Raw genomic sequence first — 64,763 nt, forward strand, 5'->3', positions numbered from 1 at the left:
CAAAACTACTCCCGACTCAGTTTGGAGGGGGAGGTTTGCTCACAAGCATCGTGCTCTTCTCCTTCCCTATGCAATTCCCTGCCTTTCCTGGCTGATCACGGTGCTGGAATGAGGGTGTCAATCCCAAAGGACCCCCAGTAGTCCCTGTCTTCCAGAGTGGCACTGGTGACCTACCATCACTCAAAACTCCTTTACTTTTACTCCTTTACTTTTACTCCTTTCCTCCTTTACAGCCCAGCCTGAGCCCAGCTCACCCTCAGGTGAGTTGTGCAAATTAAGGCTGAAATTGTATCAGTGACTCACACTGGCCTTTCTTATTAAAATAGCCCCGTTTTAACCTTATAATGATAAAAATAACCAGAACCTCAAAAGGATAGCATGACACAAAACCTCCTTAAACTTTCATGTTAAATGAATGGATTTTCAGAAAAGGGTTTTCATTTTGCTATAATGACCTATTTTCTGATCTTTCAGACTAGTCACTAAATATAAACTGGAATTACTCACTTCATTCTTGCTTTTGTTGTATTTATTCCCATGTTTTTTCTTGGCTCACTGGAGTATATCATAAGGTTTGGGGTTAAAACAAAGCTCACAGTACCTTGTACCACTTTTTGAACTCTTTTTATTCACCTGACCTTATCCTGAATTTCAAGGCTGGCTTTGCTCAGCTCCTCCTAAAGTGAGACCTTATGCTGGTCCCTGGGCACCTCTACTTTAACCCACCCAGCAGATCCTTCTATAGTGAAGATGCTGCAGGAAAAGTGGAAAGGTGCTTGAATTTCCAAAGCTGGCTAGTGGATTGAGGGTGTAAAGCACCATTTGTGAGTTTCATGTATTCCACTATAAATAATGACTTGTAAACCAGGGAAAAGCATTGAGCAGCAGGTTACTGGACAGCCAGTGGCAGCACTGTTCCCAAGAGCAGGGCAAAAGGGAAGGAAAAGGTGTGTGAGACTCTGAGGCTGCAGCACATGAGGCTGCACTCACCTGAAAGAGAATTCTGGGAAGTCTGCTTCTTCCACAGAAATCCCTGCTGGCACCTGCCCATGGGCTGGGCACACACAGGTTACCACATCAGGGGGAATTTTTTAAGTTCCCAGGAAGTACGGGGAGGCTTTGGAATAGTACCAGGAGATTTTTGTTTCCTTTACTGCTCAAGGAACCTCAAGAAGTGGTTCCTGAGGCTCGTCCCACCCATCCTGCAGCTGCCAGCTCCTTCCCAGCAGATGGTGTTTCCTCCAAAAATCCCCTGTGCTGGGACACTTCCACAGCCACTCCTGGCCATAAGGGCACCTTTGTTCTGGTGTCCTCAACACTTAATACCTTTGTGAGATCAAATGTGCTTTTTTTGACAACCTGGTGTGTCTAACACAACAAGGGGATCATACACACCTAAATAAATCCCCATGGAGTGTGTGCTCACGTTATCTGTGCAGAGCCTTGCACAACCAGCACCAGCAGGCTCCTGTGAGACCTGCTGCCAGCGGGAGCTGCTCCAAAGGGCTCCAAAGGAGAGATCAGCAAGAGCTGTGCCAGCACTGCACCACAAGCTCTCCTCTGCCCCCCACCAGTCAGGCATGAAAGATGGGCTGCAGCAGGGCACCCACGTGCTCCCAACCCAGCGCCCCTCTGAGAGGCTGTTTCACACCTGGTGCCACAGGCTGAGCTCCAGAATTGCTCTCTTTAGGTCCCAGTTTGTCCTCTGAAGGCACAGCCTCCCCACCCATCTGTGTGCCATGTGGCACAGGGGCATGGAGCAGGTAAACAGCTGTGGGGAGCCAGAAACTCAGATAAATAAATATCCAGAGAGGAAGCTACTGTGACAGTGAGAGATTTTATTGAAAGAGCAATACGAGAGCAGCCTTTGTGCCTAAGAGCTCTGCCTCCTGGCTATGGATGTTAAAAGTGGCCAAAGGAACCCCCAAACATCCACCAGCCAAGCAGCTTTCCCACATGATGCTGGCCAGAGGCTGCTGCCTGTCCTGCTCAAGCCACAGCCACAGCACAGAGCAGCACTGGAGAGAAAGGAAGAGAGAGAGAATGGAGCAGAGCAGGGCTTGGGGGACATGTGCTGCCTCAGAAAGGGAGCAGCATCGAGGTTCCTCTTGAGCAGGATCTTCCTAGAGTGCTCTGGCCAGAAAACTCGTCCTCCTGAAAGAAGTAGAAAAAAACTGCTCAGTTTTCTCATCCAGGATTTCACCAGCTTTTTGCTGTATCCCAGGTGAGGTTTTCCTGTGGAAAACCAGCAGAGGGAAACTGAGAGCAGCCCATGGGAAATGAGGATGGCCAGGATGGTGTGGGGCTGTGGGATCCACATGTCCCAGCTCTGGGTGGGCACATTCCCACCCCCAGGACACAGCACAGTGGGAAAACTCAATCCTTACATCAGTGATGTCAACTTCAGCATTCCTGAGGTTGGTGTTGAGGACATTGGGCAGTGGGACCGACACACGGATGGCATCTGCAAAAACAGGTGTAGGAATCTCATCACAGGGATGAAACCCAGAATGGAGGCAGCAAGGGGAGGGGGAGAGCCCCAACTCCAGCTGAATCTGAGATGAGAGGGGACCCTGACCCCCATACCTTGAACAGAAGGTACATATACAGCTGTGAGGACCTTCTTGAGCCATTCTGCCAGCGAGGAGGCCTGCAGGGAAGAGGATGTGTCAGAGCGATGGTTATTGGGCCATGTCAGGGTTATCAGTTGAGTTCTGCTCAGTTTGCTATCAAATACAAGAACTAGGAAGCTTCCTTAAGCTTCCTTCTGTGAAACACTCCCAGGACTGAGGGTGGATATGCTCTTTGGGTAATTTCTTTTTAATTATTCCTTCCCCCCATTCCCAGCACCCCCAATGAGGAGATACACCCAAGTGTCACTGCTGTAGAGCACAGGGGATCTGCAGGGCAGAGGACAATTGGCCTCTGCCAAGAGAAGCAGAAGGATGAAAAGTGAAGAATTATCTTGTGGATTTCCTCCCCAACACGGAGCCTCTGGCCATTGCATCACTCACTGCAGCACCTCGACCCAGTGCATGCACTTACACTGGCAGCATCAAGGCTCCCAGGGAACTGTGTCAGGTTGATGCTACAAAAGATAAAAACAAGGAAAGTTGAGGTGTGTTGGTGCAGCCTCCTCCAGGCCCTTTCTTGGTCTGGAAGTTTTCTCACCCTCATAAAGATGCAGGATTTTAAAATTAGAACAACGTTTTTACAATTCTCTCATCACACCAACCACGCAGTTGGTGTGAGGTTGGGGCTGGGAGGGGGCAGGAAGACTCCTTGACATCTTTACCATGTCTGCATCAATGTCCCCCCCCCATTTATCCCCAGGCAGAGCCCCTCCACCTGCAGAGCTGGCTCTACCTGTCAAGAGCCAGGGAGGTTTGCAGTTTGCCAGCAGAGACTGATGGGGTGATGTTCAGAACGATGTCCTGGAAATGGAACAATGAAAGAAATGAGGTTATTCCCCTGCACAGCTCCCAAGACTGAAAAGTGTATTTGTAAATTACCCATTCTGAGAAAAAACACTTGTCTGTGCCGAGAAGCCACATTTTTGTGACAGATGGCATCATGTATCTCTCTCCCCAGGGTTTGCCTTCCTGTCTTTATTTTGTGTTATTCCTGAAACATTTCACTTACGCTTTATGCTTGGTTTTGAGCTTGTTTAAAGGACTGGGCATCACCGTTTTGACGATGCAGTAAATACAAAAGTACAAACGCTGCAGGGCCAAGGGTAGGGCAAGCCAAGAGGATGCCAGCAGTGATCCAGCCTCAGCCAGCACCCTGTTACAGGCATCTCATCCCCCAGGAGCTCACTCACCACATTGACGGAGAACAGGAGCCCCTGGGGGGTCTGCAGGGCAGGGCTGACCACGTCGATAGTGGCTTTGAGGGTGACAGTGGCCCTTCCATCCCTCACAGTCACCACTGGCTCATTCCTTACTCGGACACGCAGCTCCAGGGGCAGGGAGCCAGGGAGGGCCCGGCTGAGCTGCAGGGACAGAGGAGGTCAGGGCGAGGGTGGGGTGAGTGAGGGGCTGGAATCAATGCACATGGAGAAGGTGACTGACCTGGGGGATGAACGGGAAAAGGGCAGACACGGTCAGCGAGCTGCTCTGGGGAACCTGTGGGAACAGCACCGGTGACATCGCTGCCCGGGAGGCGTTGGGCAGAGCCCACACCCGGCTCAGCTGGACCCCACAAACACAAGCAGGCAAAGGTGGGCACTCTTGGGTCACCCAAGGGCAAGCAGGACACTGACCTGGCCTTGCAGAGGGGAACTGCTACCCGTCAAGCTGGTGATGCTGAGGTTGAGGGCTCCCTGGCTCTGGACCTGCTCCAGCAGGGCGCTGAGGGTGTCCTGGGAGAGGCTGAGCCGGGGCGGGCGGCCGGTGGCCAGCTGCAGGCTGGCAGTGAGTCCCTGCTTGGGGGTCATCACGCCATCCCTGGCATTCTCAGAGAGGAGCTACAGGGGACAGAGCAGGGAGGGGCGTTGGTGGGGCTCGGAGGGGTGCACTGGGCACCCTGCCTGCCTGTGCACCTCGGGGAGAGGCTCTCATGAGGTTTGTTTGCATTAAATGATGACAGGGCTGCTCCAGGCTGCTCTGGCACAGGCAAGGGCTGCATCTGCTACACCTTCCCCACTGAAACACAGCCACATATCCTGATTGGAAAGACACATTGCTGATATTTTATGCATGATTCTGGTCCCTGTCAATTACCAAACTTTGACAAACCACTTATAAACAGAACGTGCCTGGAAGCAGTGACTGCTGCTCCTGTATGAAATTAAACTTTTCTGATTAAAAACTATGAGAGTGCTACAATTATGCTTAATTAAGTAGCATCAAGCCACTCTTGATCATGCCACCATCAAGGATTAACAGGCAGAAAATAAAAACAAGACCCAGCAGCAGCAATAGCAGGGATGTGGCTGGAGCAGACTCATCAGAACCTTCCTGTGAGCAGTGCCTGAAGGCAGCTGAAATGTGAGTAGCCTTTGATAAACATCCACCATGTTCCAATGAATCAAAGTCAAAGGTTTTGGGGAACACAGTGGCACTTACATTCAGATCCATCTGGATGGCATCACCACTGAGGATGGAGAAGGAGGGCAGGTCCCCCAGAGCCCCGAGAGGGAGCACCTCTGTGAACACAAGGAAGAGAGCTCTTCAGCTGCAATGGCAGGGGATTCTCCCAAATCCCATGGTCCCAAGAATTATTGGAACCAGCAGCAGCTCCCACTCACAGCATTCCCAGCTAGAAAAGCCACTAGAAAGCAATAGTTTGCAGCAAACATGTTGTTTCTAAAAGCAACCATTCCTGCAGTGGGTTTCTGTTGGAAGAGCTGGCTGCTGCTGCTAGGGCAGGGAAACTGAATGTTGGGTAGCTGGGAGCTGTAGTTTTAGAAAATTACTAAAATATTTGCATTTACCTAATGTAAAAAGCCAAGCAATGCTAAGGGCAGGATGTCACAGGGAGGAGGGGAACAGGAGGTGTCAACTTACGGTTCCTGGAGCCCAGCAGGGAGCTCAACACCTTGAGCTTGGCGTTGATGATGTTGCAGCCCTGGGGAAGCAGAGGGGAGTGAGAGGGTCCTGGGACCTGCTGCACCAGTGGGTGACATGGCACCAACACAGGCAGTGACAGCGGGCTCTGCTGGGCTGCACATGTGGGCAGGGCTGCTGCAGGCAGTGCTGGGGCACATCCCATCACACAGGACTCAGCATCCCATGGGTGAGCAGCCCTCTGAGCCAGCGTGGGTCTCACCTGGGTTAGTGGCTGCTAACCAGCGCCTGGCTCAGAAATCTGTTTGCCAGCAGAGCCTGGCACAGGTGCTGGTGCTGGTGCCTTTCAGCAGGAGGAGAGGCTGACCGCCCTGCTGAGCTCACAGCTGTGCAAATATCCACATCCATGGGGCAGCCTGCCCTCCTGCCTGCCCTGCCCAAAGTGCTGCCTGCCCACCCAGCACTGTGCATGAAGGTGGCTCTGCAGACTCACCAGATCCTTCAGGGTATTGCTGAGCAGACGTTTCAAAGGCTCTTCCAGAACTGGCACTCTGGGTCTGGTAACAGGAAAATAGGAAATAGCAAGTGACAAAGATTAATGCTGAAATGTAAGGGGACTTCACACAAGAGAAACGTGAGGCTTCACTTGCATTGTCCTTACTCAGTGCTGAAGTATTGCCATTCCCAAGCCCTCTGAATCCTGCCCAGTGCTAGGTTCCCCACACCCAGAAATGTTCTTTTCATAGCCAAAATTTTAGAAAAAGGTCAACAGTCCCCTCTGAGCCCAACAGCTGGATCACCTTCAAGGCACCAGGCAGAAAGCTGCTGCCATCAATGACCAACAGCACCCACTGCCACAAGAGCCACGGGCTGGCCATGGGCCACCTGCTCACACAGATGTTCCCTCACACCTGATTCGTACCTCACATAGATGTTTATGTCAACAGTCTTGCAGTTCAGAGCGTTCTGGTGAGCCGTCCACGTGTCCTGGACCAGCATGGTCGCATCCACCTCCACCTGCTCGCAGAGCAGCTGGCCCGGCACGCTGCCCAGGGGAAGCACAGCAGGCAGCTCAGGACACTTGCTGACCATCTTCTTTCCAAAGAGATGGTGTCCAAATGCCCCAAGCCACCCCCTGATGGACATGCCCTACCTGCTCTCTACCAGCAGCTGTGTGTTGAAGTCCACCTGGTGCCCAAAGCCCGGCAGGGAGCGCAGACTGATTTTGGGGAGGGTGTTGTTCACAATTCTCAGTCTGGATGGTTGCAACAAGGAAAAAGCAGTGAACAGCACATTTGCACAGCCCTGTCCCCTCAGCCCCCAGCACTGCAGTTGTGCTCTTGGGGTCCTCTTCCCCCTGGGTCATCAGGCATCCCCACCTGCCAGGAGCAGCTTGTGGCACATACAAGGCACCCTGGGATGCCAGGCAGAGGCAGAAACTCCCAAGAGATGAACCCCACCCCCATTTATGAACCCACCCCAGGAGAGGAGGGGGGGAGCCCTGTGTGTGCAGGCTCCAGAGCAGGACCTCCTTTCCCCAGCATGGCTCAGACACCCCAGGCTGCTCAGGGTCACCATCTCCCACTCGCACTCACCCGATAAGTTCTTCACCATTTTTGCCAAGAAGGCTGCCAACGAGACCGTTTTTGCCAAGGAGACCGTTTTTGCCAATGAGAAGCTCAAGAACGGTGTCAAGGAGAGTATCAACAAGGCCATCTTTGCCAAGGAGACCATCAACGACACCACCTTTGCCAAGGAGACCACCAAGGATGCCGTCTTGGTCAAGGAGACCACCAACTACACCACCTTCGCCAAGGAGACCACCTAGGAGACCATCTCCACCAAGGAGACCATTTCCACCAAGGAGACCTCCAACAAGTCCTTTTTGCCCAAGGAGACTGCCTACAGGACCATCTTCACCAAGGAGACCTCCAACAAGTCCTCTTTGCCCAAGGAGACTGCCTACAGGACCATCTTCACCAAGGAGACCTCCAACAAGTCCTTTTTGCCCAAGGAGACTGCCTACAGGACCATCTTCACCAAGGAGACCTCCAACAAGTCCTTTTTGTCCAAGGAGACTGCCTACAGGACCATCTTCACCAAGGAGACCTCCAACAAGTCCTTTTTTCCCAAGAAGACTGCTGACAGCACCTTCTTTGCCAAGGAGACCCCCAGTGAGTCCTTGCTTGCCAAGGAGACCACCAAGCAGATTGCCACTAAGGAGATCACCTGAAGCTCTCTGAGGAACATCTTTGGCTGGCGAATCTTTAAAACCTGAAGAACAGTATCAGAGGTCACTGTGAGCTACACAAGGTGTGCCAGCCTGACTCTTCCCTTGCTTCCTCTCTCCCTCTTCATACAAAAGAGGTGGTGGCACCAGCCTCTGTAAAGTAACTGAAGTGCCATCTCCAAAGTGCTTAATAAATGCAAATTACTTGCATTGCCACTATTGCTGGGCAGATCTGCACCAGCTTGTGATTTTCTGAGCATGGTCAAGAGACAAAAAGAGCAGAGCTGGCCTCAAAAGTAGGATAAATCCTGTCTCTTACATACACTTACCATTCATATCTGGTCTGGCAACCGAGAGTGGGATTATAAATCCTTGTGAAGGGATCAGCAGGCTGTTGAGCAGGACAACAGTCCACAACACCGACATCTTCGGTCCTGATAATTGTGGGAAGTGATTGCCATGAGTGCAGTGCTGGGAGAGCGAGCACCAGCCCATGGAGAGAGGAAAAAGAAGGGAGGGAGGAGAAAGGAGGGAGGGAGAAAGAAGGAATGTCAGGGAAGACAAAATTAGGGAGGAGGCTGCTGGCATTCTCCTGCCTCCTCATCACACTGGTGATGATGGACAGTGACAGTCCTGGTGGCTCTTTCCTGCAGGAGGAACCAGAGTGTCAACACCAGTTACTCCAAAGGCCGATGGCCAGAGCAGCCAGGGGGCGAGCAAAGGGTTGTTGGGATGTTCCTGCTGTGACCCCCCAGTGCTGGTGAGCAATGGCATGACTGAGCTGTGTGATTTGGGACTCATCCATCCTGGGTGGGGATTTCTCCAAGAAACAAATCCTGCATGCCACAGAAGAGGAAAACAAGACATTTCTGACAACATGATTGTCTCTAGAAGGAAAGCAACAACATCTACAGAGTACAAATACACAAACATATCGAGCAAGGAGAGAACCTCCAGGGAGAATGTCATGATTTCTGCACAAACATCAGATTCTGAGGCTTCCCTCTGCATGGAAACGCCTGATAGAATTGTAAGAAAGAGAAAATAAACTTTAACATTTCAGTGTCATTGAAATATTTCTGTGGGACCTAGAACTTGAAGTAGCTTATTTTTCTTTTTTAAAGAACCAAAATGAACTTCATTGCTCCAAATCTATTTAAATGTAAATAACTCATCAAAAAGGGATCAAAACAAGTGTGAGAGGTCTAATTCACCTTAACTAGAAATCTATGGCAGATAATCGAGTTATACCAAAGATAATTGAAGTGATAATTGTTCATGAAAACCCTGAAATACCATTTCTTCTGCAAGGACTGCAAATCCAATGAACACCACTTCTCTTCTGGAGAAACTTGCACTGAAAGGCACCATTTACTTCTCAGAGCATAATTCAGGCAGGCAGCAGGTAAGAATAACAATTTTTGTAAAAAGCCAGCATTCCCAAAGGAACACTGAGGGTTTGCAGAGGCAGAAGCAAGGAGCACACTTTTTGAGGAATAAGTTTGCTCTTACCTGACCAAGCTCTTTCTCCAGCCAATGCCCCTGTCTTCTGAAGATCAAGGGGATCCAGGATCTTCATATATAGACCTTCACAGCAGGAAAAAGGCAGGTGATGTCATTTGGGACATCCAAAATAATTGGTGGGGAGCAAAACAAACAAGGTTTTGTTTCTGGTGACTTCCACTGCAAATATTTCCTTGGAGATATTAGGAGTTAGGTAAATCATTGAGCAACCTGGAGGTGCAGACTCAGCCAGCCCTGGGTGCCTGCTGTGGTACATCATCCTTCCATCCTGCCTAGATGAGGACGTGGCTGAGATGCCATACCCTGATAAAATACCTTTCTTTCTTTTTTCCTTCTAAATAAAATTGATGTTCTGACTGAAAAATATGTCAAAACACTGGCCACCCCTGGCTGCTCTTACTTCTGCAATTCTCAGGGCTGCAGTGCTGAGCAGTAAACTCCTGTGTGGGGATGTGCCACATGTTATGATAAATGAAGGACCAGGCAGCACCTTTTCCAGTGTAAAGACAGACTGTGGAGATAGTAATAGAGCCAGGTATTCCCTGACCAGGCCACCAGGACATGCCCAGCATTCCCATCCAACTTGCCTACAGCTTGATCAGATGTCACAGCCTAACAGATACCCTGGGCTGACAGACTCTTTGGAGAGACACCACCTTGTAGCTCTCTCCAGGCTCCTGCCCTGATTGCTGCCCAGGAGACACAGAGACACTGCAGCAGCTCTTTGGGGCAGGGAAAAGAACCTCCCTCCATGGGCCCCAGACCAAACGTGGTCCCCATGCATGGGGCACATCCTGACAAGCACAGCAAAAGCTGTCTGTGCTGAAGGGAGAATGCACCAGCTGAGGGGACTGGGCTGAACTCTTCACTCTCTGATGTGCTCATTGACAGAAGGAGTGGATGGCAATAGCTGCTCCCCAGCTCTGCTGAAAAATAATCCAGAAAAATTGCTTGCTCAGTGTTAATACTTTCTGTAAACTTGGAAATAAATATTTCCAGCAGATTAGCCAGCTTTGGACACACATTATTTCCAGCTTTGAAAAAATACCTTAGTTAAAGGCCAAGGAAGGGGTGGCAAAGATATCAAAGTACTGAAGGAGTTGTCACTCTCTTTGCAACCTGATCAGCCAGGACCTCTGGAGCACAAAGCCTGGCTGTCATGGTGAGATCATGACCTTTGATAAGATGGACGAGGGTGTTAACAAGATGGTATTAAGTTATCATTTATCCTGAATCGCTTCATGGTCCAGGAGCCACTGTCCAAAAGCTGAATTACCACGAAGACAGCCCCGACACTGGTCAGTGCACAGGGAAGGGGCAGGGTGGCAGCTCTGGGAACAGCTCCTGCCCAGTGACCTTTCAGGCATGACAGTAACTTGGCCTCTCCCCAGTGCTGCTGAATGCAGAGGTCTCTGACCATCGGATATTTTGGAAAAACCGAAGCAGATTCCCATAAAGAGAATGACATGGTGATGTCCAGGTCTCGCTAAAGTGACTTTCAAAGCCCCAAGAGCACAGAGAGTGAGGACCGAAACCAGAACAGATTTCGTCAGAGGGAGAAGAATAGGGCTGGTGTGAACAGACATGTTTGCCTCAGTTCCCTGTGCTTGGATCACCTGAAATGAAGCTGTCAGGCAAACAGTAAGGGGCACGTACCCCCAAGAAGAGTCTGAGACCTTGACAACAACAGGCTCCCGTCAGAGCAGACTGGGGGAAATATCCTAGCTATGGCTGGAAAATGAAGTGGATCTGCTCTGCTCTCCCATTGATGGCATCATTCAGACATGGCCTGTCTGCCAGAGGAAACCAAGGTTTGCCCTGCCATCCCTGCTGCTGAGGGATCAGGGCTCCAGGGAACATCACTGGACAAGGCTGCACATCCACCCCAGAACACCAGCACCAGGGACATGACAGTGTGGCTCAGCAACAGAGCTGCCTCATGAAAAATTAATTAGGTGGTGCCTGAGATTCCCAGCCTTGAATTCTCTAGGAAAGCTGTGGACAGATATGTGGATTCATTTTTTTGCTCTGCTCAAAGGCTTGAGACTCAAACTGTTCAATTTGTTTTTTAGCTAACACAAGAACAATAAGGGAGATCTGGCCCGTGTTTGCAATGACAGGAAGAGAGGCATCACAAACCCCAGTTTTTGTAGGGAGCTGGATTTACAGCTCCTTCCTCACTGTTGAGGACTCCCAAGGAGAATGATTCCGTACACATGATGCAGAACAAATCCCTGTGGAGAACAGACAGAGTTTTGGAGCCTGCCTCCCCCAGCAGGTTTTCCTGGGAGTAATTTCCTAAAAAAACCCACAACGATCTTTCCAAAGATATCCTCAATTCAGCGCCAGCTTCCTGTCACCAGGAAAAGATGTTCAAATCATGTCAGCTCGATGAAATCAGGATCAAAGCTGTTTATTGACTTACTAATGACAAGAAATTATCCAGGAGTCAGTGAGTTACACACTCAGGATCGATATCAGTGAAGCAGTGATAAATACCAACACCAGCCCAACCTAACTCCTCCTGGGGTCCTAATCCCTGGGCACACTGCCCAGCCCTCACAGCACGTGCACCCTGGGAGCAGGGGGTCACCTTCTTGCACCCATCTTGTGGGAGTGTGGGTGATGCATCCTGACAATGAAAATATGATTTATTTAGGTTTCAGCTCTTTCAGGGCACAGCCTCTGCCCAGCCATGCCCAGCTGGATCTGACAGTGCACAGCAGGACAGTCTCACCAGGGGGTCATGAGGTCTTTTGATTTCTGTTTGTGGAGTCAAACTCTTGGAAAGCCAAAGAAAGGAAGAAATGCCCCAGGAACACCAGCACCCTGCTGCTCCCCCTCCCATCCATTCCCCTGAGTCCTGGCCACAGTGGGGATTGGAGACTGCAGCCACAGAGTCCCCATCCTTCAGGTCTCAGTGACAGGCATGTCCAACACCAGCATGTTCTGTGGATTTAACAGCAAAAAGCACCTGGGTGGGATTTAACAGTTGATGCTGTGTTTGTGTGTGATGGACTAATGGCACAAAGCCCAGAGGTGGCCCAGGGTATGGCAAAGCCACCATGGCAGCGTCCCTACCTTGTCCCCACTGATATTGTAGGTGCTGCCCAGCAGGTCAGACAGGATCCCTGCACACAGCACCCCTGAAATGAGTAGGAGACACTGCCAGAGACACCTCGGCCGTGGTGGGCACTGCCAGCATCTCCAGCATTTCCCTGCCTACCAAAGGATTTTGGGAATACTCAGAGGGAAAATCAGCAGGGTGGGAATTCTTGGGTTTGTGTGTTTTAGTTTAGTCTCTGCTTTTGGCATACTTCCCACATGAGTTAAGTAGATAAATGGATGCTGCAAGGTGGGGAATTTTGCTGCCATTTCAGCTGGGTTTAGGTGTGGTTAAGGGAGTTGTGTTGATTTTTGGAGATTTCAGAAAGGCAAAGAACTGTGATAGCAAGGGGGCTTGATTCTGAGGACAGGAACAATGCTCCAGGAGGCCTCAGAGAAGCTGTCTGCACCCTTTGCTGTGGCTCTGTCCATGCAGGCACATCCCTCCTGCCTCTGAAGGACTGGGCAGACAGAGCCTGGCTGGAGGCACTGCCCAACACTTCCCCCTCCAGATCCACTGCAATGGAAGGGTGGCCATCCTAGTAGAACCCCTGACAGTCCTGGGGACTGGAGGAATGTGCCAGGGTCCCACCCCACAGCTGCCACACCCAGGAGAGTTACTGGCGGCCAAAACTCTCCCATGGATGCACATTGGGAGCAGGGATCACTTCTGAGCATTTGTGCTTGGGGAAAAACAGTTTAGGAGGCTGATTTATAATTTCTTATTCCTTGAAATATTATTCCTTGAAATAACATTTTCATTTTCAGGATACACTTCCAGTGGGAGGAGAGCTTTGAGGCTGCCAGACCACAAACATCAGGAGCCTCCACTGTTGGTTACACAAACCAGGGCTTGCCTCAGTTTCCTCTGTCCCTGGCTGAACTGGGTTATTCTGGATTAAAGCTGCCTTAAGCTGAGCAAAGAGCAGGGCCAGATCCCCACAGGTATCTGACTAAAATGGAATGACTTTATGATGTGCTGGGGGGCTGCAGGTCTGCCCTTTGACAAGCCTTTGGGAACCAGGTGCTCAACCCCAAGGGCAGCTCACATCCCTGCCTGCCAGGCTGGGACAAGGGGGCTTCCAGCAGCACCAGTGCAATTGCTGCATAAACCCAGGAATGGCTGGAAATGCTGCTTTTCACCGGTCTGAAAGCTCCTTTGTGTGGCAAAACTGTGAAATCTGTTACAGTGCACGGAGGAGAAGGAGGAGGCGGAGGAGGTGGAGGAGGAGAAGGAGGAGAGGGAGGAGGAGATGATCTCTGGGAAACAGGGATGGGAGGAGGATGGGACTTACCAGAGCTGGCAGCACTTTCTGAAGGGTGCTGTGAAGGACCTTGCTCACGACTTGGGCTGCACACTGGGCAGGGAGGACTCATCACCCTCAGAGCCCTCATGTACCCAGCAGTAATTATTTATTGAAGATCAAAAGGTGAGAAAGCCACTGGCTAAAGAAATTGATCTGGTACGGATAAGGGCAAAATTTGCCTGGTGTCTAATAAGATGTGTTTTCTCTCTTTGCAAACCTTTTCTCAAGAATGCCATCTTCTGGTTTTAAATGAAGCTGAAGGCTTACATCCCTAAAAGAAGCTTTGACAGTTTGGGAGTACAAAGCAGATAAATATGAACATTGCATGGAATAGCACAACTAGAGCTGGTCTGAATTTGTCCATAAAATCTTTGTTTAGTGGGAAAAAAAGAACTGCAAAAAGTATTTGTGTACTGCAGAAATCCAAACCTGAAGACTGAAACCTCTAACAGTGCTGTGACCTGCCCCTGAGGAACTGCCAATCCTGGCAAACCAGTGATGTGTCCTTTGGAACTTTCCTGCTGGGGGGGTTGGTTCTAACACTGGCAAAGGGGATGTGGGAGCTCCTGGGGCTGAACCTCGGGGTGCCCCTGGTGTCCTGCCCCAGCCACCCTCCAGCCATCAGATTTGTGATTTCCATGTTTCTGCTGTAAAGCTGCTCAGAGCAAAGTTTGGTCAGAACAGGATAAACCCCATGGACGAGTGAGCCCCCAGATCCCCCAGCCATGCTCCCTGTGGGCACTGGCTCCCATTAACCTTTTCCCAGTGATTCTCATTTGGACTAAGCCATGAAGAGCCCTGAGCCGGGGGAGAACACCAGGAAGGTCACCAGGACACAGAAATTTTCACCTCCATCCTGAAGGAAAACAGAGGAAAAGAGCTGGGTAAGGGGGAACAGCCAGAGCCTGATGCCCAGGATTTTTGCTTACAGCAAAGTCACTTCTTGCTGATATTCTCATTAACTTTTTCTTCCCTTTCTTGTTCAAACTTACCATTTAAATCTACTTTTAAATTTAGAAACATGGTTCTTCCCAATGAAAAGTCACACAGTCTAATTTTGAAAAAAATCAGGAAAAATTTGTTTTGGCATTCAAAACATCTCCATGCCCCCATCCAGCATGGATCTGGGGGTTGGAGGACTGGCTCTGATCCCCCAGAAATTCGGGGGTTGCATTGGGACATCAGGGACAAAAGCTGGGACACCGGTGTGGAAGCAGGAGCTGAGGTGCTTTGTTGCCTTCAAGTGACAGTTTCTTTGTGTGTTTGTAGACACAGCCATGCAGAAAATCACCAGCTTTAATATCCCACTTGTTAGCAGGGAGTGATTCGTGGCTGCCTCCGGGCTGACACTTCCCAGCCTCCCACTTTTCTTTGCCTGTCCTGGTTCCGGGCTGGAGGCTGTGGCTCATCACTCACCCCCAGATGCCTTTCCTGGCCTTGGTCCTGGGTTTTTTTTCACAGCTTCCCCTGCCATTTTCTGCAGAATATCACTCCCATTTAGAGTAGCTGAGACTGCTGGAGGATTTGAAGAATACGAGGAGATCAGCACAAACCCCCCAGGGGAGAGCCTGTGCTGGAGGGCGAGGGGTTGCAGTGTATCATAAAAAACATCTCCATTAACATATCCCATCCCAGAACCCCTGCTGATCTTCTGCAGAGAGGTAAGGAACAGTCAGTCTATAAAACCTGACTGAGAAAGAGGAGAAACAAATGAATTAAAGGGGATACTGTGGTGTGAGCTGGTCCCTGAGGGTTTCTGCCATTATAAATAATTTCACTGATAAATCAGAAAGTCTGGGTAAACTCTCACTCTTGGATCCCAGATGAAAGCTCCCAGCCAACAGAGACTTGTGCACCAAGTCTGAAGGAAAAACCTCATCTGCTTAATTACGTGGTACAGACAGAAGTGGGAGCAAGAAGAAACCTAAGATGGGCAGTGGCAGATTCTGCTCCTGGAGACACACATGTAATTGTGACTCTTGCAGAAGCAGCTCCCCAAAGGTTCAGGGGGTTGTACAAACACTGGGGAGGACATGGGCTCAGCTGGGGGATAACCCAGTGAAAATGGTGGTAACCTCATTAATATTCTTACTGATTTCAGGCAGGGTGAGAGTGAGGATGAGAACTTGCACCCGCCCACAGAATGGGCTCCTCAGCCCCAGCCCTGCCCTAATTCCACCACGGGACACCCACACATCCCACCAGGCTGCAAACAAGCTGCCCAGAACCCTCCTCCAGCCTGCTGCTGTCCCTTTGGCCACCACTGTGTCCTCCTCCATCTCCTCTTGGGTGCTCCACCCAGCAGGACCCAGCTCTGGGAGCTCAGCCTGGTGAGGTAATGCAGCACAAAGTAATTTATTTCCTCTCTTCATTTCTGTATAAAACTTGTCATGAGGTTTAATCCGTCATTACCTCCCTCCCAGAGCTGTGCTCGGTGGCCTGCTGCTAAGCCCAGACAAGGAGATTTACATCTTATCTAACAGGAGTGTAAGATTTATGGATAACTCCCAACAAGGAGCACATCATGCCAGAAAGACACTTTTGTGCTAGTAACTTGATCAGTCATTATGCTGTGAGTTGACATCTAATTAAGCCTCCACAGGCATCATCAGGTCCAGAACAGCTCTTCAGGAGGAGAAAATCCACCTCTAAGCACCGTGGTGGAAGCTTATCCCCAACCCTTGCACTGCTGGAACAGATAATAACGCTCCCCAGAAAACCCCCAATCTCAGGGAGAGCTGGTAATATCACCTGCACTGGAAAAAGGAACCACAGGGGCAAATTCCCAACTGCTGCTCTGAAACACAGCAAACACTCATTTCTCAGAGGCTTTCCCAGGCTGTGTCCATGTCCCTGCCAAAGTCAGATCCCACAAAACAGCTCCCATGGCTGCAGGGGACTCGTCTGAGGGTTACAACCTCCTCGATGGATTTACTTTTCTGAGCACATCTCTTGCCTCTCAGTGGGCTGCCTACACCAGTGTGGAAGTGTAAATCCTGCTCTCCCTTGGCAGGCTGCTCAATCTTCATATTTTCTCCTGACACTGCTCCAGGATGCCTTCGATGGAAGTGCACAGCGTGGCTGGAATGCTGCTTTTCTTGGCATTTCCCTGCCATGCTGAGCAGGAAAGTAAGGCCGTGCTGGGGAGAGCCAAGGGCTCTGAACGTGTCAAGATGCACCTGGAACCAGAGCCCGGCACCTCACATCACTGAGGCACAAAGGACAATGGCTGCTGCCCAGGCTGCAGGTGTTTCAACAAGCCCTGCACACCTCACCCCACTGCCAAGGCAGCCAGAGCAAAATGGGCAGCTCAACCCTCTCTGGAGACTGGTCATGCTGAGCTCATGGGGAGGGATGGGGGGAAGTCAGAACACAAAGGGAACTGGTAAGGCCATGCAGAGGGTGTGTGTGTGGTGTTTGCTGGTGGTCCATGCTCTGTCCTCCAGGCCAAAAGGAAGCCAGAAGAAAATGATGGATATCAGTCACAGGAAGGAGAGGGTTTTATTCCCTGCCATGAAGTCTTTCACTGTTTGTGGAGATATTATCAAAGAGAGTGGATGCCACTGACTGTATTCTCAGCCAATTGTAATAAATATTGCCAGTGGCTTTTGATAGGGAATGGGTTTAAGGGAGGAGGAGATTACTGCACAGGGGCCATTTCAGATCTTCTGTCTGGTCTAAAACACGCTGAACCCAATAGAAACACTTCTGTTACCTTCAAAAGACTTACCCAGCCCTGATGGAACCAGAGAATGTCCTTAATAAATTGCCAGGATCTCCCTCAGGTCATAATCAAGTCTCATATCTTCTGGTCTGAGCTCCTGAGCCTGGAGGGTGACACAAACCACAGCAGCCTCTCACAGAATCCTGGAACAGTCTGTGTTGTGAGGGACCTTAAAGCTCATCCAATTCCAAACCCCTGTCACCTTCCTCTAGACTTTTCCAAGTCCCATCCAGCCTGGCCTTGAACACTTCCAGGGATGGGGCAGCCACACCTTGTCTGGGCAACTTGTGCCAGGGCCTCACCACCCTCACAGGGAAGAATTTCTTCCTAATCTCTAACAAAACCCTGCACTCTGTCAGTTTAAAGCCATTGCCACTTGTCCTGTCATTCCATGGCCTAGTCACAAGTCCCTCTGCAGCTCTCTTGGAGCCCCTTTAGGCACTGGAAGGGGCTCAAAGGTCTCCCTGGAGCCTTCTCTTCTCCAGGCCGAACAACCCGAGCTCTCTCAGCGTGTCCATAGCAGAGGGGGACACAGAGCTGCTGTCCCTGTGGTGTTCAGAAGAAAGGGTGGCTGCAGAGCAAAGAAATCCACGTTTACTTTCTAACAATGTTTGATTTCTTGGCACCCTCCACCCAGAGGCCTTTCTTTGTGCTCCTCAGGAACACCACAGTGAAGACAAGCTGCCCCAGCACCTGCTGTTCAATCCTTCACCTCACCAGGTCAACGGCCAAAGTAATCAATTCCATGGGGAAACAATAAAAATGGTACAAAAAAACAAAGTGTCCCCCCGGTGTCCTGGTTCCCAGCCCTCTTTGCCAATTCCTGCCCCATCACCTTTGGTTGGGAGGATATATAAAACCAGCAGGATTTCTCAGTGTGGCCACAGCAAGACACAGACTGAGTCAGAAGAATGGGAAGACCAGCCAGGAGAGGTAAAGATGCTTTTGCAAACTGAACAACTTGATACAGGCATTGCTCCTACTTTTGTGAGTCTCCATAAGGGTCAGCATTCACCAGAAGTGATGCTTTCTGCAAAGACTGAGATAAACATGTATGTTTTCTGCAGGTTAAACTTTCTGAATTACTTGTTTTCATAACACTGTAAGAGCATTACAGACATTATAAATGATTCCCAAATGTTTTTCAGAGACAGATAACACTTTCACCTTTTCATTTGACTTTATAACTCCTCCATAATTTCCATTCCTTCCTCTATTAATTTTAACTTCTGTTTATTTGCTATTTTTATACCAGTTGTGGCCATTCTGTGCTCCTCAGTAAGTGAGATATTGCTGCAGGCACTGTTCTAGCTCACAAGATTGCAGAGGCTCTTCAAGGCTGAACCTTCTGTTCAGTGCTTTTGAGACACCACACGAGAGCTGTGGGCTGTTATTGCACCAAAGCTGACAAGCTCCACACCACAACCCCAGTCAAAGAGCAGACCTGTGGCTTCGTGCCTCAGTGGCCAGGCAAGGGCCACATTGTTCTGACCAGGCTGCTGTGGGTGCCCTCTTCCTCCCCCTCCTCCTCTTCCTCTTCTTTCTCTCCTCGTCCTCCAGGTGCCTGCATGGCGATGCTCCGCACCCTGAGCATCCTCCTGAGCCTCCTGGTGCCAGCTCACACCACCAGGTCACCCGACTGTGGGGGCATCCTCACCCCCTCTGGACTGAGATACCGTAAGTGCAGACCCACACCTCCCATGCCAGCAGCAGCCAGTGACACCTTCCACTCTGCTGCTGAAACACCAAACGCCGGCACCTGAATCTCATGCCACTACTCAGCTCACCTGCCTCACCCCCTGCCCATTGCTAGCAGCAGGGGGTCAGTAAGGGGTGGAAATGGGTTTCAGTCTGTCCATCAGGACACGAGCTCCAGAGGCTCTCATAAAACATCTGCCTGTTTCACAGTTGCTGAAGTTTCAAAGCCACATGCAGAGTCAGTCCTCAGGAGGGACCTCATGGACTCGTCTGCCCCAGCCCCATCTCCCACCTCCCCAAGCAGGTGAGTTGCCCTCTCTCACCCCTGCCATACCCCTGGCTCACACTGGTGTTTGTATATTGTGACAAAAGGCACTTTACCAGTGAGAACAAAAATCCTCCTGCAGACCAGGAGGTTTAGAAATGAAGTCCTGGCTCCTTTCTTGGTGTCCAGCAGCAGCAGAACCCATGCTGCTCTCAGGGCGTGGATTTATCTGTGCAAATCTCGTGAACTTTTGGGGTTTCTCAGGGTCTGTGCTGGTCTCCCAACACCTTCCTTTCTGCTCCAGCAGGAACCAAATTATCTCTGTCAAAGTTGACAAGTTTTCCCTGACCCTGATCCCCGACACCGGGATGAGGCTGAGCATTGAAGTGGACCTGGGCATCACATCTGCCTCGTGAGTGCTGGGGCTGCTGGGCTGCAACAGCCCAAGCTCCTGGCTGAAGCCACCTGCAGGAGCAAGGGGGGAGTGTGGCCAGGAGCTCCTGGCCTGGGGGGAGTGTGGCCAGGAGCACCCCCCAGCTCCAGCCCTCTGCTCTCCTCCACAGCTCAGCCACCAAGGAGATGAGGCTGTCCATCCTGGCAGACCTCCATGTGGACATGAACCCTGAAGAGAACCTGGAGCTAGTGACCTCTGACTGCAAACCCACCCTGGAGGAGGTGCAGAGCACCGAGCAGACAGACAGGTCAGCCCCACAGTTTTCCTCCTTGTGGGATTTGGATAATGGGTGAAAGAAGAAACTGAGGCACAAATGTTTCTAGGCATTGGATTGAGAGTTGCTCACTGCCCTCAAAGCTAACAAAGGCCAACACTAAAACTTTATCTTCATGGGAGGAGCTTTGCTCTACTTTTGGGGTGGTTTCCCCATTTTAAGAGAGTTTCAGTCTGTCACAAGGGAGTGGTACTTTTAAAGCTGTGCAGCTGGAATGCTTTTAATGTAGGTCCACTGGAAATTCTCCAGGAGTTTGTGATTCGGAATTGTAATCATAACTTGATAGAAAACAGTGGTAATTCTGTCTCTGGGTGCCTTTTGGGTCACATAAAAGACACTCACCCATCTTTGGCTGATCTGGTTTTCTCCTAAATTCTGTTCTGTTGTTTTTACCCAGCAAGTCCTCGAGCTCAGACGTGGACAAGCAGATCAACGTTGAAAAAGTAAGATAAAGTTTGTAAAGGCATAAGACAGCATTGTACAGTCTGTAAGAATTAGAGCACTTCATGTCTACCTGGTGCTTTTCCAGGTTTCCCCCACAGCTCCGTGCTCACTGGACACTGCCATTGTCCCCTGGTCCCTGCTACCAGCCAATGGCAACATCCACCTCAGAGGCTTTCTGGGGACAGCCAGTGCCAGAGACTCCCATGTTCATCTATCACCTCTCTTTTCTTTTGGTTCTTTATTCCATAGATTTGCCTGGAAGTCTCCAAATTGCTGCTTTTTCCAAATGAACGGCTGATGTCTCTGGCAGGTGGGCAGTTGGCTTTCAGTCCCATTATGGACTGAGGGTTTCAAGGAGCATTTTGGAGCAGATTATGAGGTGGGACAAATTCCTACCCTGCAGTAGCAGAGGCTCTACTGCCATCATCTCCCTGGGGACCTGCTCCCTTTGTCTGGCTCTTTCCCTGTCTTTTTTACTCTGGAAACCCAGATACTTCTCAGAGCCTGTCACTTCTTCCCTCCTCTGCCTGAGCATCCCTCTGCTCCATTTGCAGCTCCATTCCCCATCACACCAAACTGCCAAGTCCAGTACCTGCCCCTGGCTGCCCCCATGTACTCTGAGCAGGGAATCATCATCTCTTTGCAAGTAAGTCTTCACTTTCCAGCTCTTACAGCCCAGCTCCAGCCCTTGGAAGAGCTGCTTCCACCAAGTGCTACAGCTCTGAGACACTTGAAATTCATTTTGTCTTTGCCTGTGTCCCTGCAGACAACTTTCCAAGTGGCAGGGGCAGTGATCCCCTTGCCAGTCAGCCCTGTGCCTTTCAGCATGCCCGAGCCAGCAAGGTCCAGCCCTTCCCACCTCATCCTGGCCTTCTCTGAGCACTTCTACACCAGCTTATTCTCTGCCTTGGAAGAGTCTGGAGCCCTCAACGTGAGTCTCCCGGTGAGTGGGACAAGGGAGGAAGGAAGGAGTGGGAGATACACACTTGGAGGGACAGCCCTGCCCTGGGAATGTCTTGGAGGATCCTACATAGAAATGAGAGTGTGTTCAAGCACCTGCAAGAGTCCCAGCCCCTCACCCCAAAGCTCCTCAAAATATTCCTGGTCTAATGGAGCATGGAGAGTTTGCCATGAGGAGTAACCTGCACACTGCTCCTGGCATGGGCTGGTGTGAGGAGGGCTCCTGCACATACCCAGGGGCAGGATGGGGCTCATCAGAGGGGCTGCGTGGCCACACTGGACACGAGCCCTGGAGCAGCCCCATGGGTCTGATCATGAGCTGTGCCTTGTGTTTCAGAGCTCGCTGACCACGGCCACCTTGGCTGAGAGGATCACTCAGGTGTGTGCTGTCCCTGTAACCCCAAGAGGCACAAGCCCAACTCAGGCAGTGTCCCCCAGCTGCCCACCCTGGGGCTGCAGGAGTGGCTGCCCTGCCCAGAAACAACCCCACTCCCCCAGCAGATGGGCTCCCTCTTCCAAGAGGACCTACCAGTGGTGCTTCAAGCTGTGACCCGGAGCTCTCCTCACGTGGTGCTGGAGGAGGACAAAGCCATCGTGCAGCTCTTCCTCACTGCCCAGATCGGAGCGGGACCATCCCTCTCCCAGAGCTTCCTGAGTGTCAACGTGGTGGGTGTGGAAGCGTGGGGAGCACGTGCTGGGAGTGTGTCCCTGCTGCCCACAGGCACTGCCCCTTCCTCTGAGCCCCAGTGCAGCCACGCAGGGGCTGACTCAGCCTTCTCCATCACAGTGCTCCTTGTGTCTAGCAGCATTTGCCCACGTGGCATCACGCAGGATGCAGGGAGCACACTGCAGGAGGCAGGGCATGCATGGGTTCCTCAGACCCCACAAAGCCAAAGTGGGGCTGTTTGCTCACTGATCCTGCCCTCTGCTCCCCTCACAGGACGTGACTGCCAGGCTCCACCTCAGCGTCGCCGACACGAGGATGATCATCTCTGTGGCAGCTGTAGAGTAATGACCCATCTGCCCTGCAGGAGCTCCCGGGGGACACATCCCACTCACAACAGGGAAAGGAGAGGCAAAGTGGGCTGGGGAGGGTCTTAGATTTTAGAGTTTGGGCATTGCAGACATAGCTTCCTCCCCAGGGAGACAATGAAATTCCAGAAACATGGCTAGGGAGAAAAGTGGGAACTGCAGCTTCCACACTCCCACAAAGGCCCAGAGGGGGAGTTTGGGGAAACAGGAGAAACTGCCCAGTACAGCTCAGCACCAGCAGCTCCTCTGCTGCTCCTTGTTTTCCAGAGATATCGAGCTCAGCCTTGCCACCTCTGATGTGGGTCCTATACTGGTAGGTACCTCCAGCTGTGGCCACTCCTGGCACCATCCTCTAAGAGCTGGTCCCCCTCAGCTGCCCCAGCCATCCTGGGCAGTGGGTGCCAGCAGGGAAATATGGGAATACTGACTTTGGGTGCTGGCTGCACCTGGTGGGAGGGACAGCTGAGTGCTTGTGAGAGAGGAAGAGGTGCAGTGAGCATCAGGACCCTCTCACTGGTCTCTGCCCCTCTCCTCCTGCTTTAGCCCCACACCATGAGCTGACCCTGACGTTCCCCCACAGGCTGCCTTGCTGGAGGAGCTGTTCCTGCCCACCATCCGTGAGGAGGTGCCAGCCCAGATAAACAGTGAGGAGATGGGAGCTCTGTGGGTGCTGCCATGTGGGAAGTTCAGCATGGACCCAGGCAGCACCCAGCTGGCAACTTTCCCTCTTTCTTTCTCTCAGGGGTCCTGAGACAAGGGGTGTTCCTGCCCCACATTGCAAGTTTCACTTACACCGACGTCAACATCACCATTCACAAGGTAAGAAATAAGACATTTAAACTGCTCCCTGCTGTGCTTGATTTAAAGGAAGCCTGGGAGCAATGCTAACCTCCCAGCTCCAGAATAAATCACAGCCTGATTGTCCAGCCCTGGTAACCTGCAGGACCAAGTTCCACTGCCTTAAATAGGCCCAGCCCCTCTTTATCCCCATGGACACAGGCAGTGGCTGGGGGCGTGGGGGTGATGGGGAAGCCCTGTGTGGGCTGATGGAGCCACACAGGCACCATGCTCAGTCCTCCTTCCTTCCTTCCTTCCTTCCTTCCTTCCTTGCTCAGGATTATGTCTTGATCCCCTGCAACCTCCAGCTGGAGGCAAGGACTGGAGAGGCAAGAACCTGGGAGTGAAGTCCAGTGTCTGGAGTAGAACAGTGGCAGATACATTCAGTTGACTCTCACATCGTGCTCTGTGGTTTGCCACTGCTTGAAGTGTTTAAAATCTTCTTTCTTGACTTACTAAAACATCATGGTTTTATATTCTGGATAATAATGGTGTTGCACTAGCACCTCTCTCTTCCAGCCCTGCTCCTGGTAGTTTTGTTGCACAGAGAATGGATTTAACAACATTCCATGCTTTAATTAAACATTTCTCTTTAATTCTGCATTTGCTGGTGTGACTATTGACATTTCCCCCCCCCTCAACAATTTGTACTATAAACAGATAAATTTTGCCCATCGTGTCCAGACCCTACATTTAATTAATCCCACTCATTTACAAGGATGCAAAACAGACTCGTGCCTCTCAGCTGCAGAACAACATAGTCCCTACAAGGAGAGATCTTTCATCTGCTTTTCCTCCATGTCTCGTGTTACTATGGGAACATTACAGCTGGTGAGTTTCCTGGGTCAGAAAGAAGAGGAGGGGGAGGAAATCAGTCTGCAGAATGGTTTCTAATTTTAGACCTGAAGGCAGTTATATTTTCAACACTTTGCTTCTGAGAAAGCTCATCACAGAGAAGATGCTGAATGAGAGGTGACTGCAGGTGTCGGACTGCGCCGGCGCGGTGCTTGCTGGCATTGGGGTGCTCTTTCCTACTCACCAAATTCATGTTCCAGTTGTTCAGGAGCATAAAGGGAGGAAAAAACACCCACAGCAGACACAGGCATCCAAAAGGGGAGGGTGGGTGGTAACAGAGCTTCAAAAGCTGCCCCAGTCACTCAATCACTGGGTGCTGTTGGCATCTACCCCAGACAGGGAGAACATGAGGCTGTGCTGATGCCCAGGAGGAGAATCCTTGTCCCTGACCATGCAGCCCAGGAGGAGAATCCTTTTCCCTGATCATGCAGCTCCCACCTCAGCTCTCCCATGGTGACGCTTCACATGACCACAAAACCTTATTAATTATATCTACATCTGCTTTCACTTGCTACAACTATACCCATCATTTCTAGCCTCTGAAGCTGCTGAAAAACAATTCAAAACCTTCTATTTCAAAGCCTCAGAAATAGGAAAAGCAAACAAAACAAGCCAGGTTGATTTACTGCAAGGAGTAAAGAACCCTGAAGGTTTATATGCCCGGAGTGGGGACCTGACTAATGATGTTAATGCCTGAGGTTGGCCATAGCAGAAACAGCTCCTAATAAAAGCTTCCTGGTAGAGCTGCAACCATTATTCTTTGACTAATATATGTTAAACCGGTTTCCCAAAAGGAATAAGCTACAGCGGTGAAAAGATGCATTTCTTTGGCAGGGAATATTCTGGCTCCAAGCTTCACTGCATGACTCTGCCTCTCCAGTGCAGGGCTGGAGTCTCAGGAGCTGCACCCACAACTCTCAGCCCCACCTGGGAATAGCCACGGCTTAGAGCTGCCACATGCTGGAGAATGAGGGTCTTCTGCTTCTCCCTCCAGTGACCCCATTTATTGAGACCCCCAGCACAGCCAGGGAAAAGGAGTGCTGAAAGAATTGTTTGCATTAGCCCCCTTGGCAAACAAAAAATCCATCACTTTCCTGGGCAGTCTTGCAGGAGGAGCTGCCTGGTGACCCCCAGCTTCCCTCACTACTGGCACATGGAGCAGCACACACCAGCCAGCTGGTTCAAACCCCAGAGCAGGGGGAACAAGCCCCTTCTCCAGCCCCCACAAAACAGCAGAGGGATGAAGCTTTTACCAGGGACATTGCTGGAGCAAGAACCAGAGAGCTCCAACAAACCCTCAAGCCACCAGCAGCACAGCCAGTCCTTGGCAGTCCTCCTGCTGCTCACCCAGCAAAAGATTTTCCAGCCTGTCAAGGTTCCAGTGTAAAAGAAACTTTCCTGCACAGGATTATCCCAGCTGTTAAGGGTTCTGGATTGCAGGTCCTGCTCTGGAGATGCTCCTGCAGCCACTAGAAATTCAGAGCACTAGATGTAGGAGTTGCAGAAGTGAGAAGTACCACTGAGAAGATGCTGCCTTTCCCTTTGGAAAAGGCTCCTCTGCTGCTTCCCCCTCAGCTCCATGTGATGAGCAGCACGATGGAGGCCAGACCCCAAGAGGAAAAGTCTTTTCCAGGGGCACAAGATGACTTTTCCACTCCTCTGTGACCCTGGGTTTGCTGTGCCAGCTCACCATGCAGCAGCAAACTCTCATCACACATTCTTACCACACTGTTTTCTTTCTCAAGACAAGCAGAGGCCTGGGACAGTGCCAGATCACAGAGCCCTCTGTAATGTGCCAGAGAAATGAATGCCTCCCAGCAGAGCAGAGTACACACAGAAGTGATGGCCAAATGGGAATGAAAGGAGGCCCTAAACTTTACTCACTGTCCAGAGGGTGTTTGCTCAGGAGGCAGAACAAAACCTTGTATCAACACAGCCAGTTCTGCCACCTGTGGGCAGAAAGGATGGATGGAGACACCAAGTCCCAGCAGTGCAGGAGCCCTGAAGTGGCACAAAGCAGATGCCAGCACAGGTTGCTGGGGAGTTATCACTCATCCCATCCACCAGGTAAGAGGGTCCCACAGACCCCCAGAGCCTGCTCTGCCAGCTCCAAGGGCATGCTGGTGTCAGCGAACATGAGCAATAGCACCTGAGCTCCCTGCTCCTGGCTCCTGAGCAGGTTCCAAAGCTCCACAGCCTTCACTCTTGTTGGCACCTCACTCCACAGGGGTTCAGCTGGTGATGGGGCTGTACCCAGCCCAGTGCTTCAGTGTCACCACACAGGAGCAGCATTTCTGCCCAGGGACAGGACAAGGCTTGTGTCACCAGCAGCTGAACAGTCTCTGGGGAGCACTGTCCCACAGGCAGCAACAGCCTGCACCATGCTGGGAACCAAAAGAGCTGCTTGTACTCCCCAGGACACCCATCTTCAATGTCAGCATGGTCCTCAGCCCACCCAAAGCCTTTCTGCGGGACACAAGGCAGGCCAGCCCACGTGGTGACATGTGTGACACCAGGTTTGTGCTTGGCACAGCTCAGGAGAGTGCTGCAGTTCACACAAAGAGGGACCCCCAAGGGGTGCAGCACCTCCTCTGCCATGTTCAGTGATTCCTCTGCAGCATCTCACAGCCATGCTGGGAGCTCATGCAGCAGGACAGGTTTGGCCCCACAGGCAGAAATGCAGGGTGGAATATTGGCCCATCCCTCACCTGCTCAGTGCCAGACTGCCACAACCTCTGGGGACACAGGGAGTAAGTAACACACTTGTAATATCATCCAGTGCTGGGAAAAACTGATGTTGGAGAGGCCATTTAAAACCTGAGATTTGTAATTTTTTAAACACAGAATAATTTGGGCTTTTCAAAATCCAAAATGCTGGGATTCTTGTCACTGTGACATGCAGAGACCAGCAGGCTGTGACATCAGCCTAAGCAGATATGCTCTGGCAGGCAGATAGGTGTTCTCCAGGGCTAATAGACCTCTCAGTCCTCTTATAAGGAAGTTTTCCCTCCAGATTTTATTAGGAAATGCTTCATGACCTTTGGAAATTCAATTTAATTTTGATTTCTGCTTGTGGATTAGCATTTGGTCAGCAGGTTATCAGGCCAGGAGGAGCCACTGAAAGTTCAAATTTTTTTCTCAGGAAGTTAAAGTGGGAAGACTTTTCAAACCCAAACTCAAAATATTAATTGTCACAAAGGAGCAAGATCCCAGAGTGGAGGCAGGACAGAAGCTCACCCTGAGAAGCATCAGAAACCAGAACCTCGTTCCAAGCACTAAAAAAGTAGGAACATTTATTAAAAGAGTTACATGACAAATGTATGCTGAGCTCCCACTCAGCACTTCACATCCACCTGGACGAGGATGGGGAGATCCACTTCAGAAGCCACATGCAACAAATTCACTTTTTCATTCTATCAGGAAAAATTTTACCTCAGAACAAATTTCCCAATTCCACTGCAGCACCACATTCAACTGCTGTGACTGTGACTCCAAAATCACAGCAGCTTCTCTAAATAAATGTTTGTACACAGAGCTGCCAGTCAGGTTTGCAAGTGTCAAACTGTACTCACACAAGCCAATTCACTTTAAAGTTTCTTAAATATTATCAAGAATATTGAATCAAGTTTAGTAAAAAAAAGCAGATAATGCTGATCCTGGCATTCCATTCTCCCTGCTCTCTTCCTCTCTCTGCCCCCACAGTCCTCTCCATGCCTCAGGCTCCACAGCTCACACCAGAAACACGATCAGGCCCTGGAGGAGAGCAGGGAGAAACACAAACACATTATCTCCCGTCAGGGGATGTTGCTTCACAACACACAGCAAAGACAGAACCCTCCTGGGGAAGTCCTCATGTCCAGTTTGTAATAAGGAGGGCACAGAACGCTCTGGGAGGTGTTGGGGAATATCCTGGCTACTCCAGGACACCGCCAGGGTGAACAGGGCTGGAACTTGGGGCAATTCAAGATTCTTTGAATGGTGCCACTGGAGAGGGCTTGCCTGAATGCCTGGATCCACATCACAGCTGCTCCCACTGAGTTCTTCAGAAAGAAAATAGGGCCTGGGCAGAGAACTGGGACCTGCCCCAGTGCCTGAGCACTGCTCATGATGCAGCTGGGTCCACACCTTGTGTGGGCATCTCATCCTCAGGCAGCATTCCCTGACCTGAGGAAGGTCAGACAGAGCAGCCCTTTCAGTCTTTCAGAGATTGAATTCTACAGCCCTTGCACACACAGCCAGCACTGGCAGGGTCCTGTGAACAGCCCTGGAGCCTTAGAGGAGGGAACAGCCACCGAGCACTCACCGCTTTTATCTGAAAATCCACATTCACCAAGGGAATGCGCAGCACCTTGGGTAGTGGGATCCCGATGCTCAGGGCACCTGCAGGGCACAGACAGGTCCTCACATGCTGAGCCAGCTCAGCCCACCACAGAGCTGCTCCAGGGAGGGCACAGGGAGCAGAGCTTCTCGGGGCCATCACTGTGTGCTTGGCTTTCCTTAGCTCTCCCTCACTGACTGCTGCCAGAACTGATGCTGGGGTGGGATGGTGCAAATATAAGGTTGGACTTTTAACTGCATCCTCAAAATTGTGATTTTGGGGTTTTAATGGCTCCAGTACTCCTTGTACATCTTCCAAACCCACCCACCCACCCACACCCACCCACACCCAGCCACCCACACACACAGTTCCCTCTTCTTTCCTTGCCCAGAACTCCAAGTGCTCCCAGCATTACAGCCATCCTGGTCACCTTACCATTGATGGCAGGCATGAATGTTTCCACAAGCAAACTGCTGCAGTGGGGCTTCAGGGTGGAGATCTGAATCAGAGAAGGAGCAAGCATGTGAGCAGCACTGCCTGGCCCATGCCCTTGGCACTGCAAACCACTGCCCACTGACACAGCAAAAGAACAGTCCCTCTTCTCTTTGAAGTGAATCTACTTTTCTTCTTCAATTTGTATTCAGTCCTTCCTTTAGAAAAACTTCTGCCTCGTGACACTTCTGCTGCAGCTCAGTGTGAGCTTTGCCCAAGCAGTGGTGAATAAACAAACAGATTTCAGCTTTACATTTTCTTTATTAGAAAAGGCAGAAGGGAAAAAGAAACCCCAGCAACAGAGAAATTGATACAACCCACACCACAGAGCAGCTAACAGCTCTGACCATCAGCAGGGGTAATCCATCACAGCCACTGCCTGGCTCCCTACCTCCCCAAGAGCCACAGGGCATCATGCTTGGCTGCTCTCCCCGCCCAGTAAAGCCCAGACTAGTGTTAGAGACTCACATTACTGATGCCAACATCAGAAGACTCCAAGGAGAGGGAAGTGCTGCAGGGAAAAGAGAGCAAACAGCAGGTCAGACACAAGGCACCAGCCAGAGCTCACAGCCAGACCTGGCCACCACCAAGCACACTCAGCCCCTGGGCAGAGACACACAAAGGGACACCTGCATTGTGACATGAAAAACAGGGGCTGGCACACTTGCAAGAGAGAAAAGAAAACAGGAAAATAAAAGCGTAACCTAATTTTAATTTGCTTGTCATTGATGCAGCACTGCAGCAGGGCACACACAGCTCCTGGCTGCACCTTCCCTCTCCCTCCCTTCACTTTCAGGAAGGAGACAGCTCCTGGCCAGCTGACAGCAGAGCTTCTGGAACCCGGTGGCAGGGGGGCTGGAACTGGATTATCTTTAAGATCCCTTCCAACCCAAACCATTCTGTGATTCTATGTAAAAGCACACAGTCTGGTGAATTTGCTACAGCTCCTCATCTATCACTGCAATCACACGACTATCCATACCTAAAATGGATGCTTTATTTCCACTTTCAATTTCTCTTTTCTACTTCTATTGAATCTTGTTATACCCTTGTCTATTGAATTAAAAGCCTTTTGACGCATTTCTATTCCCTATATCGCTGCATACAAGCTATGCCAATTTTGCTTCTAAATCCAGCTCTTTGACAAGCTAAATGGCCCCAAATCCTCAAACCTCCCGCTATAAGGAATGCTCTCCAATCTTTAATCATGCCTTGACTGGCATTAATGACAGCACTTTCCTTTACTGCTTTATCATTCATGTCCAATATCAGGTATTTCGAACCACTGCCCAGGATCAAAGTCAAGCTGACAGTCTTACAATTATTCAGGTTACCTCATTCCTCCTTGTTATAAAACTGACACACTTTCCCTCCAGCCTCTTAAAACTTTCCAACTGCTGCAATCCTTCCTGAACTACCTCATCCACATTATGCCATCAGTCAGGTATGAAATTCTCACATTCAGATGAAATGTCTGGTTTACAGACATGGAAAACATTTCAAGGCAGGAGCCCCAGAGCTAACACTGCAGCACAGAGAATGTCCCCACCCGTGTGAGGGGACAGCTCACCTGCCCAAGGCCAGCTGCAGCACCAGCCTGCCCCCAACAATCGACACACGGACATTTAGAGCAAGGTCCTGCAGGCAGAGAGGGAGAGGATCAGCAGATGGAAACATCCCCATCCCCGCCACCTCTCCCCCAGCTGGCTGCACGCTGCACCCTCCGAGGCAGCTCCATCCACACTTACAGCCTTCAGCAGCAGGAAGTTGAGGGTGGATCCATCTAAGTGGTTACTGAACAGCTGAATCAGGACTGAAAGCTTGACACTGGCTTTGTTTTCTTCCAAGAGGATGAGTGGGTTTCCTCTCAACACCAGTTTGATGCTCAGAGGACTGGTCCCACTGCAGGCGGAGCACTGTGGAATTGGGGATGCATGGAGGTGGCTGCTGGCACCTCACACACCAGCCAGGCAGGGGACTGGCAGTCCTCAGGCAGACTCTCACAGCCCCATAGCTCCACAGGGCCTCCCCAAGGTCACACACATCCTGGACAAGCCAAATTACAGGTCCAGCAGCATGGATCAGCTCTCCATGCTGAGGGCAGAAGGGATGAGGAAGGCAAGGTGGACACAGAGGGGGCTGTAGGTGTCAGAGGCTGCCCAAGAAACAGGATGGACCAGACAAGGAAACAGGAGATATTTATCAGGAGATATTTATCAGCTTCCTATGTCAGTGGCTACAGGCTGAGAGAAGGCTTTCCCTGTTCAGGGAGCAGGAGAAGGCTGGAACAGACAGTGGCTCACAGGAGAGCAGGGCAGAGCTGTGCAAAGCCCCAGTCCCTTCTCCCACTCCCATCAGCTTGTCAGGCAGCAGGACAGGCTCAGGTGCAAGAGGAGGGGAGCAGAAGACTGGGGACCTTTGGCAGGGGCATGATGGCACATCCAGGTGTATCCTGGAGAGCCAGAACAAGTTGCTCACCCCAACAGGAGCGATGGTCCGCACGGCCTCGCGCAGGCGGCTGGCACCGGAGAACTGCGGGGACAGAAGCACCAGCAGCCCCAGTGAGCCCTCCAGCTGATTCCAACAACACCCACCCTGTTGGGCCACCCCATCACACAGCACCATGAGCTCCCCACTCTCTCCACTGTTCCCCAGCTGTCTGGGTGACTCCCGGTAGTTGTTAAGGTGATGGCACCCAGATGTGGAAGGTGATGTCCCCCAGAGGCTTTCAACTCCTGCCACGTGTGGACCCCAACACTTCCCATGGGAAATAGAGATCAGAGGCATGGGAAATGCAAACACCCAGGGAATGGCACTGCAGACATGCAATGTCTTTTCTCTGGGGCACTTTGCAGACGCCTTGAAAGGCTCACAGCTTGCAGGAGTACATGGCACAACCAGTACACAGCTGCTCTCAGCCAGTGTCCCCAGGGGTGTCCTTGGAGACGAGCACAGCTGGACAGTGCAGGAGCTGAGGAGGGCAGGAGGGAGGCAGTGCTGGGGTCGAGCCTCTGGCAGCGAGCACACACATAATGCACACAGCCAGGGACAGGCACAAACAGCCCTCCCTGGCGCTGCTACCTGTCCCTTGTCACTCGCTCCAGCATGAAACACAGCCCTGCTGTACTCACAACGTCTGGCGTGCAGGGGAAGGTCTGTGGTGGCAACTGGAGCAGGAGGGACAGGACTGCATTGAGGAAGCTCTGGCGCATCACCAAGAGCAGGAGCCGGTCCATCAGAGGGGGCAAAGCAGAGGGGGACGAGTCGTGGGGTATGGTGCTGCCTCCCACCTGCTTCACCACGCCCTGCAAAGAGAGGTGACACAGACATCAGCCCTCGAAGCCTCGAGGCATGGTCAGATCCCACAGCAGTGAGATCAGCAGCGGTGCCAGCTGAACATCCCTCAGGAAAGCACCGGACTTGGAGCAGGTTGCTCTGTTTCATAGATGGCAGGAGCTGACAAAGCTGAGCCTGCATTACTGAGGTGCTATTAGCTAATAACACACTGTCCAAATCACAAATCATAGCTTCACTTCATCCCTGAGGTCTCTCACTCCAAGCACCGAGGGGTGATGGTGTTGCACACGGTGATCCCAGACCTCCCCCAGCCAAACTCCAGCTGCACAGACACCCACACTGACACTGACTTTGCTAAGGAGACTGATTCTGACCATCCGGGGGGTTGGGGGCAAAGGATCCTCCCAGTGAAGTCATTTCACCAAAGTTAGTTCAGCAGCATGGGTTTTGCAGGCTGCAGTGTTTGCTGTCAGCCCCTGCTCCTCTTTAGTGCTCATGTCCCACTGGCTTCTGTCCAGCTGCTTGCTTTTTTAAGCTCTCCTGTTAGCAATCAGCTTGCTTTCTGCTGTTTGTTTTTTTTCCCCTCACAGTGAGACAGAAGTAAAAAATGTATCTGTTAGCCTGGTTTATCATTCACCCATCGCAGAGACTGAACAGCAAAGGCAAAAAGCACCAACACCAGGTCTGCAAGGCAAGGGAGACAAGGAGAGCTGCTCATCCCATGAGAAGGAGAACTGCTCATCCCAGCAGCTACATCCGACAGACACAGCCTCGGGCTGACTCAGGGTAGGTTGGCATACAGAGCACAAGAAGAAAAGCCCACACAATCACTTGGGGTGATTTGGATAAAGATCTAAAAACTTAGAAGCTGCATTTCCAGGACAAATCATTAGCCCAGCTCCTCGTGGGATTCTACAGCTCCCACGGGATGAGGAATGCACAGCTGGGCTCCCAGGGTCCTGCTGCCCAGCATTAACTTACGTCTAAATCCAGCCCAAGGAACTTGCCAGAGGTGTAGGGGATGCTGGCCAGCTGGTAGTGGATTGTTCCTGCCGTGCCCACCGGGATCACTGCTACACACAGGAAAAGGATCCTTACAGCACCAGGAAATCAGCAACACAACCTCCCCTGAGCCCAAGGGCCACCAGCCCCCACACCCACAAACAGGCCCGAGCATTCAGGGCTGAGGGGTGCTTGCTGATATTCCAAAAGGCCAGAACATCCCCAAATTCAGCTTGGTGGGATCTGTCTTTAGGATATAGCACAAAAAGAGCATCAGAGAAAATAAGAAAAATCCAAAGGTGATGCATAAAAATGGAATAAGCAGGGCTTGGGTGGGAGCAGTTCATTGGAGTGCTGGTGTATGAATTCCAGGCTCAGCCACAGCCCTGCAGGAGTGCTGGACTTCTGCTGATGCACTGAGGGACTGGATGTGGGAAATGGGTCTTGTTCCCACTGGGGAAAACACAGGGCAGCAGTGCCTCACCCTCCACAAGCAACGCACCATTGAGAGTGCTCAGGAGATGGATGTTCACAAGGTTCATCACGATATCCACCACGGGACAGAGCTGCAACACAAAGCACACATGGGACTGCTCAGCCCCCCTCACCACCACCCACAGCCTGCCCAGAGGCCCTCCTCTCCCCACCAGGGAAAAAGCTGCATGGCAATAGACACAGCTGGGGTGCTGTGAAAGACTTGGGGCAGTGGAGCACCCCTGGAGCTGTGGGACCACACTGAAATGTTTTAGTCTGAGGCATCGCCCTACAGGCTGCAGCCCTGTGGACACCCCAGCCCCATGGCCCATGGCAGTGATGTGGGAGAGCAGCACAGAGAGACAGTGGATCTTGCTGTGGCCTCATAACCAGTTTTTCCCAATATTTCTGTGAAAGGAGGACAATCCTCAGCCGTACCAAAGCGGGCAGAGTCGCTGTCAGCTGGCGAAGCACCAGCTCATTCACTGACAGGGTGAGCAAGCTGGAAAAGAAAGGGAAAAAACCTCCAAATCAGCACAAACAAAGCTCTAGGTCAGGAGACAAAAAGATCTCCAGCCTTCATTTTGCATTCTCCTACACCCCCAGTGATCCCTTCAGGGCCAGTGCTGTGGCTGATGCTCACCAGAGCAGGGGCTGGAGATAAAAAAGAGCCACTAACCCCCCTGAGGAGAGAATTTCACTCATTGCTGGGAATCACAGAATCATTAAGGTTGGAAAACACATCTAAAACTATCAAGTCCAACCATCAGTTCTGCACCACCACCATGTTCCCCACTAAACCACATCCTCAAGTGCCATAGCCACATTTTTTTAGCACTTCCAGGGGTGGTGTCTCTACACTTCCCTGGGCAGCCTGTTCCAGTGCTTGACAACCCTTTCTGTGAGGAAAATTTTTCCTTCAGCTCTCAGGGAGCTTTCACTGCATGAAAAGAGCGAGCCTCTCACAGTCTAACCTTGTGCTTGCTATCTCCCTCAGGTATTTAAATCAGTGCTGTAGTTAAGGGAAGAGGGAGCTGTTAGGAAATATCTTCATGTTAGTTACTGAGAACAAACAATTTGCATCTGGAATAACAAGAGGAGAAATCTGCTGTGTGACATTTCCACACTGCTGCTGAACAACTCACTCAGGACCTGTGATGCCTGCAGCAGCACAGAGGCAGTTTTGTCTGATAATCAATATATTTCTGGACTGTTGAGTTGGCAAGACACAGACAGCAGGAATTCATAGAGCACCTGTTATTTATGCCCAAATTCTGCCTACAAATGGATCTGAGGAGCTGCCATGAAGTCATTTGTGTATATCTCCACTTCCCTTGTCCCCCTAGGAGTTCACTTCCTGCATACCATCACTTTAATCCTGCTAAAAATTAAACCATGACCCCCAGAGCAGGTGAGTCGTGTTCCTCTGTTCACTCACACAGCATTTTTCAAAGCAGCTGCTGCACTGATTGAAATATAATGCAAAAATTAATTAGGAGAATTCCGATGAACCTGAAAAGTGAGCAATTCAAATAGAATTGCAATAGAAGAAAATATTTCCCATTATCGATTTACTGCTGAGTTCATCAATACATGAAGTCAGCAAATCCTTGCTGTCAAGAATTTAATAAGACTGAGCAAGAGATGGGACATTTGCATGGAATTACACACAACCACAGCAGTCAGAGGGAAACTCCACATGCCAGGCACGGGACAGCAGCCAAAGGCAGAGTACAAAACCAGGGAATGGAATGGCCCTGTTTTCCTGGAATTCTCCCAGCCCTATTACTCCTACCCTTAGGATATCAATTCTCTAGCTAAGTCTAGAGAAAGTGTGTTGGGAAAGGTACCAAACCTCATGCTTCAGATCTTAACATTCCACAGGCAAACAGGGCAGATTAACCCTCATTCCACTGATGCAATTGGCATTGGCAATAGGGAAGAGATTCCATCCCTGAGGCCTGGCTCTGTATCAGTGAGCACCGTCTGTGTCCTGGCAGACTGTCCATATTAATAAAGAGGAGAGGATTGCATGTAACAAAAACAGAAATCCAGAGGCACTTACCCAGAAAGGACCTTGATCTTTATGGCCCCAAGAATGCAGAGGCAGTCTTCAGTGACAACCTGGAACGTGCCAGATTCAAAATTCGTGCATTTAATGTTTGCAGTAATGTTCACCTCCACTAAGATATCAATGAGTTCTGAGAGCAGGCCAACCAAGCTGCAAAAGAAGCAAATGGGATTATTGCATCTGCCAGCCTCTACTCACAGAAACTCACCAAAGCCAGGAGAAACAGCCTTCTCCATTTCCTGCAGGCTATTACCAATGCCACAGGTCATCTTTTGGCATCTGTTTGGTCTGTGACTTTATTATGGGTAACAAACTCTTTAAAAATATGTCAGGAAAGGGTTTCCCTCACTGGATCCCCACTCACCAGTTTCCTCTGAGCTGCAGCTTTGCCCCGATGGTCAGCTGGACCCCGATCCCTGGCAGCAGCACCACCGACAGCCTGGGCACCCGGACCTTGATGAGGTGCAGGCTGTGAACAACAGCAAAGGCTGGCACAAACTAAAAACTCCTTCCAGCAGCTGAGCAGCTGCACCCAGGGAGGAGCTACGGCACCCACAGCACCCCAGGCACCTCCAGCTGGAGGTACAAGGATAAGAGACAGCTGACTACAAGAAGCCTAGAACCATGCTGGGGTGGCAGCTGACTTTGGAGAGCTGTCTGCTTTTTCCCTCTGTGGTGCCTTTTGCCTCTCTCAGTGCTGCCAGGCAGTAACAGCACCACCAGAGCTGTCATTCTGCACCCACAACCTGCAGTGTCCCTTGCTGGGACCACGCTAACATTATTGGGTCAGAATTTCAGTACCACAATACAACAAGGATAACAGCCCAGACCAGCCATGCCAGGGACAGCTCAGCTTGTCTTGTTCAGAGCTGATGCTGGAGCTGCACTCAGAGTGAAGCACTTACTCCGTGATGCTGGTGGGAGAGTTCAGCTGACTCCCTTCACCCATGATGTTGGGAACCACGAGACCCTGCAGGTGCTGGTGGATGAGCCCACTGTGAATTATGGCATCTGAGAGAACTGGAAAACATCTCTGTGTGAGGACCTGCACGGGCAGCAGTGACCTCTCCCCACTCAGGCAGATCCACTCCCCAGAACTCCTCATGGAGAGACATCAGCTGTCTCCATGCAGTAAAATAACACAGGGATGGTATTTTACAACTTTGGTGCAATAAACCAAAGCTGCCCTTGGTGAAGTAAAGGAGGGGCAGCAGTGGAAAGCATCCCAGACTCCAAACATCACAGCTTAACTGTGCACTGCCAGGAGCACCAGTGACCCCACTCAGAGGCTGGGTTCCACTCACAACTCATTTCCCCTTTGTCAAAGAGGTTTTTATGTGTTGATTTTTTTTTGTCTGTTTATTTTTGCTTTCGGCTTTTGGAGTTTTTTAGTAGAAACAACTTGAAACAAGCCTGAACATTGCAAATATTATTATGTCTGCTACTTCACAGCAGCTGTTTGTCCAATATCACCTGCTCCAATATGGAAATGAGAAACTGAGAAAAAAAGAGGAAATAACCCAGATCTAGCCCTGAAATTCTGTGTGGCTGCTTGGAGCTGAAATGTGCCCCAGTTCTGGAGCAGAGATTTCCCTGACCCATGAATCTGGTGGTGGCTCTCAGGGGCTCTGAGCAAAGTCTGCAGCCCTGAGGAATTATGAAATAAAGATGATGGGGAGTAAAATTCAGGAAGTTTTACCCCCCATCAGAGCCACACAGAGCTTTCAAAGCAAACACAACTTTGAGGTGATTTTGTAGTTACCATTCTGCATTGCCCGAGGGCTGACAGCACAGGACAGGCCAGACAAGACTTCCTGCGAGGGTGAGAGGAGGCCACAGAAAAAAATTACTCCAAAAAGCTTCAAAACCATCATCTCCAGAAGATTCCCCTGCTGGTAAGGGAGACATCAGAGGGGACAGTGAGGAAAAAAACTCTCAGAAGCTCTCAAAAACTCTCACCCTAGTGTCTTTATGAGGAAAGAAGTCAAGAAAGGAATCCCTCCTTTACTCTTTATCTGGATCAAAGGAGACTCTGTTCAAGCCCAGAGCAACAGAACCTTCTTCATGTTCACACACATGGACAGGCTCCACGTGTGGGTCAATAAAAGCTCTTTCCTCATCCCTTGTGTCTGGCCCAAAATGTTCACACAAAAGAAGCCAAACTTGATGTTTAAGCTATTTCTGTATCCCTGCAATGCACAGGTACAGGTTTTTGGTGAGGGGCTTTGCCAAGAGAAGCATCTGAGGATTATCTGTTCTCCTTCTACGTTTCAAAAGCAATAAACTAAAGCACAAGTGATAAAAATAAGCCAGCTAGAAGTTATAACTTAATAACGACTAACATAAATTTATTTATGACATAGCAGACATAGGGAGGTGATCAGGAGCTTGGTGCCCAGCACATCCTCCAACCAAAGCAGTCAAGCACTTCCAGCATGAGGACCCTGCCACTGCAGCAGCCACCCTGCCACCACACAACCAGCACCCAGAGGATGTTACCTGACTCAGCTGCAGCCAGCTGGGATGGGCTCTTGGCTCCACTCAGGCTCCTCTGGACTCCTCTGAGACTCTGCAATGTCCCTTTGTTCCCCACAGCTGAGATGAAAGTAGTGCCCCTTAAATAAAATCCGCACCCAAGTGGACACGCCTCTTCTGCTCTGCTTCCCTGGGCCATGATCAGCCATCCCTTTGCTCCTGCTCCTGGCAGGCAGCACCCAGCTGCCACTTTTCTTGTTGGAAACAAGGCAACACCACTGGGTCACCCCCTGAGTCACTGCTCACTTGGCTTTCCAGCCTTGCCCCTTCCCCAGTCTGTTCCAAAGAGTGCCCTGCACAAGTGCATCCAGTGGAGACCAATGACCCTAAACCCAACATTTTTAGGAAATAGTTACTGAAGCATCCAGAAGGCTGATGGGACTTCCTGTGCCAGAAGGCAGCACAGAAAGAGCACAGGAAAAGGGTTCCAGGAGACTTAGACCTAGAATATCTATTTTTGGCAAGGTGTAAGATTTAAGACTCATTTCTGTTTCAAGTGCTTTACTGGGAAAATATTTTCTTGACAAACAGCAATACTGAGAGTTGCAGAGATCTGATAAAGGTTGGCATTTAGATTGATTTCAGATGGGTCTGTAAAGTGCCACGGAAAAGCAAAGTTGTATTGAAATGCACAAAGCCAACTATTAACATAGTTTTGAATAAGCAACACTTGTGGCAGCTGAACAGTGGTAGCAGCAACATGGATTTTGAAGGAAAGTCTCATCCTGCAGGAATAAGACTCTCACCCCTCAGCAGATGCCTTGGCTGGGCTTAGCAGAAGTTTCCATTGTGCAGGGCCCTGGGAAGATCTTATCTGGGCACTTTGTTTGGGTCTGGTCACCCGTGCTCAGCTGGGATGGACGTGGGGGAAGCTGGGCAGCAAAGGGCTGCTGAGAGAGCTGGGGAGCTGGAGAGGGGCTGGTGTGCTCAGCCTCATGGAACAGGGAGCAGCAGAGATACAATCATTCTCCACAAACACGGGAGAGGAGAAGGAGAGGAGAGAGGGAGGAGAGCTGCCTGGGCTCAGGGACAAGGCTGGCACAGGAACAAACAAAGCTGATATGTTTAAGCTGAAGTTAGGAGAAAGCTGCTACCACCACAGTGAGTTTAGGGCTAGTTGTCCCCTGGGAATACAGAAGGCAGAAAAATATACTCAGGATTCTCTTCAATACTCCACGAGGTGTGTTCTTGCAGCAGCAGCAAAGTGCTTGCACTGGGTCCCTCAGCATGTGCTGCCCTTTGCTCAATGGAGCAAACTTTGGCTTGTCACAGAAACTTGTTTTGTTTAACACCCAGCCAGCACTGCATTAGATGTGCTTGTGGCAGTCTAGTCCCAAAACCAGGGGATGAACTAGATGCTCTGAACAGGATCTATCCATGCTGCTCCTTTTTTGTCCCATTTCAAAGATCCAAATGCACCAGGCTGAGCGGTCACCATGAGCACACCCACAGTGAAGTGTTCATGACACCGCTCCAGTGTACAAGAATATCACTGCTGGCAAAAGCCAGCTGCTGAGCATGAACAAATGTGGATTTCCAGCTGGTTTCAGAGTGCTCCTGTGCGTGCAATAAGCACCTGAGTGGCTCTGCATGTGTACGTGCCCAGCAGAGCCAGGCGCTCCCATCGGATCCTCTCGCTGCTCCATGGGATCCATGTCCACACCCTCACGTCCTGCACCACACCTGAACCACGGCACTGACAGCAGCTCTGAGGAACATGGCCCATTTTACACACCCTGTCCATATTTCTTCTTGCTCTGTGACTTTTTCCTCCTCAGTCACATCCCTTGTCTCCCCTCTCATGCACCCATATTTCATCCTCTCCTTGCAGCAGTGATTTAGATATCACTTACCAGGAGGCTGGATCCAGTCCTGCAGTGACAAGGGAAGATATATTAAAATAAAGCATTGCAAGAAATTGTAGAAGAGATTGTCTCAACACAACTGCTGGAAAGCAGAAGGGCTCAAGGAAAGACCAACACCCACAGAGAAGAAATGCTCCAGAGCAGCCTCTGGCATCCTGCACTGCCCCAGGCTTGGGGTTCTGCAAGAAGGCAGATTAAAAAGCAACAGGATCTTTAGAAGAGTAATATTAAAGTAATTAAATGTAATAATTTATTAAATATTATTAAATTAACTGATTTTTTTCTCTAATATTCAGAACCATGGAAGCCTAGGGAAAACTTGGGAGAATTGCACCATACAGGTCAAATTAAAATGCTGAGCAATGCTGAAGATGAAATAAAATCAGAATTTTTGCACTACATTTTAATGAGAGATGGTGGGTTTGAGACATTCCAGAGGTTTGCCGGCTAGAGGAACACAGCTTTCCTTCACTGCTATGTGACAAATAAAAAATAAAACTAAAACTAAAAGAAGTAACCTCAGAGTGTTAAAATTCTTTTAAGGGGCAAGTAGTAACTCCTTGTTTAGAGTATACATAAACTCTCTCTTGAGGTAAAAAGCCTAAATCTGGAGGCAGGACTTGCAGCCTGTGATGGAGCTGCTTTGTACAGATGTTCAGCCTTTCCCCTCTCAGGGACATCTCCTAGGAGTCCGTGACTGCTTCCAAAGGGATGCTGTGACCATTAATGAACTGCTCAGCCCAGATGTCGATGGAAGTAATTCCCTGATGCCAACAAGAAGGCAGCAGCCCAAGAGGAAGGAGAAAGCACTTGGGGAGGAAAATGACACAGCAAACTGCTGTGCTGGAACAGAAACTGGGAAAGGGCAGGGGGAACAAAATAGGTTTTAAGGGCTGACTGCAGCTGGGCTGTGAACTCGCAGCCTGGTCTCTGGAGTGCTGAAGTTCAGGTGATGAATTGTTTATCCCATCTAGGATTTTACTGAGGAATGTGGCAGCATGCAAGATCTGCCCTGGGAGAGGGTCAGGTACCTCGGTCAGGGGCTGCTCAGCCCAGAGCCTGGAAAACAGGCACATGGAAAAGGGAATCACTGTCCTGATTCCTCTGCCTCACTACAAGCTGGCTTGATCAGGGGAGATTTTTTCCCACTCTTGTTAATGAAATTGCTCAGGGAAGTGGAAGGAAGGAGCTGTCTCTGAGCTCCCCAGTGCAGTGTAAAACGCTGAATTCAGCACCAGAAACACAGCATTAGTGCAGCACTGTCTCTGTGGAGTCACCTGTGTTCTGGTTGGTTTGGGATGGATTAATCTTCCCAGAGCCAGGCTCCAAAACTAATTTTGAGCAATAGGATTTGCCAAAACTTAAACTAGAGTCTCCTAGAAAGGACCTGGAAGGTTTTAGTAAGAACCAAAGGACTCAAACCCTCCTCAAGTTTTGGGACTTGAGCCCAGGATTGACAGAAACCCACAATCCCCAGGGCCAGATTTACAGTTGCTGGTTTAGCAGCTCCCATTGTCAGCAGCCCAGGAGGGCAGAGCAGCTTAATTAATACCCATCACTCCTGCAGCACAGCCAGCCTTGCCAAGCTCAGGCTGACCTGGGGCTGCTGCTTGGCACACAAACCCCAGCCCCGTGGCAGGGCGTGCGTGGGCAGACGTCAGAGCCCTCCTTTGCAGCTGTACCCGTGTCTGATCACTCAGCCCTGCAGTTTCCTACACGGGCAACTTGAGAAGCAGGAACAGAATTTCAGGCAAGGGCCACACAGAGAGCCCAGGCAGGGAAAGCAGGGAGAAGGACACAGAGGCACGGGCAGCAGCTGCCAGGAGCTGCCTGTCAGGAGGAGGCAGAGCAGCAGCATTGATTTCTGGAAGCATCTGCAATGCTGAGCATAAACAGCAAAGCCGAGTAAAATCACTGCCATGAGATAAGCACAAATCGATGTCTCCAGGAATTTTATAGACAGGAAATTTTCTTCTTCTGAGATGCCAAGGGAAGCAGAGGGAGCCTAATGTTATCAGCCTGCAGAAAAGGGACAAATTTCATCAGGCAGATGTAGTGAGACGGAAAAGAAACACAGAAAAGAGTCACTCGCTGGACTCTGCAGAGCAAAAATGGAGGCACTTCTGCAGACGGGTGTTCAGGCCTTGCCCAGAGCTCCCCAACACAACACAGACAGCAGCTCGGGCTGAAGGAGGGCTCACAGGGACACCCTGGGAAGCCCGGGCAGCCTTGCAAATCCCTTCCTAGCTGCTTTGGGCAGGCACTGGCTCCACCAAGTTTTGCAATATTTTATCAGAGTCTGTCACTGCAAAGACCCAAGTGCAGCCAAAGTGCTGCCCTGAGCACCTTTCTGGGTGGGGGTTTTGCATCTGGACTTTCAGGTTTGGCCCATTTCGGGTTTCCCTGCGGCATCCTTTCTCACCTGGCCCCACACAAGGCACACTTGGTGAGCAGCAGAGGTTGTGACCTTCCTGAAGGACTGCCAGGAGCCTCCAGTGATGGATCACAGGGCACACACCAGCTGTCTGCCCTGTGTTTGGGGTGCATGGCCAGAGCCATCCCTGGCTTCTGCAGTAGCTGACCTACACCAGCATCTCTCCATCTCTCTATCCCTCCCTCCCTTCCTGCTGCTGCCCAGCACTCCCCCAGCAGAGCCACGGTAGTCTGGGTTCCTCAGTCATGCAACCTGCACCTCAGAGTCAATTCCAGTTCTGTTTTAAGCAAATGAATCCCTCTCCTGCTTTCTTCCCATCACTTCCAATCACTCTCACTGTGAGTGCTGTGAACGCCTCAATTCCTCCTCACTCTTCATTCTTCCAATTTATTTTTTGCCTTCCTCTCAGGCTGGAAAATAGATTTCTGTCCATTTTGTTGTCTCAGAAAGTGTTGGCACTGTGGTGCCAGTGAAGACTTTTTAAATAAAGACAGCTAATTCTATTTGACTGAAGGATAGCGACACAGACTCAAAGTCATGTTTCTGCCTTGCCTGAGGTTTGGGGAAGCTTTACTTTACAAAAAGAAAAGCAGCATTGAGTGAAATTGTCCTTGATAGTCTCCATTAATCCCTGGGAAGAATTAGCAGCAGCTTTATATTACATTCATACATCTTCTGGAAGCAAAGATTTCAGGCTTTCTGTCTTATTCACAGCTTTTAATAGAGACTTGACACGGTCTCTTCGGACACATCATCAGCACAGGTGGCAGAATTAGTACCCTGCTTTGTCCAGATGCTCCTCGGGGGATAAATTACAGCCCTGCAGGCAGGCAGGCAGGGTTTGGAGTCAGCGTTATGGAAATAAATGCTTATATCCAGGAAGACACCAACTGCTCTAAAGAAATTGCAGCTGAAACCAGAGAGTGAGTTCATGTTAAACAAACCTTGCTGATGAGTTAATTAGCCTGACAGGCACGGATGAGGTCTAACTCACCCAGGTGCCATTTCCCTTCCATCAGTTTGGTGATGGCGTGTCGATTCTGTCTTGGGGCAGAAACATCAAAACAACCAATGTGATTCTCAAAGGAGACAAAAAGGCATTGAAGGACAAAGAGGCATTAAAATCCTGAGCAGGCTGGAGGGCAAAGAACGGGGTCACACCACACAGGTAGGCGGCTGTCCTTCCTTCGACCCCGTGGGGCTCAGCGTCCCAGTTCACACCTACAGCTAGTGCCGGTATTTGTGAGCACCTATCCCGTGTCCTATGCACCGAGGAGATGCCACATTTCTCACACATCCTCCCTGGGTCCCCATGCTTCCACACGGAAGAGCCATTCCAAAGCAAAGGATGGGGAGGAGCTCGGCTCCCGCAAGGGGAAAGAAGCAGAGACGGGAGTGAGCGGCAGCCGTGCTGTGCAGGGGGTGCATGGGCCCAGAGCTAATCTGGGGACAAGCCCGGAGGGTTTCTGGTGAAATACACCCACGTAGGACAGAGGAGCGCCAGGGAAAGGCCGCGGAGCACACACCGAGAGCCGGGAGAGCGGCTCGGGCACCCAGCGCGGTCTGGAACCGCGGGACTCGAACCCGCGGCCCCCGGAGCTCAGGGCGGCTCCCTTGGGCTGTGCCGCCCCCTGCTGGCGGCCGGCGGCCCCCGGGGCAGGGAGCGGCGGGGTCCGGAGCGGCCCGGGCAGGGACCCCCGGTCCGGGCGGGGACCCTTGGTTCGGTCAGGGACCCCCGGTCCGGACAGGAACCCCCGGTCCGGACAGGAACCCCCGGTCCGGACAGAGACCCCCGGTCCGGGCGGGGACCCTTGGTTCGGTCAGGGACCCCCGGTCCGGACAGTGACCCCCGGTCCGGACAGGGACCCCCAGTCCGGGCGGAGAGTCCCGGCTGTCCCCGGTGACCAGGGACGGAAGGGGGCACGGGGCAGCGCAGGGGGGCGTTGATGGAACGCTGGGGGTTTGGAGCTGGAACGGAAAATGCACATGTTGGGAAGGTTCCACAGGAAAAGGTTCATGACGGGGATAAAGCTGCTTAAAGTGACTCCCGGTGCGGGCACATCGATTCCTGTGCACCAAACGCAATAAAGACAAAATAGAGAGAGACCATTTAATTCCCCTTTCGCTAAGAAGAGCTATTTGATATCGACCTGACACATGGCAAGGAGTAAAATGCCAGTCCTGAGCATGGACAGAACCCAGGGGCTTGGGGCATATGCCAGGGCCAGGTAACTCACACTACAGCATCACAGACACTCAGAGTGATGGGAACAGACATTTTAGCAGGGCCTATTCCTTAAAAGAGGGAACATTTAGACTAGAGATAAAGAGGAAGATTTTTTACAATGAGGTTGGTAAGACACTGGCACAGCTTGGCCAGAGAAGCCATGGCTGCCCCATCAAGGTCAGGTTGGAGCCACCTGGTGTAGTGGAAGATGTCCCTGCTCATGGCAGAGAGTCTGGACTAGATAATTTTGGAAGGTCCCTTTCAACCCAAACCATTCTATGATTCTAAGTTATGAGAACAATGTGGCTCAAGGATAATTTCACTCACACAGTAAAAGCAAAACTTTGATAGCACAGACTGATCTGTTAACAATATCCATTAAGAAGCTCCACAGCAGAACTCCTCACATGCACAAAGGGACTCAGTCATTGGCACAGCCATGCCAAAGGCCCCAGCCACCCCACATTCTGTGGGAAAGAACCATGTGTCCCCCACCTGCACAGCAGCAAGGGAGGTGTCATGGTGCAAAACCCACTGCAATACTAATTAAACCTAAATAAGCTTCTACAATTGCTTTTAGCATCCCATCACTGAGCAAGAAACCCCTTTTGTAAACATTTGGGGGCAGAGGTGCTTACAACTAGAATTTGTGTATGAAATCACCACGTGCTCCACCAAGGTGTTCCAGCTGGATCACCCTGATACCCAAACACTGAACCTCAGCGTGCAGCTCTCTAAACTGTCTTCAAAATGAAGAAGCGAATTTTTCACAGCATGACCAGGATTTGGTAATTCCCAACAGCCTCTCCTGACTGCAGATGCTCAGACTGTAAATAATCACTACACGTTTTTGCTGCCACTGATATTTTCTCGCCCGAGGCAGCCGCTCGCTGTCCTGCCTCCGAGATAAGGCTGGGGAGCTTCACAGGGTTTGGGTGCTTTGAGGGGAATCTTCTCAACATCAAAGTCCCAGTAGGGTTTTCAGTGAGGCTTTAGAACCAAGTTAAGGATTTTTAATGTGCCATCCAGCACCCAGCATCAAAGGGACAGCGTCTGCAGGGGCCTGCTGTTAACAAAGTCACCAATAGCATGGAAATACAGCTGAACTAAACAGCTCCATCACCACTATTATGAGCAACTTTTATGTAGAGGAGATGAGCACTCTGGAGGTTTACTCAGAGCAGAGAGTCTGAATAAAAAAAACCTGACTCCCCTACTGGCCATGTGAAATTAGTCAGATGGAAATGAGGAGCTGGGAATCTTTGAGCTTGTGCCGTGCAGCTCAGTATAAATATTCTCATTGAATTATGACACTTTGCAGGCCTCACACACGGAATCAAGGTCATTGGCAGCAGTCAGCAGGAGAGCTCTGCTCCTTCAGCTTTGCTGTTTCAGTATGCAATTGGTTTTTCTCTTCCAGCAGAAGTTCTTGTAAGCAGAGGCAGGCTGGGCTGTCAGAGGAGGGGTGTGCCCAACATGGCCATGGGCAGCAGGAGCGTTGCTGCACATGAAATATGCTGTGTGTGAAACTCTGGAAACACCAGCACCCTGCAAACCCTTCCCTCCTCTTGTCCATTTCTTCCCAGGAACCATGAGCATCCTGTCATTCACACAGAATTCCCCATGTGCCTCTGACACAGGGCCCTCCAGAGCCACTGCTGAAGAGGAAATCCCTGGAAGCCACAGGTGAGGAAACCCCAGGACTGAAGAGTGACGGTGCTGCCTTGACCGAGTGTCAGCGAGGGCAGCACTGCTGCTCCATCCCAGTGGAGGGCACGGGTTTGGCTGCCAAACACAGCTCACACACAGGAATCCAGCCCTGTTCCTGCACTGTGAGCTGGAACACTCTCAGAAACACAAGCTGTTTTTCTGGGAGCTGGAGCAAATACACATTTTCCATCAATTTCCTCTATTTTTCAGAGCATTGGTAAGACAAGCAAGGGCAAAGCAACACCCTGTGGCAGAGCAGGATCCAAGGCTCCCCTCTGCAGCATTCCACACCAAACAAAGGTGAAGCACCTGCTGCCTCACCCAGGTGAGTGGGCATTAGGAACATACAGCAAACACCATGGCTGTGGCCATTTGTCCTGCTGCAGTACAGTGGCAATTTCAGAGCCACAAGATTCTCACTTGCTTTTGCCAAGCCCTGATGCCAGGAGATGAGACATCTTGAGGCTTAATTTTTTTTTTTTTTTTTTTTTTTAAGTAACAGTCTCCAGCATCTTTTCAGACCAGTAGGAACCATCCCTACAGATGTTGTGGCCCCATTACTGAGCACAACACCAATTGCCTTTGTGCAAAGCAGCAGGTCTGAATTCAGAGGCTTTGGACAGCCTCTCCCCAGCCCTCCAGCTTGGCCAGCAGCAGATTTCTGCTGTGCACCACGGCTGGGTGGTTGCAGGGCTCCCAGCTGCCACACAGCTGAGAAAATCAAACTAATATTATTAAGTTAACGCCAGCCCTGGGTGCCTCCACCAGCGATCAAAGCCACCTTCGGCTTCACCGACACGCAGTGACTTGTAAAAGGCTGAGCTGAAACAGTATTTCACGGCTTGAATTGCTTCAAATCCCCCAGGAACAAGTGTCAGGGCTTTCAATAGCTATAGTGCTAATAATAAAACAGGGACCTCTTCCAGTATCACAGCACAAACAGTGGTTATTTCTCTCTCAAAGCTTTGATTCCTAAAACCTTTCTTACATTCAGCTTGACATCAAAACACCCATCTCATTCACTCAGGCTGTCACAGGAGAGTTGTCTGCTGCTATTAGAAATAGCCCTGAGGTGAATTAAGAACAGTCTGTAATGATGTTCCACTACAGCAACTTTATTTCTACCAAACCAAATAAATGAGCAATATTTTATCTGATGTGCCTTGGCTCAGCAGAGAACGGCAGCTGCTCCCCTTATGATTTATTGAATGTATGTTTTCTAAATAGCCAAAGCTGGTCTCTGAAGCCAGCCACCAAACTCCCATTCCTAACAGCCCAGCAGAGATAGGAGAGGGACATTCAAGTTCTGGATAGTGGCAAGTTTGGACATGAACTCTTTTATTTGTAATTTTTCCCCTATAAACAAAATGCACAAACCAGAAGTTGTATTTTTAAAAAAATCTATAAATATTGATGCAACAGCTGGCAGCAGATACAGGGCACAGACAAAACTCTTCCTATACAGCTGCAGAAACAACAGAGTCCAACACAGTCAGGGGAGCTTTGGGTGTTCTGGGTGCTGCCAGGAGACTGGGATGGGGGAAAGGAAAGGGTGGAGGGGCCATGGAAAGATGGAATGTCTTTGGGAGTGGTACAGGCAGCACATCCCAGCACTGCAGGCACCCCAGGGTACAGGGGGTCCCTGCAGCCATCACCCCAGAGCAGCACCACAGTGAGGTGAGCAGGAGGAGAAGCAAAATCAAACAATCACAGAGGCACCAACCCTCCAGCTAACAGGACTGTGGCAGCCACAGCTGAAGTGGGATTTGGGGCTTCTGGAAAACTGGCAGGAGGAAATGGATGTTCACATCAGCGATTAAAACGTGGGATATTCTGCCAGAGGGCATCTCCTAAGCCAGGAAATTGATGAGATGCAAAACAGGTCTGGATATTCACACAGACACTAAGGACACAGGGAAGCATTGCAGGAGCAGCAACACACTTCATGGAGGTCACACTTGAGTGGGCTCTGCTCCCAGAGACTCCAACACCAGAACAGGGAGGGAGGCAGGGGTGTTTTAACACGTGCTGCAAAGTGCTGGTGCCCAGGAGGGCCTGACAGCAAGAGCTGCCAGTGAGGAATGACAGAGCCAAGGGACAGAGGTGATCAATTTGGGGTGTTTTCATTCTTTTAATGCCAGAGCAAAGGGAAAGCTGAGGAGGGCAGAGCAAAATCCTGACCAGGCAGCAGCAAATGCCTGGTTTGGGCACCACTGGGATTCCTGCCCTGAGAGAGGAAAAATGCCCCAATATTTATAGCCTGAGGAATGCCAAGCACTTCATTCCAGACACTGGCTGAATGTTTGCTCCAGGAGCAGAACCAGGAGCAGCATTCTCTGGGGATAAGGGAGTGAAGGGCCTCCAGACTGTTGGGGGAGGACCCAGCCCCAGGAGCTCCCATCTGTGGAACTGCTGATTAAACACACCCAGGCTGGGGGAAAGCTCCAGAGCACTGCTTTGTTGGTGTTAGTCAGCACATCAGCCCTGTCTGATGAAACAGGGAAGCCTTAAGGGAAAACAGCTTAAAACCTTCACAAAAAGCTCACAAAGGCTTGTCCTGATGCCAGTTCAAGTCCCTGTCAGCAGATTCCCAAACCAAAGCAGCCTTTGATGCCAGCTGGGCACACATTCCCCACAATATTTCACTCAAAGGCTATAAAAACAACAACAAAAATAATTTCTCTGATACTTTGCCCTTGACTAATGTGCACTTACTGAAATAAATAACCACCTGGTCTTGCCATTGAAGAGCAGCACAAACATTGCCACAAGCAGATTATTGACCAGAAATACAGAAGCCAAGTTACAAACAGGTTCGTAATTCAATGAACAGAACTGTGAAGCATTTCCAAACAGACCATACAAACCTCACTCTACCTGCCTCCAACAAAGGAAGTCAAATATCTATTTATGAGATTCTAACTCCCTATTTTCTATGCCATTCAGCACAAAGAAGAAAAAAGAATCAAGATAAAGAGAGGGCATATTTTAGCTGTTCAGGATTTATTCATTCAATTTACATTTGAATCAATTATCCAGGCAAAGCTCGAACACTGCCAACGTGATTCAGGTGGCTGAACACACATCATAAATAGTGCAGCATTCAAGTCATATAATCCATGCCTGCCATTCCTGGATGGCTCCATAAGCAGCAAGAATATCCCGACTCCCAGCGTGCCATTATTGCCAAGTAGCAGCGTGCTTGGCTACAGCTTGGAACAGAGCCTCTGGAACCTCTCAGACAAAGCCCTGGCTAACATCCAGCCCAGCGGATTAGGGATAAACCCCTGGAAGGCTGGGCCAAGCCCCCAGCTCGGGCAGGGCTGAGCAGGGCAGGGCAGGGACCCAGCTGGCTGGGCTTTTGGGGCATTTGTCACTTAAGGAGCGCTGAGGTCACCGATGGCTCCTGGGCTGGGAGAGCCCCTGTATCCTGCTGTGCCCACAGAGCTGCCTCTTGCAGGTTGTGGCAGCTCACACTCCACCTCAGGATTCCCTTTTTCTGGCTGTAGCTGTGGCACACAATGCATCTCTCTGAGAAAAACAGATGAGAAAACCCAACTCATTTCACAACCAGAGAGCGGAGCCGCTCTTCTGCTCAGCTTTTCTCCAGCAGAACATTTCTGAGCTGCAATAGAGTTTAGCTTTGCACAAATGCAAGAAAGGAGACAAAGAATTATGAAGCCATGCATCCCATTAGCATCCAAATGCAGCTGTGGAGGCAAGGGGTTTTTCTGGAGATAAGGTGGTTTTGAAACAGTACTAGGAGGAGGAAAAATTTCCTTTATGAAACACATTTTTCACAGACCTGAAATCCACAGTGCATTATAAAACTGAATTTGTTGCTGTTGTTTTTATTTTACAGCATTAATCACTAAAGGCTTGCTTAGGTGGGCAGGAAAAATCCATTTCCCATTGTATTAACTTCACACAATTCAGGAAGCCTTTCAAGGCCCACATAAATGCAAGGAAGCATTCCCAAGTCTGGCTGGTCCTGCACTGGCTGGGCACACAGTTGCTGGAAGCATGTCAGTGGACGTGCCAGATACCCCAGAGGTGGAGAGCACTTAAATCCTGCAGTTCCATTCACCCATCACTTGATTTAAAGTCTGTAGGAAATGAGCTTTCCCAGGATACCATTTCCCTTGGGAGAGAGAATGAGAGGAGATTCACCCTAAATCCCAGAGGATTACCTGTGCTGGGGAGGCAGCAAATACCCCTAGATCCTGAGTGCTGGGATCTCTCCACCTTTGAGATTCTGAGAGTTAACAAACAAAAGACTTCACTCTTTTGGCCTCCCCAGCCTGACATTGAGATTTCATAAGAACAAGTGCACAGGGAAGAGCCAGAAAGGTTCACTGAAGATATTTAACAAAACTCTTTAGTATTTGCAAAAGCAGATGTGCAGTTACAACACAGAACTCTTACCCCAGTGACAACAGACTGCCTTTAGTCAATTCTTAGTAAAATTATCCTATTTCAATGTGGAGAAACAGATGGATTTGGTGCATCATCTGGAGAAAAACAGACCTGGGTCAGGTGTAGGCAGAAACACACATCAGAGCTTTGGAATTTTACTGCTCACTCCCCCAGACAACTACATTTTCATACAATATACATAAACATTGTTTTGGCACATGAACAGCACAGCCTAAGAGCCAAACTGATGGTTATGTATATGCAAGGTTCCTAATGCCCAGCCTGACTTTTAGGAATCAACAGAAATGCAATAAGCAATTGCTCCAGCAAAGAACAGGCACATGGACTGCTACAAAGGGGAATTTAAAAAAGAAAAACAACCAAAAAAAAAAAAAAAAAACAAACAAAACAAAAAAAAACCAAACCAGAAACCAACCCTCTTGGCTTGTATAATTTCAATTTTGTCTAAGGAGCAGTCAGGGAAGAAAACAGCCCTGTGGACTTGCAATTGATTTCCAGAACAAAAGCTCCCAAGGGATCTTGAAGGAAGTTGATCTGAAAAACAAAAGATGACCTTCTAGGCCAGCCACAAGAGCACATCGCTGCAGTCCTCCCCTCTCATCCACAGGAAGGAGAGCTGTGCAGAAAGGCTTTGCACGTTATCATTGCCGCGTTAGCAGGAGCTGGTGTGGAAGCGGTTCTGGCGTTGTCACAGCTTTGTCCCCTCCTGCCCCAGCCTCTGGGAGCGGCTCTCACACAGCTGCTCGCAGAAAATGTCAGGGAACTGTTGGGAAACTTCAGCCTCAGACAGGCACTGAGCTCGCATTTACCTCCCCAGGCATTGCAGAGCAGTAATTACGGGTGGCTTGGGCACACACATGCTTCCCCTTTCTGAAACGCAATTACAGCTGCAGAGAAACAGGAGGAGATTTATGGAGGGAGCACCAGAAGAATCAATATATCAGCCCAGGTGGAAGACCATGATTTTGAGCTGCTGCTGAACTACACTAAAGCACCTAAATTAACTTAATTATGTGTCAAAACATGTTTACTTGATATATAAGAGATATTTGTTTTAAGAAACCTCTCAGTTCAGTTTAAAAAAGCAGGCTCAGCTCTCAATCAACATAGCTCCTCCAATCAACTTTTAAAGACTCCATGTACCATGAGACCCAGACGTTTTATAGCTCATCTCAAAGTTATATTTAGATAACAGGCATTCAGCAATTTACAGACAAAATCAAATCAGAAATATCAGCCAACTGATTCAAGAGAAAATAAGGAGGCAGTCTAGGATGAAAGCTAACCTTTACGTGCCTAAGCTTCAGTACTGCCACAATTAGCTGTTCACATATCTGGATGCTGACAGCCACTTTGGAATATAGATAGATAGATAGATATAGATATAGATATAGATATATAGATATAGATATAGATATAGATATATAGATATATATATATATATATGTGGATATGTGTGTGTGTGTATATATATGTATGTATATGTAGATATGTCTATGTATGTGTATATATATGTATGTATATATGTATACATATGTATATATATGTATGTATATATAGAGGTATATGTATGTATATGTATATATATGTATTATGTATATGTGTTTATGTATATATAGTTATATAGTTTAATATATATTAATATACACATATATATTTTAGATATGTTTATTTTATATGTATATATTATTTATGTTTAATATATTGTAATATATGTATATGAATACATGTGCATGTATATGTTTTATATATCTGTTTATATATGTTCATATATATGTTTATTTTTATATATGTAAATAAAAATAACTTCGTCCAGTCCCTCCTTCCTCCTTTTCCGTAAGTTTTTCACGTTAGGGCAGCATTTCAAAACACAGTAACCTGTCTAAACAATTAGGGAACACCCCACGTGGTACATTCTGTCCTGAAGCTGGGGACAGATGTAAGTGCAGCTGGAACAGGCACATTGGCACATTGCAAATGGGGTGCCCACACTACTGCAGCCCATAACAAACACCCCAACGGGTCAGGAAGGCACCAGGGCACCTCCCCACCAGCATCACCAGGGACACAAGGATGCCTGAACAGAAGCATCCTTTACAATTTCTGTGGTACAGCAGCTCCTGTGTCCAATGGAGAAGCAGCTGGAAACATGAGAATGTTATTGCATTTCAGGCTCAGAGATTTAAGCCAAGTCAGGGAGAAACCCAGGCCTAATTGTTCTCCCTTCAGAGGTGGCAGGGTGTCACCCGTGCTGTCACACATGGCTGCAGAGAGGCTGTTATTCATTAGCAGTGCAGACAGAGTGGGGATCTCCTGCTGCAGAGCTGGGGCAGAGGGTAGCACACTGCTCAAACACAGGCTGCCCCAGAGGGCTCAGCTGTGACACACCTACAGCTCCCACGGGGACCCTCCTGATGCAGCCTGGTTGGTGACATTGTCACAGCCAGGGAGACAAACCAGGTCCTGCCCTGTTTCAGTGAGGCTTTGTAAAAGGTGTCTCAGGAGCACGCACTCCATGGCTGCATCACAGAGCTGAGGGGGAAAGATCCCTCTTCTCCTCCTCCTGGCCCCAGGGAATGCCATCAGAAACGAGCTGTGCCTTGCTTTGGACCTTACACAGGATGTTGGTGCTGCCACACTTGCATCAACACTGTGCAGAAAGTGAAACTCCTGTGGAACAAAACAAACCATCAGCAGACAAGAGCAATTAGGGAAACCATCAGCAGAGGATTGGAACTCAAGTCAGTGTTTTGAAATGCTGCCTCAGCCAGCAGATGGGTGCTGCTCCCCTCCCCGAGCAGGGGGCACACAAAGCACACCAGGCTCTGTTTCTGAGCCCTCGTGGCCAGCCAAGGTCACAGCCAAAAACCCTGGTCCAAATCCCTGCCCAGAGCCTGCTGCCGAGCTCAGAGGCTGGATCCAGCCTCACCAGCACTGCCAGGGTGTGTTCCCTAAGGTGCTGTGCCACAGCTTTCCCCTAGAATAACCCACCCAACACCCGTGATTTCAGGCACTGAAATAGTTCACAGGGCCGCCCTGAGCTGCTATTTGAGGCACAGGTTTAAGTCTCTATTTTTACTTAACACACTCCAGTCTGTGCAGGGAACACTCCCTTATGGAGGGAGAAAGCCAGAGGTCCTTCCCTGAGACACCTACTCCAAAATCCAGCTCTGGCAGGAGCTGCTCCCAGAGCAGCCACCCAAGTGACACTCAGGGTGTGTAAAACCCAACCCACCGTGCTCCTCTGTGCAGCTGTTACATCATGTGCTGTTGTGATTCTCAACTCCCCAAATCGTGGAGGGAAGATCATTATGTACAAAACATTCATAATAACATAGTTACCATTATAAGGTACTACAGACCTCACCCTGTTGCTTTATTCTTGCCTCTAAGATTGAAAAAAATGTGTTTTAGTGCTGGGAAGATGAGTGATAAGATCTGGATACAAACAGCCCCACAGTGCAATGAGGAACATAAAAAGATCAGGAAAGTGCCCTAAAATGTTAGGAAAAGTAGAATGCAAGCCCCATGAGCTAATGCACCTTTCCCAGAGGCACCTCTTGGGCCCCCCTTCCTCCAGGCAGAGGCCAAGGTCACCTGCAAACCTGCCCAGCTGCACCACCAAGCCAAAGTCCTGTCCTCTCCCACTAGAATGAGCCAATAAACAGGAATTAATAAAAAACCAAGGCACAGTACACAGCATTGTTCCACCACTGGTGTTTACCTTTGTGTTCAACATAAGTAAAGCTCAGGCTTAGAGAAAGCAGCATGATTTTCTTGTTAAAAGCAGTTACAGGCATCCCTTTATTTATTTCCTTAGGACCATACAGACAACTCAGGCTCCAGGGGTGACCACCTGCTCCCCAAAAGCTGCCCCTCTGTGCCTGGCTGAGGGAGCTGCTCCCCCTTCCCCTGCTCTGCCCCTTTTTAAGCTGCAATCCCAGCCTTGCTGGTGCTGGCAGAAATGATGGAGTGGAAGCTGACACATGTTTAAGCTTTCCTAATTATCCCCTATGGCCTACTAAGTATAATTACCAAATAATGCCTGGGAGCACGACTGCATCCTTGGCAATTAGGGTGATGGCACAGGAGGGCCACCAGCCCTGCCAGCATCTCCTGCTGCAGGTCCTTGGCCAGCCACCTCCTCCCAAAGCCTGAGCATCCCACAGGCATTGGCACAACAGCACCCAACATTCCTCCTTCCTCTAACCAGAGCAGCTGCTTGGGATTTTAGGCCATAAAAATAACAAACTGCCAGCATGGTAAGGATCAAGTGCTCGGAGGAAGGACGATGAGCCTGTACAAATGGTTTATTTGCACTTCACGCCAGCTGCTCCCCTGCACAAACGTGTCTGCCCAGGTCTGCTCCCCACTGCCCTGAGTTTCACCTGTGGGTCTCATCCCTCAGATCCTGTGGCCCCATCCTGCTCCAGAGCCAGTGCCATGAGATGGAGCTGTGGCAGACAACCACCCTCAACAGCCACAGAACCAAAAGGAAGAAGGGCACGAAGCCAGAGCGGACTGCAGAGATGTTTTAGGCACTGATAAAAATAACAAAGCTCCTGCATCCTTCTCTTACTCTCAGATCTCTGCTCTTTCCAGCAATCCTGTGCCTGCCCTCAACAGAATTCCTTCTCAGACAAGAGGCAGAGTCATGCCTGCACAGCTCTGAGCAACCTGCTCAGCCAGTTCTCAATGAGTTCTGCTTTTAAATCATCTATTTTGAGAAATGTCTCTGCTTTCACAGGAAGGATGCAACACCCACGCCAGGCACCCGAACACCCTGCCAGGAGTGAGCCAGGCTGCAGTGGCTCCTGCCCAATGGTGCAGTCTGGGAATGGTCTGCTGCTGCTGGGGGCTCCAGGAACCTGCCCCTCCTGCACCCTGGGCTCAGCAGCCAGGTCAGGGTACGCTCACCAACAGCTGCAGCTACTGTAAACATGAGGATTGGCTGTAAGTACTCCTGGTTAAAAATTATAGTGTGAGCTGACAAGAATTGCAGCATTCTCACACTGACTTTAATTGTATTTTGGCCAGTCTGAAGTTAATTTTTATTTGCTATAACTCCAAAATGTGTCTGCCTCTAAGTTGGGGCTGAACCCAGATTTGCTAGCTCACGAGTACAGATCTTGCAACATCTTAGGAGATCAGAAGCTAGAAGCCAAAATGACTAACTCTTTGGGGACAAAGCAACTAAAAGTAAGCAGAGCTAAATATTTATGGGTTTTTGGTTGGTTTTTTTTAACCTGCTGTAAGGTCTGTTAGGGACCCAGGAATTCTCCCACACTTTCAAATGAGAATATACAGAGTACAAACAAATCACAAGTTAATTATAAACCTGGTCATAGCAGCTAAGAAAACACTGGAAGGTAAATATCTGCTCAGGTGAGATAATTCTGCCACAGAACCAATGTCCTACTCCACAAAAGGCCAGCTCCCATTAACAGGTGAGTTTTCCATGGGATTGGACCTGCCTCTCTTTCCAGGAGCTTCCACCCCCTGACATCACAGTTGCTGCTAAAGTAATGATAAGCCTGAGACTTTTTATATACAAAATGTGTGGTATGTTCTTCAAGTGACCCTCCAGGATCTCAGGAGCTCTGAAGGGATGAAATCCAACCACTGGTAATCTGCTGAACAGATAAAATAAAATTAATTCATTAAGATTTTCTCTAAGGACAAGCTAAATGATTTGTGGGGGTTCTTGACACTTTACCCTTTGCAACTTTAAGAAACAGCAAGAAAGTGATCTGAAGGGAGAAAAAAAAATTAAAAATAAAAATGAAGACTTTGATCACTTCAGCAGTGGACAGCAATATCAAATAATTGTAGTTTGCAGGAAATATAAGACCAAATATATTGGATCTCCTCCTTCCTCCTCCACTGATGGAGCAGGACCACAGCCTTCTTCAGTGCTGACAAGGAGGATGGTCATGCCAGGATTTTGTTCACATGTCTTTTGTAAAATCACCTGGAAGGGAGGACACAGTGACTCATGTGCTGTCTGCTCTCCTTCCTCTGTGCCCAGCAGGTGGGCTGAAGCACAGGACCAGCACTTCCCACCTTTTGTATAGCTGCTACTTCACTCCTCAGACTTTTCTGCCAGTTCTGCTCAATTTGTTTTTGTTACAACTTAAAATTTTAGCAGCAGCTCTCTGGGTCTTGAGAGAATCAGCTCTTATCTTGACTTTTTCACCTTCTGCTGGTGGGGTTGTCTGCAAATGTCAGAAGCATTATCACATTCCTAAAGCTCCTACACTTCAAATCACACCCCATGGACCATCACAGTCCTGCTTTTATCTGAAGTACATTCAACATGTTTGAAGTCTGACAGCACTTCTTGAGGGGCATTACTTCTTTTCGAGATTAAGCACGAGAGAATGTCATCCAAAGACAGATTCTGCAGCAACTTTACAGGGATATAAAATAACCAGAATTAGAAAGTTATACTGCTGTCCAAGACAAGGCAGGGAGAGAAGCAAGGACACCAGGAGGTGATGCTTCCTCACTTCTGAAAGGTTTGTTGCCTTAGAGCAGCATTCATGGAGAAGCAGTAATAGTGCTGGGACAGTGAGTCGGGTTTGGATTGAGCCTGTCTTGGCTCCAGCACTTCCCCAAGCCCAGAACCACACTGGGCAATTCCTTCTGGCCTGGACAGTGCCCTCCTTTGGGCTTTTCATGGCAGGGGAAGCCAAGTCCCTGCAGCAGGAAAACAGGAAATGGGAGTCTGGCTGTGAGAGCCCACCCAGCACATGTTCATCCCAGAGCACTTGCAGCTCACACAAAAACTTTCTGTTTCTTTTGAATGCTTCTCATGGATTCCTCTGGATTCTCAGTGACTGTCTGAGCACTGGAAATAAGTGGTGTTTCATCATGAAAGCCTCTATTGTTTTTTTCTACTGTTTTTCAGCATGCTGCATTTAATACCACCCATTGGCTCCAAGAGCACTAAGAGAAACAGAATCCACACTAAAAGCACCCAGAAAAGTCAAATCCCTTGTTTAGGGGCATGTGTGGCAGGATGGCTGCAGCATTTCCATTGGAGTCAGCTTCTGATGACTCCACAGGGAACAGAACAGAGCCATCAGCTCAGCACAGGCTCCACATCCAAGCAATGTTCATTAAAATACCAAAAGCACAAACTCCCCCCCACTTCCTCCAAATCAACAGTTTGGGGAAATGTATGGCAAAGAGCATGATGCATTTGTAAATAACAGCTCCACTCAGGTGCTGGCAATGCCTCTGGAAGCTGGAAGAGATTCTGAACATGTACATCAGAGCATTGAATCATGATCAGAGCTTTAATCTAAATTTGTTCCATTGATGAGGCAGGAGATTTGTTCCACACCAGCTTGTTTTTGTTTCGATGTGCAAGTGAGTAGAATTAGCTCATGTTTCAGTCTTCTAGAAGTCAAAATATTTCTTAGAAACATGGCCCATTTAATTCTTCCTGTTCTTTGCTGCTGGAACACTATTAACATGCATGCTGCTTTTATTTGGATGCCTTCCTATCACTCTTCAACTCATTTTTAGTGGGCACTTCTCCAAAATCATAATCCCCTATATGGGCAATTCACTTAAGAGCTGGGCTCCATGATCCTTGTGGGTCCAAATATTCTGTGATTCTGTAATACCTCTACAAACATTCCCTGTGGTCCCAGCCCAGAGAAGCCAGAGACAGCCTGGACTGCAAAACAGTGATAAAGCATAATGCAAAGTTCATCTCCACGTGTTAATCAGCACTGATGAAAAACAAATTTAACATTTTTAACCCCCTTCAGTGTAAGTGTAATTTGGTGAGCTGGACAATGTGCAGCTGGAGTGTCTGAACCAAGCAAAGCTTCCAGCAGAGCTGGTGGTGCCACAGCCCAGGGAGGGGGGGAGCAGGTGCCTGTGCCTGTCACCACAGACCTGATCCCACCAGGAGATCAGCTCATGCTGCCAGTGCTGGAAAACCTGCACCTTGCACAGCCCATCCAGGTACCAAAGGATGCCTTGGCATCTCTGACAGATCGTGGCTGGGGCTCAGGTGAGCCATGCCCAGGAGGAGAGAGCACACCCAGATCCCATCAGCTACACACCAGCTCTTTATAAGGTACAACTTCAGAACCATTCATTAGACAAATGTGCAAAAAGAGCAAACCCATCAGTGGCTCTTGCTGGGGACAGGCTGAGATAGCCATCAGACAGGTGCAGGGCACAATGGTGACTGGATTAGGAGAGCCCTAATGCAGGATTGGGATTGGGAGCTCTGTAACAACTTAAAGGAGAAAGGAAACAATGCCCCAAGGCCATCTGTAGTGCCTGTGAGGAGGAAAAGATCCTCAAAGCCCAGCACAGACTGAAATCCTGGTCATGCAGAGTCTGAATCATCTCCCTGCAGGCACACTGAAAAGGATTTCTCCTCTCACCCACCAGGAAGGTGTGGCACATGAAGTTGCTCACTGGACTGGAACCTGCATCAACAACAGGACAGTGGTCCAACATATTCCTGCCAGGAATTATTTGCAGACAAATGTGATCCATCAAGTACAGCCCAGGAAAAACCCCATTAACATGCAACAACCATCATGAGGCCAAAAAGACAAGGAGTCAGGAGGCAGAAAAACTAATTGCATGAATGCTGCTTAATTATTTTTAAGGTTACAAGAGAAGCCTGACAGAGTGTGGGCTCAATATAGCAGGCATTGCAGAAATTTCTGTCAATCTTATCACAATTCTGCCCTCCTACTAGAGCAGTACAGCCATGAATGCTGACCAGCATCAACTGACTGATTAAGACACAAATCTCAATATTACTAATAAAACAGCGAGTGCCAGAAATAATAGGCACTATGAGCATGTTCAGTTTCAGCTGCAGAATGGAGAAAAAAGAACTTTTATGGTGTCTTGCCAATAAATTCATCTCTGGGGAACCATCAAAACAGAGGATGCCTTTCTGTAAGGCAATCACTGATGGCCTTTGAGCAGAGGAAATCTCCAGCTCTGCATGACAATGACAGCAGGGCATGAGCCATGGAGCAGAGCCTCAGCCAAGCCTGGGTGGGGCAGGTCCCTGTGCCTGACAGGCTGCATGGAGGAGAGGAATTCCAGGGCAAATAAAGAGGGCACAATAAGGAAAGTTATAGAAAATCAGAGAATATTAAAGAGAAGAGTTAGATTTAAAAAAAGGCAAGGCAAAGAAAGGATCAGAGGAGAGGAATTTATAAAAATATCCAAACTTTGATCCTCTGCAGTTGTCACAGACAAATTCCTGACCTAAACAGATTTAGATGGTGAAGCTCAATAAATTAGATCCACATGCAGGTTAAACAAGATTTCAGAAGAGCAAGGGCCAGTCCTGGCCTCCTTTTTATGCCAAGCCAGTGCTACACAAAAGTGCTGAGCAAATCCTCCACTCTGCTTCCAGAAGGAAAACCAGAGGAACCTGGCACAGAGCTGGCACTCTTTTCTAAGGAATATGGAGGGGAGAGGAAATCTCCTTTTGCAGTGGGAGGCAGTAGAACTTTGGGAGCTGTTAAAAATTGCAAGGAGAAGGAAAGGCAAAGATGCATGACCCCATAATCCATACAGAACATGCAGCAGAGAAACAGGATTTGGAAAGGGTTGCTCAGGAGAAGGATGGGCTCTTCCTGCAAGCAGGAAAATCTGGGAAGCAGAAGTCAAATGCAGCTGCTCTTCATACAATCCCTTAGACAGGAGAGCAGCCAGGCCTGGGCTCTGGCAAGTCAGTGATTTACAGCCTAAAATCAGAGAGTCCTAATAGAAAAATAACAGCCTGTCAGTGTAAGTGATGGTGCTTGCAGGGGCCTGCCAGCCTCCTGGAGCAGCTGCTCACCAGGACCTGCCAAGGAATGGGAATGACCAGGAGAAAACAGGCTGTTCTGCCAGGAGGGATGGGGATTTCTCTGGTTTACAGGTCCTGGACAAGCCCCTGAGCAGGATGCTCAGACACCCAGCAGTGCTCTGGAGATCAGCACCTGGTACTCTACTGGATGAAACACTCCTCCTGCTAAAAACAAGAATATCAGTGAAAAATGAGGTGAATGCTGCAAGCACAGGTGGAGAAGGAAGCACAGGGACAACTGATTCAAAACCAGGATTAAATTTTGGCTTTGAAAAGGGGCCCAGGCAAGAAGCTCACACCTTAGCCCTGTACCAAAATACCTGGAAATTGGTGCCTCCCTGTACTGGAGAAAACTGCTTTGCAAACAGGAAAGGCATTTCTAAAAGGAACCTCTTTTGACATTTCCTCCATTCCCTTGCCATGGAGCACAAAGTGGGGTGGCTGAGGAGCAGCTCTGGCCCTGCAGCCCCCTCCCAGGTTTGCTCAGTTCCTAAGAGCCCCAAAGCGACCTGTGGTTTGAAAGGATCCAGGAGTACACATTAACAGCAGCAAAGGAGCCCAAAGAAACAATTTCAACAGCCAAATTCTAAATATTTGTGAGCAATCAAGAATCTGCAAGGCACTCATGGGCTGAAATTCCCCCATATGCAAAGCTTATGTGCAAATAACAAAACAAACCCACAAAACTCCGCAGAGATGCCCCAGGTTAATCCCACCATAAAATCCCATTTCCCAGCTCCTTCACTGAAAGCCTTGCACAAACCCCAGGCTGGTCAGAGCACAAAGCAAAGCCCAACATTACCACCTGGTGGAAATCCTCTTCTGCTACAACCACGAGCAGAAAAATCATTAAATTCATTTAGTAGAGTAAAAGAAGCTGGGTTTAGGCAGTGGCAGTGTTACACCAATGTCGAGCTGAGTCCTGCACACCAAGGGCCCACCAGGGGCTGTGGGTTTAAAAAACACAAGTTTGGCAGCACAGAAAAATTACTTTTTCAGAGAGTAAGGCAGCAAGTCCACATGCAAAGCAGCCTCCATGTGCCCATTTCCCTTGAGTCCATCTATGCATGCCAGAGAAGATGCACAAGGATTTTTTTAATAAGATAACACAAAATTTACAGGTAGATAAATCATGACAGCCACAGGAGACTCAGCATTACCCTATCCACCAGCATCAAGCCCAGCCATTTAGGAGCCCAGGTGCCAGCAATCAGGATTTTGGACTCTTGGGAGCAGTGATTTAACATTATCATCTTTTGTTACTGCAAAATTATTTGGACAGGAGAACCCCCTGTTGCAGAGACCCCCAATCCCCAGGCACACTGTGCTGCTGAACAGCAGAGCACAGCCCAAAGAGGGAAATCAGGGAGGAAACGGCACAAACAATGCAGCTGTAGATACAAAACCAGTCAGATATCTCTCAGCTTTATGGCAGCCCAGATACAGAACCCTGTCTGGGTGGTTTCCAGCATCTGAAAGAGCAGCCATGGGGCTGGATCCTTGCTGGATCTCATCAGTGTTTGGGAGCTGCTGGATGGCTGAAAACAGCACAAAAGGGGACTGGGAGAATGCAGAGCCAGAGAGGGGAAAAATAAGAAATAGGAATGAGATGCACATAAAGAGAGACACAATCAAGGAGTGTGAATTGGAAAAAAAATGTGGGAAGAAAAAGAAAAGGGAAATTCAAATGGTGGGAAGGTTTGGTATGAGAATGTTGGACTTGGAAGAAGGATAATGTTAAAATCCCAGCAGCATGGCCTGATCCCATTGTGCAATGGAGATAATCCCAGATCTGAGCACAGACCTGTCCTGCAGGAGCCTGCCTGTGAGATTTTAATGGGAGCAAAGGAAGCACCGTGGATCTTATCAGTGGCTGAGCAGGAGACAAGGCAGAGCTGAGGAATGAACTTTATCTGGTGGTGCCAGCCCCAAGGAAGGCCTGCAGAAGAGGAAGGATCCCCCAGAAGGATGTTGTGGTTGGAGCCTCAGCCTGGGAATGCCTTGTTTCAGGGCAGGATATGGCAGGGGAGGCCATTAGGTTTAGTCCACTGCTTCTGCTTCCTCAGGAGAGTCCAGTGGGACATCAACAGTACAGGGGGAGTCTGAGGGAAAGCAGGAAACAGGAGGGAGTGGAGGGGACTGACCACCGAAGGTGGAGAAGGGAAAAGCAGAATAAAAAGCCAAAGGGGAATAGAGGAGCTCCACTATTTCTGTGCATACAGAGGTTTGGGACTGACAGAAGCTGAAGGTGCATCCTTGGCACCAAAGAAAGGCCATGAGAGCAGCAACATTCCCCCAGGATTCTCCTCTACAGCCCAGAGAGCAAAGGCTGTGTGAGGATCCACGAGGCTCCAGGGGCACTGCCAAGGCTGGGTAGAGCCCAGAGCTACAGAAGGATCATGCTGTCCCTGCTGTCCTGGGGTGCACCCATCATCTCCCAGGGACACAGAAGGTGCAGGAGCAGCAGCAGCAAAGTAAAATTCCCATTTTGATATGGGAAGGTACAGGGCAAGGCGAGCAGGAGTCCCACTGATCCACTGCTGTCCATATTTATAATATGCCAGTAGCTTATGAGCAATAAAAATATCCAAGGACAATTTTATAGACCAGATTCATAGCCCATTTGAGACACAGCCACAATAACAGTTTGCTACACTGTCTTACATGAGGCATTCAAAGTCCAGAGCTCTTGCAGAGAATCTGTGAAAGAATGTCTCCTGGCCAGAGATAAATGCATAGCTGTAAGCCTGGAAGAAAGCTACAAAGGTTGATAAACATAATTTCTGCATAAAATACATATATTTTAGATATGTTAAATTGTCTCCACATATAATTTCGCAGAAAATAGTTCAAAACTAAATAAACTTATAACCTGCAAAGCACAGATGAGAAGTGAGTGGTGACCTGAAATAGTCCATGAGTAAGAAATTTGCAGAGTTCCCAGGAGCTGCCAGAATTGCTTTACACCAAGGAACACTCAGGGCACTCCCAGGGACCCTTTCCCAGAAGGGAGGCACAGACTCCCAAATCCTGGAGTAAAGGAGGCCCCCTTGGAGCAGCATCCACCCATAATGCAAGGCCATGGCACAGCTGTCCCACAGAGAGGGAGGAGAGATCCTGACACATTTGTTGTCACAGATATCAAAGAGTTTGGTGCCAGGTCTGCAGAGGGAGATCCCATGACACAGGAGTAACACCATGGTGGCTTCACACACGGTTGACCTCAGGCACCCACAGCCATTTCCAGAGCATGCAGGATGTGCTGGTGACATCCCTAAATCACAAACCCACTGACAAAGGCAACATTCCTTTGACTTCCAAGAAAAGGACACTGCATGGCCCCAGAACGGGCAGAAATTTCTGTAAATATCACAGAATCACTGACTGGTTTGGGTTGGAAGGAACCTTAGACCTCAGCTAGTTTCACCCTCCCTGCCATGGGCAGGGACACTTCCACCGTCCCAGGTTCCTCCAAACCCCATCCAACCTGGCCTCATGCACTTCCAGCAATGGGGCAGCCACAGCTCCTGTGGGCAATAGTTCCACCCAGCAAACTGACATTGCTCACACCCACATTTTTTGATGTAGCCCTTGATTAACATCCCCAGACTGCAGAGAAGCAATAGGCTGCTTTCAGAATTCAGGCAAAGGCTGCCACCATCTGCCTCCCTAGACTTCACTGTCACCTGAAGTGACAAACAGGTTTCCTCATGCCTCTGCTCCTGATGAGCTCTGTCCCAAATGAGCTGTATGCCAAATGTTTTTCAGCCACAATAACCTTTAGAGACAAACTAAAAGTTCAAGAAAAACTCCATGAACAATGTTAGCTTGAAGC

At 49.6% G+C, this 64,763-nt stretch overlaps 3 protein-coding genes across 4 annotated transcripts; 1 reads left to right on the plus strand and 2 right to left on the minus strand.

The window, feature by feature from the left end:
• Nucleotides 1–1,818: 1,818 nt before the first annotated feature.
• LOC132335743 (BPI fold-containing family B member 3-like) lies at nucleotides 1,819–9,334 on the minus strand. Of its 2 annotated transcripts, none has more exons than XM_059862584.1 (16): nucleotides 9,253–9,334; nucleotides 8,070–8,174; nucleotides 7,106–7,784; nucleotides 6,664–6,765; nucleotides 6,433–6,555; nucleotides 6,004–6,067; nucleotides 5,511–5,571; nucleotides 5,070–5,149; nucleotides 4,265–4,468; nucleotides 4,074–4,127; nucleotides 3,824–3,994; nucleotides 3,367–3,434; nucleotides 3,046–3,088; nucleotides 2,587–2,650; nucleotides 2,388–2,464; nucleotides 1,819–2,154 (listed from the first exon to the last, which is right to left on the minus strand). In XM_059862584.1, the coding sequence occupies exons 1-16, from the start codon at nucleotides 9,317–9,319 to the stop codon at nucleotides 2,080–2,082; spliced, it is 2,037 nt and encodes a 678-aa protein (XP_059718567.1). In that variant the 5' UTR covers nucleotides 9,320–9,334; the 3' UTR covers nucleotides 1,819–2,079. The 2 variants fall into 2 exon arrangements, with proteins under 2 accessions (XP_059718567.1, XP_059718566.1); XM_059862583.1 differs by lacking the exon at nucleotides 9,253–9,334 and having other exon boundaries at nucleotides 7,106–7,639; nucleotides 7,700–7,784; nucleotides 8,070–8,224.
• Nucleotides 9,335–10,434: 1,100 nt separating this feature from the next.
• BPIFB2 (BPI fold containing family B member 2) lies at nucleotides 10,435–23,711 on the plus strand. Its single transcript, XM_059863017.1, has 17 exons — nucleotides 10,435–10,473; nucleotides 18,061–18,133; nucleotides 18,961–19,077; nucleotides 19,309–19,402; nucleotides 19,671–19,775; nucleotides 19,927–20,064; nucleotides 20,489–20,534; nucleotides 20,785–20,845; nucleotides 21,090–21,181; nucleotides 21,302–21,478; nucleotides 21,833–21,874; nucleotides 21,997–22,161; nucleotides 22,436–22,503; nucleotides 22,795–22,840; nucleotides 23,108–23,171; nucleotides 23,270–23,346; nucleotides 23,643–23,711. Exons 1-17 carry the CDS (start codon nucleotides 10,435–10,437, stop codon nucleotides 23,709–23,711), a joined length of 1,473 nt encoding a protein of 490 aa, XP_059719000.1.
• Nucleotides 23,712–27,948: 4,237 nt separating this feature from the next.
• On the minus strand, nucleotides 27,949–37,747 carry LOC132335983 (BPI fold-containing family B member 4-like). The gene is made up of 15 exons (XM_059863018.1): nucleotides 37,636–37,747; nucleotides 36,779–36,893; nucleotides 36,238–36,342; nucleotides 35,868–36,023; nucleotides 34,241–34,304; nucleotides 33,831–33,894; nucleotides 33,308–33,399; nucleotides 32,161–32,334; nucleotides 31,508–31,561; nucleotides 30,778–30,945; nucleotides 30,600–30,667; nucleotides 29,498–29,540; nucleotides 28,973–29,036; nucleotides 28,523–28,599; nucleotides 27,949–27,972 (listed from the first exon to the last, which is right to left on the minus strand). Exons 1-15 carry the CDS (start codon nucleotides 37,745–37,747, stop codon nucleotides 27,949–27,951), a joined length of 1,380 nt encoding a protein of 459 aa, XP_059719001.1.
• Between the last annotated feature and the right edge of the window lie 27,016 nt (nucleotides 37,748–64,763).

This window comes from Haemorhous mexicanus, chromosome 18, assembly GCF_027477595.1.
Source record: "Haemorhous mexicanus isolate bHaeMex1 chromosome 18, bHaeMex1.pri, whole genome shotgun sequence".
In the NCBI taxonomy this organism is placed as follows: domain Eukaryota; kingdom Metazoa; phylum Chordata; class Aves; order Passeriformes; family Fringillidae; genus Haemorhous; species Haemorhous mexicanus.

What these genes read in the sequence shown, in the direction of transcription:
- LOC132335983 (XM_059863018.1), bottom strand. Translation starts at nt 37,747, where the DNA reads ATGATGGTTTTGAAGCTTTTTGGAGTAATTTTTTTCTGTGGCCTCCTC. An exon ending in TCTCCCACCAGCATCACGGA is followed by an intron (nt 36,343 to 36,778) that starts GTAAGTGCTTCA and finishes TGTTGTTCACAG; the next exon opens with CCTGCACCTCATCAAGGTCC. An exon ending in CAGCGACTCTGCCCGCTTTG is followed by an intron (nt 33,895 to 34,240) that starts GTACGGCTGAGG and finishes TTTGTGTTGCAG; the next exon opens with CTCTGTCCCGTGGTGGATAT.
- BPIFB2 (XM_059863017.1), top strand. Translation starts at nt 10,435, where the DNA reads ATGACCTTTGATAAGATGGACGAGGGTGTTAACAAGATG. An exon ending in CTGGGCATCACATCTGCCTC is followed by an intron (nt 19,776 to 19,926) that starts GTGAGTGCTGGG and finishes TCTCCTCCACAG; the next exon opens with CTCAGCCACCAAGGAGATGA. An exon ending in CTGATGTGGGTCCTATACTG is followed by an intron (nt 22,841 to 23,107) that starts GTAGGTACCTCC and finishes GTTCCCCCACAG; the next exon opens with GCTGCCTTGCTGGAGGAGCT.
- LOC132335743 (XM_059862584.1), bottom strand. Translation starts at nt 9,319, where the DNA reads ATGAAGATCCTGGATCCCCTTGATCTTCAGAAGACAGGGGCATTGGCT. An exon ending in CCATCCAGATGGATCTGAAT is followed by an intron (nt 4,469 to 5,069) that starts GTAAGTGCCACT and finishes TGTCCCCTGTAG; the next exon opens with CTCCTCTCTGAGAATGCCAG. An exon ending in TCCTGTTCTCCGTCAATGTG is followed by an intron (nt 3,435 to 3,823) that starts GTGAGTGAGCTC and finishes TTCCATTTCCAG; the next exon opens with GACATCGTTCTGAACATCAC.